We start from the raw sequence: 72089 nt of genomic DNA, 5'->3' as shown, positions 1-72089 counted from the left end.
GATGTCATCCCTTACTATTGCCCGGATGTCATCCTTAAATAACAGAGCAACACCACCTCCCTTACCATCCACTCTGTCCTTCCGAATAGTTTGATACCCTCGGATATTTAACTCCCAGTCGTGACCAAACCTTTAACCATATTTCAGTAATGGCCACTAAATCATAGTCATTTACGATGATTGTGCCATCAACTCATTTACTTTATTAAACTAGGAATAATTCAGTACCTCACTCATATACATCCATACAATAAATTCATGGCTGATCTCCATATTAAACATATTTATTCAGCATAAAAGAATACGTCTGTATATCAATGATTTATTCAGCTCGATTAAGAATTTTCAACTTGTCCCAGCCTCAAGATCCATCTGTGTATGGTGTTATAGACTGCACCCGCAATTTATGTGAAACCTGTTCCGAAATATCAACTTGAGTAGATGCGTTCGACCTTTAATATTTTGACTGATATGGACTCCTACTCCAAATCACTGCATCTAATCGATCATCAGATTTGATTGTCTTATACTACTACACTCAATTTGTATCATCTCTATCTTCTATCTTCCAATGACGTTCCCTATCTTATACATAATAGCATTTGATTTTTGTCTGTACCCTTCGAAGGCTATTACATCCGTTCTTCATTGCGCCTTCCAGAACCGTCTGCCCTGGAATAGATGTGATTTAAATAGAGCTGTAATAGTTGCAACGCTGTTCCAACTGAGAAGAATCATGGGAAATACGCAAGCGGTATTTTCGTTGCAAATAAATGAGAAAGAACTGGAAGTAATGAGGTCCCGAATTTAGCTTCAGCTGCTCAGACCTGGGACTGGGTATCACAAGCGGTTTCCCAATGAGCAAGTTGTTTCCATACCGCGCTGGGGTCTACCTTCAGATTGATTACGAAACGTGGCATGTTTACACAAGTTATGGTATCGTTCTTGTAAACCTGTTTTGCCCTCCTGATAATAAGCGCTTGGTAGCTCGCCGACAGGAAATCGATGGGACATTAATTTTCTTTACCCATAATCTTTTTAAACTGCAGTGGAAATGAAGGAGTGTGTGACAACTGCTGTCCCATATTAAGAGAACTTATACTGAGGCGCTGGCGTCAGAAACTCTGATTAAGTTAGTTAGATACCAATGTCATTTTTACTGTTTAAGTCAAGATTGGCATTGCATCTTGGCAAATTGATAAGAGCCGACGTGGAAGGACACAGAAATGGAGACTCTGACTTGCCTTGCAGGATCACTTTGTGAATTATTCTGCAAAGGTGTCATTCAAACTATAGTTGACGTTAACCGTGTAAAATCTCCCGCTTGGCTACACTCTATCAAAAAGGTTTGAAGAATGTGATCATTAATAAACAACTTTTTTACAGGGCCGCATGTTCCATTGCCTGATGCCGCCATGGCTGCCTTACAAACTTATGATGGTTCGGTGCATGCTTCATCGTGGCGTGTGATGTCATTTACGATACCATTGCTTGAAATGTCACAATGTGTAATTCTTCGCTAATACTAAAACAACATTTTCACCAATAAGAAAGGCACATTGAATCATTTCAGAACCCGAATATCAATGTTAAGAAATGAGTTGCATCTGTGACACCAACATTCTAACATTCTCCCCGGCTCCTTTGAGGTAAAAGATGACATGACAGAAATAGGCGTTGAAAATTTAAAACAGAGATGAAGAAAAACTATTTCTCCCAAAGGGCCGCAAATTTGTTGAATGCGCAACCGCAGAGTTCGGTGCATGCTGGGACAGTGTGTACACTTAAGGAGGAATGAGGCAGCTTTTGAAGTAGTAGTGGGTTTAAGGTTTACCGAAAACGGACATGACGATAGAGCTGTGGCCATGATGTGATCAGCTATGATCGTGTTGAACGGTGGAGCAGGCTCGAGATACTAAATTGACTATTGCTGCCCCTGGTTCTTATGTTCGAAGAAATAACTGTTCTGCCTAATTCCTCCTTCCAGATCTTGTTATGTGGCCCCAAATGTAACAACACGCAAAGCTCAAATCTGGTGTTCTTGTTTCATAAGTGGATTTCATGATAAATAAGGGAATCTGGAGTTATGGAGAGAAGGCAGGAGAATGGGGATGAGGAACATATTAAGTATGATTGAATGGTGGAGCAGTCGATGGGCGAAATGCTCTAATTCTGCTCATTTTTCTTCTGGTCTTATGAGTTTACATGAACCTTTGGAATAATATTTCGAACGTGACAAATTGCTATGTGGTTTACATAGATACATAGATTTTACATAGAATTTACAGTGCAGAAGGAGGCCCTTCGGCCCATCGAGTCTGCACCGGCTCCTGGAAAGAGCACCCTACCCAAGGTTAACACCTCAACCCTATCCCCATAACCAAGTAACCCCACCCAACACTAAGGGCACCTTTGGACACTAAGAGCAATTTATCATGGCCAATCCACCTAACCTGCACATCTTTGGACTGTGGGAGGAAACCGGAGCACTCGGAGGAAACCCACGCATACATGGGGAGAATGTGCAGACTCCACACAGACAGTGACCAAGACGGAATCGTACCTGGACCCTGGAGCTTTGAAGCGATTATGCTATCCACAATGCTACCGTGCTTGAAACCCAAACTCGCTTTGCAAATTTACAGGTATTAGAAACGAGACATTTAGCAGCTGACCAGATCAAACATTTTTGGACCCAAGGTGATGGCATTTTTGTTTTTCAGACTGCACTCCATTTGCCATTGTTTTACTTGTTGACGTAATCTATCAGTGTATCTGCGCAAATGTTTGCGTCCATCTGTGCTACCGATTTCTAGTTGTGCGTCCAAGGATGGAGGTACGTTGAAAACCACCAAATGACAGCCGAAGGATTAATTAAAAGGTGGAAATATATATAATATGTGCTTGAATTAGCAACGACCATAACGGCATATATTAAGTGCTTTTGCGGATGTTGTAAAGTAGCTTAACTAACCGTTACAAAATTGCTACCGAAGGTAACATGAATTACCATGGAAAAGAGCATAAGTGGAGTATGGCATATATTGAGTAAGGCTTCCCTGTGAGGGCACAATTTGGAAAACAGAAGTGAACGATTTTTAAAGTGAGGAATTAACTTAATTGTTATAAGTAGAGAAGCAAAGCACTGGGGGAAACTCGAGGGACTAAAATCCGGCCAATCCCCAAGGCCTGATACTCGACAGCCTGGAGCTGTCAAAGTGATTGATGAATAAATAGTGAATGCGCTTGCTTCGATTTACCCAAATACATTAGATTCTGCAACACCCCAAGAGATTGTAAGTTAGCACATGCAACACGGGTATTCAAGAAAAGAGAGAGGGGAAACCGGAAATAATAGAACCATACGCTTTTCCCTAGTCATTGCGCCGAAATTAAATCTGTTATTATTAAAGTCTTGCCAATGTGCTTCGAAAAACATTGAATGATTAGAAAAAGTAAACACTAGTCTCCGAAATGGAAATCATGGGCGCGATTCTCCGCCCCCCACGCCGGGTGGGAGAATAGCGGGAGTGCCTTCCCGACATTTTTCCAGACCTACCTCTATTCCGGCCACCCTCCCCACGGCCGCTCCACGACATGAATCGCTGCCCGCCGTTTTTTACTCCCAGCAGCGATTCTTCTCTAGCCGATGGGCCGAATTCCCAGGCCTTTACGGCCGTTTCCACGAATTTCAACACACCTGCTCTCACCATTCGTGGAAACGGCAGCAAAGTGCCGTTCTGCCCAACCATGCCACCGATTGGCACGGTCGCACCACGGCCATGCCAAGGGTGGCATGGGCCCGTGATCGTTGGGCACCGATCGCGGGCAGCGGTCCGATTCCCGGGCACTCTTTGTCCCTCCACCATCCTGCAGGATAAGTCCGCGGAGTGGCTGTGATGCGCGGTTTGATGCATATGCGTGATGACGTCACCCGCGCATGCGCGGCTGATGTCATAGATCATAGAATATGCAGTGCAGTTGGAGGCCATTCAGCCCATCGAGTCTGCACCGGTTCTTGGAAAGAGCACCCTAACCAAGGTCATCACCTCCACCCTATCCCCATATCCCAGTAACCCCACCCAACACTAAGGGCAATTTTGGACACTAAGGGCAATTTATCATGGCCAATCCATCTATCCTGCACATCTTTGGACTGTGGGAGGATACCGGAGCACCCGGAAGAAACCCACGCACACACGGGGAGGATGTGCAGACTCCGCACAGACAGTGACCCGAACCGGAATCAAAACGAACCTGGGACCCTGGAGCTGTGAAGCGATTGTGCTATCCACAATGCTACCATGCTGCTCATCGTGCGCGTCAGCCGCCGTGAGTCTTGGCGGCCGTGTTTAGCGAACGATCGCTAAGCCCGCACTGCCATTCTTCCTGGGGCAGCGATGCTAGCCCCGACCGGGGGGTTGAATCGGGTCCCGGGAAGGGGCGCGGAGGCTGCCGTGAAATACGGCCGGTTTCACGGCAGCCTTTACGACTCTCCGCATTTGCGGAGAATTGCGCCCCATGTTTTTGACGAATTCATTGGAATTTTGGTGAAAACAAATCGTGAAAACAGTGCCTGGTGAACGTGTAACAAGAGGTCACAGTTTTAACAGTTGTCGAATCAATTAGGAATAAGCTGGAGAGAGCCATGCTCATCAAAGAGCTATGAATCTATGAAATTCTGCGGAGAACTTTAGGGGTGCACACTACTGAAAGTGTTTAAGCCCAAGATAGACAGAGTTGTGGCTTCTGGCGGAGAATAAGAGACGAGGAACCTTCAGTGACGGTGAATTGTAGCCCGAAATAACCGAAAGTCGCCGCCGGCGGGAAAGACTGTAAAAGTGCGCGCAACGTCGCAGCGGACTGCATATCCAAGTGTTCTACTTGTTAAATCCTATTCACTTGTTCCATTAAGGTAAGGCCGTCAGCAAAGTTGAACATACCGCTACGTATTTATTCATTCATTGGTACAATAGAAAAGGAAAACTGAGACCCTGGGGACAGTCTCTGTCTCCAGTTCTGCAACCAATTACGTACAACTGTTTCCTGTTAGAAGTGTTCACAATTAACAATTCAGTTAACTATCTCCTCCGAATGGCGTTACCTTATGCGTTCTGGAACGCCTTATTTGTTGTGAAAAAGGGTACATCATTGTGGACAGGATATGATACCTACTAAATAGATTGCTTATCCGCAGTCTGACTTTTGCAAATCTATGTACTTTTCTACTAATTTCTAAGGGATGTGGGCTTCGCTGCCTTGGGCCAATATTTGTCTCCCATTCCTATTGATCTGCAGAAGGTGATGGTGACCTGTAGTTTTGAACCGCTGCAGTCCATGTCTTCTAGGTACACCCCCAGTGCTTATAGGAATGCAGAAGTTATGGAAAGACAATATAGTTCCAAGCCAGGACGGTGAGTGACTTGGAGGGAAAATTTCAGGTGGTGGTGTTCCCGTGCATATGCTGCGTTTGTCTTTCCAGCTGCTATCGGTCTTGGGTTTTGAAGTTGCTGACAAAGGAGCATTGGTGAGTTCCAGCGCTGCATCTTTTAAAAGGTGATTATTGTTGCTATCATGAGGTCTGGCAGATGGTGTCAATGTTTCTGCAAGGGGTATGGGAGCGGGGGGGGGGGCATCTGGCGTGCTGCTTTGTCCGGGATGCTGTCTAGCTTCTTGAGTGTTGCTGAAGCAGCACTCAGCCAGGAAAATGTAGAGTATGCCATCACAGTCCTGAATAGTGTATTGTAGATGTTGGCCAACTATGGGGAATGAGGGAGTGAGTCATTCGCCTCAAGGTTCGAGCCTGTGATTTACTAATTTGCCGACAGTTATAGCCCAGTTCAGTTTCTGGTCAATTGCACTCTCCAGGATATTGGTGGGGGCTGCAGCTCCGGTATTGATTTTCATGCGGTGACAGCTTTATTCTTTGTTATTGGCGATGGGCATCGCTTGGCACCTGTGTTGTTTGCCACATCTCAGCCCAAAACTACATATTTTCCACGACTTGTTGCATTGGCACGAGGAGAGCTTTAATGCAATCAGCACGGGATATACCCAAAGCTAACATTATGATGGAAGGGATATCATAGATGAAATAGCTGACGATGGTTTGACCTGCATGAGTCGTTGCAACAGCAATCATCCTTTTGAGTTGGTGAAGAGTTTTGAAGTAGTGGATATTTACGGTGCTGCAGCATACGAGAAATTGCAGGCACGGAGAGAACTTGCATATGTTGTGCTACATTCTAATGTGTTTAAAGGAGTTCGCACCAGGACCTGATTATGTAACATGCAACGATGCTGTTAAAGAAAGTAGGGCGAGATTGAGAAAGCAATTACAGTATCTGGCAGACTAACAGCAGCAGAATGGAAAATGCCACTCTCTCTGTTGAAGAATCTATCTCACCACCTGCTTCTCAAGGGCAATTATGCATGCACAATCTATGCTGGTGTAGCCATCCCCATGTTTATTTTTTTGCATGTCACAGTCGATCACTGCCACGACTGATGATGTGTTGGACAGTACTGACCACCGAGAAGTGCGACAGCCACTCAAGTGCATGAAGACTGCAAGGAAGTCGAGTAGGCCGAATATAATATATTCAAGTGGGTAATGATCATAAACTAGATGCGAAAACCTGTTGCAGAAGGCCACAAAATATCTGCAAAAGGATATGGACACATACTGATTGGAAAATAAGAGAAACGGATAAAATGTTGAAGAGTGAAATTATCGAATTTGCTGGAAGGATGAGAGAAAACAAGATATGTTCAAAAACCTGGCAATCTAGTGATATTTTAGTTCAGAGAACATTGAACATTGTTGCAAACAAATTGCAGAAACGTTGCATTCGTGTACAACAATGAGGAAAGAGAAATGATACTTACCTATCATAATGTGATAAGGTGTATCTGTAAAATGAGACAACATCCTCCGTATTATGTACACGTTATGGGATCCTTACATGAAAATAGATACACTGGTAATTTTGTAAAACGTTATATCTTGTAAAATATTGAAATCATAAGGCAAAAAGGAGACCAATCAAATGTACATGAATCGGTGATTTGAAAGCTACCCAATATTTTGCACATTTCATTTCTCCATCCTCTTTGAAATCGTTTTCCAATTTCTACGTAAAAGTCCATAGCCATTGTGAAGATGTTTAATTGGACAATTGTATCCTCCTTTCTGCCATTACATTCGATTTCATAAGAACAACGTTAAAATCTCTAATTTTACATCGTTTGTCTTGATGATACGTTTCTGGTTCTGTGTCCACCAATTGAACTGCCAGTGTAAAAAGTGTCCCCCTATTCATCCTGTCCACTGTTTCTGTGTTTTGACATACAGTAAATAGGCACTGTAAGTTCTGTATTGAAGGAGACATTGCTCCTTCTGACGCAATCGCTCAGCATCCGGACTGTCTCCCATACGTTGTACCAAATACCTCGTCCAATTTTTATATATCGCTCGGAACATAACGAAATACTTCACATGCTTGCAGGCCTATGTTACCCCGAATTTAAAGCGACACTCAGATGGCGACTACCGAGACATGTCTTTAAAGTTTTTCATCATCTATATGACATTGTCACCTATCCGGACATTCATAAAGCTCAAAATATTTAAACAAACAAACTGATCAGGCCTTCCTGTTGCCTTTGAACGGTTTGCAGATATTCAATCCGAGGCTTCGTTTTGTTTACTGCTTGCCATCTAAAATGCCGCCATTATATCTTGCCTGGTCAGTTCCAGTTCTTCCTTTCATTAATATATATTTTAAAAATAGATTAAGAACAGACATTTTGCTTTTCAAGGAAGTTTTTTTTGCTTCGAAGTTAAATTCGAAATGATAAGGTCTTCTTCATTTCAGCAGTATTTCCACGTCTTCGTCAAGGCTGTCACTACCTATGTCAATGCACATTGCATTTTGGAATTTCATGTCTTCTAGAAAAATTCTGTATAATCCCAATATATCTGAGGCTAGTCCATCACACACTTGATTACGGTGAATGTCACATAATTAGTAAATAGCTTGAATTCTTTGCTCTCCTAACAAAATTTATTTCTCCAGCTGCTATTTCTAACTTTCCCACATTCTGTATTGTAGTCAATTCCCGACGCAACTTAAGATGCTAAAATCCTGACAGTATCCCTATCATTCAATTGCACCTGACTTCGCTGTTTGCCATGTTATTTTTTGAATCTTTCGAGGACAAGCAATAATTAGGCTAAGGTGTAAGTTCAGATATATACTTACCGTATCGATGACTGCTGCAAAACGTCGGTGTGCCCTGAACCTTCAATGGTGGACTTCGTTATTCGTCTTTCAATGTTTCACTATGAAGGTAATATTATTACGCTTTCAACATCCCATGTTTCCTGAAGAACGGCTCTTTCCGCTCTCAGTTGTTTTCGTGACATTGCAATATATAATCAGTTATACAAATAGACACATATCCTCTTGACTGAGTGTGCAGTTAGGATGTCAAAATAAGCATTAAAAATCCCTGGGACATTCTTGCTGCGAGCAGAAATGGCTCGATCTGCCCTTGGTGATTGTGGGAAGTGGCCTGTGCAGGGACTGTTCCATAAAACGGCCACTTACAACCTTGATTCAACATCTGGAAAAACACCGACTCGTGAAAATAGAAAATTGTTTGATATATATATATGATATCTAGTTATTTATATATATACCGGGAAATATTGCATCAGTTGATAAACGTAATCAGGGCCAAGCCAGAGAATATTTTCAAATTCCAGGCATTACACGTTAGGAAAAAACAATTTATTAGATAAGCTGCATACGAGGTTTCCGAGAACGGTGCCAGTGGGACGTGAAAGTTATGAGGACACAGTGGGGAAACCAACGGTAACAAATGGTAAAAGTAGAGGTGTTCAGATTCAGCATTCGGTGGGGAAACAGACATATTGAGGGAATCTACATTCCTGACTCAAAGGGCTAGATTCTCTGATTTTGAAACTATGACCGTAGTATGCGTAGCACTTTGCGTGGGATGAATCCGTGTCGCCCCAGTACTGATCCTTTGACCGGTGAGGGACGAGCAGCCGCTCCATGTAAAACTCTAGGTGTCCACAAAATTGCCAGGTCCATGGCCACCCATGCACATGTCAACGACCAATGACCTGCGACTCGACCTGCCAGATAGCGCCCCCCTGGTACCACCTCGCCACGCCCTGAGCACTTCGCACCATTCCTCACAGCCCCCACCGAAGACCCTCTCCCCCACCCGGCCAGCAGCACAGCTTGCATCTCAATGTGGCGGTGTTGGACGTAGTCCGCAGCTGCCACGCCGGGTTCCGACCACATATCAACTGCTCAGTCGGGAACTCGGGCCATCGATTACCGAGCACCAAGGGAGCACGTTCACGTGACGTCCTGAGGGGTGCCAAAGGCGTGCGATGTGCGCTGTGATGGCACAATTTTGGAGGTGTTGGAGCATGGATAACCCGCGTACCATAGGCACCACCCACGATTCGTATGTAAAGATGGATTCTCAGCACGATTGGCGATAACAAAATCAGCGTCGGGAAATGGAGAATGCCGGCGAAAGTGTTGATGCCGGTGTAGGAATTTGGGACTTTCACAACAGAACAACTGGCACTATCTCTATACCGATTCAGTGATTGGCAAAAGGATAGCCCCGTGCCACGTGGAACATAATCTATTCCAATGCGAAATGGTGCCAGATACGGCGGATCGACGAATGACACTCAAGAGGTTGACATGTTGCAGTCGCATACAACAACGTCCCTGGCCACACAACATCAACACCTAAAGGGTGGCTGCGACGACAGAGGAACCCCGTTCCGCGTATTTGGAGACCCCCCTGTAACTGGTGGAGGAGAGGCAGGCCACGCTACATACAGGCCCTGGAAGGAGACAGGCAGTCACCACCATTCGCACTGTCTGGGCACCGGTAATGGAGGGCGTCAGCACTGTGAGTAATAGCATTCGGACCAGTTAGCAGCAGCGGACAAAATACGCAGGACCTCCTCAGGACAACCAGGATAAGTAGGCAGCACTCTTCCTCGAGCAGAAACCTGTCCAATCGGCGTAACCCTAAACCAAGCCCCACCCAGCCCCCCTCCGCCGACCCACCCAGAGGGCAGACAAACTCCTATCCTGAACCACATGCCGGCACACAGACCGGCTGCGATGGCCGGGTGCCCTGGTAAGCATGACCATCAGCCACCCCATGCATCGGACTGTCTAACAAGGCGCTTTATTCCCAGAGAAGGCTACAGAAAACCACAGTGAGTGGGTGGAGCCTGGAGGTTCACCGCCGGAACTGCAGTCCCTTACCTTGGCTGAAGAGAGTTCCCTGGACGTGGTCAGCGGCCCATAGGAAAGCGAAGTCGACGGAACCGAGATCGGCCACGGGTGAGGAATTGAAACCCACTTATTTCCAGTCCCCATGACATAGTCCCAACCTCCTCCAACATTGCCCATGTAACAACCTCTCCCCCACACCCCCCTCACCCCAAACCACCCCCACACCACCCACACCGACACACCAATTCCATCCAAAAATGCTCAAAGGCCACCTCCTACATCTACGCCAACCTCACAACCACCCTTCCAATCATACCACTCTCATCTCCACACCACCATCACAACAGGGATCCGATGTGACAGCGGGATATAACGACCAGCTCCCATGTAGTGGTCAATAAACTGCTTGGTGGAAAGTGCCACCGTGGGAAGCAGTTATACATTCCTGTGCAAAATGGAGCACCAAACCTCATCGCAGAGTAGCTTGTTATCATACTCTGTCCCACGGACCAGAATCGGTGTTACTACCAACCCATGGCCCCCAACCACGGTGTAGCAGGTACGTGTTACGGAAGGGGTTGGAAGTGGTTAGGTGTTGGCCGGTGGAGGAGCGGGTGCGGGGAAATGCGGGTCGGATGCGGTGCCCGTGACCCTGGCTAATCCCTACCTTTTGACAAACCTGGAGGCGATGGGAGCGCCCTGTACGCGTTGGCCCCGGCGCACTCGTCGTCCGGTCTCCCATCCTACCTGGATCCATGACCTTCCCATCCTTGACCTCTCCCACATCCTCCTTGTCAGACAAGAACTGGGGTGGCACTGCCACCTCCTCAATAATATCTGCCCTCTGCTTGCGAGATGTTGTGGAGGACGCAGCAAGCCAAAACGACGTGGGTGAAACTTTCAGCGACAGAGTGGTCAAGGTACCTGAACCACTTCTTCATTATGCCGTAACACCACTCGATCACACTTCTGCTCGCTGAATGGGCGCCGTTGTCGAGGGACTCGATTCGGTTTCTCGTCTCTGGAAATGCGCCACCAGACACAACTAGACTAGATATCCCCGATCACCCAGAGCTACCCCTTAAGCCTGGGGTGGGGTGGGGCGTCTCAATCATGGCAGGAATCTTCGAGTATCGTGGAATGAAGTTGTCGTGCACACTTTCCGGGTACCTGGCACAGATGTCCACGATGTGCAGCTCATATCTGATGCACGTTCATTCCCGTTTGGTTTGTGCAGGGCGACCTATCATTTACAGGTGCTCGTAGGGGGACATAAATTCTTTCGATCACCCACTATACGCGGGGCATCCCAGCGATGGCCGTGACGGACACTTCCCGCGCAGCTTCAGAGGGTCGTTGCTCGTTGAGTTCGATGTATTATGCTAAACGGATATACAGGGCCTCCGTGTCAGCGCAGATGCACCTGTGGACCGAGGTCTATGAGATCCTGGACAGGTCACAACTCGACGCCTGGAAGGACCCCGTGACGTAAAGATTGAGAGCGTCTGTCACCTTGATGGCCAGCAGGAGCATGTGTCCATCCCATTCCTCCGCAATGACATGTGCTACATGATTTGTCAGCAATGTTGCACTGTCACGCCACTCGGCGTCGTCTTCGACAGGTCCTTCAATGACAGAGGGTATCATGCAGCACCTCGTTTGCACCTCCTCCTCCTCGACCTGTTCAGCGACCTGCTCTCCAACCAGAATGGCTGCTTCTTGTTCCAATGCTGCACGCGCTGATGCTTCAGCTTAATCCTCATACAGCCACAGGCATCAGCTGGTTAAATCTCAATATCCATTGTCTGCAGGTGGTGAAACGCCAGCATGTTAGCATGGTGCATAACCCCGTGCCCAACCAGTTGCAATGGATTATACGATGTCCCTGGATGGCAACGTTGACATTGGCCCAGCATTTTTGTCCCCTCGTCGCAGCACCCCCTGACCAGTCCGGGCCTGGCACCAAGGGGGTATCTGGCACTTGCGACCGATCGTCATGCCAGGGGTACCGTCGGCTGGCGCTTCCCATGCCAACATTCGGCTCAGACACACGCCGGGGAGCACGATAGGGGCAATTGTGCTCGTTTCCCTTGAGTGGCCCGCATTCTGCAACTCCCGAGGATCGAGACAGGGGTTGGGTATGGCGGAGGGTGCGTGGTGGATGGGGGCTCTGATGTGGGGCCGGAGTACCCACACGGCCGGTAAATCGTGGAGGTACCAGGGAATACAAGGTCAGGAGCGTTTATTAAAAGTGAACGGCGTAAAATGTATGTGCATCCTGGAACACATTGAAGCCCCTCTCGATGCAAGGGAGATTTGCATTTAGTGTGACATTGACGCCCGCCGTAGTTTCAGAGTCGATACTGAGTCTCCACACAATCCTATATCCCGATTCCTGTGTGCCGAAAGAGAATCCCGCCCATGATCTCTCTGAATGCGATACGTTCTTGGAGCTGATTTTAAAAACATCTGTCCCAATATTGGCATACCCTATTGGGCGCCAGTGGCAGATACTCCCCCAGTGCCAGGCCTGGATAGGTAAACGGAGATTGACGATGATTAGCAACAGAACTCCGAAAAAACAGGAGCATTGTTTTATTTTTTACACAGCATGGGTTGGGAACCACAACGTACTGCCGGACGGAGGGAACAGCAGATTCAGCAGCACACCCTGAAAGTAATTTGATTAATATAATACGCAAACATGTCTGAAGGCGGTAAAGGACGTTATGAAGTGCAGACTAATTAGAACTCAGCTGGAATATTGCGCACAGTGATTGGCACGACACGACATGATGGATGTGCAAGTACTCGGAAGAATGCAGAAGAGGTTTACAAGAATAGTTTTTAGGATGAGAACTATCAATGATGAATATAGACTGGGAATGTAGGGAGCTTTCCACTTGGAGAGAAGAAAGCTCAGAAAATATTTAGAGGAGCGCTCAAAAGCAGGAGAAGGATTGTTCACCACATAGGGGAAAATCGATCCCGTTCGTAAAAGGATCAAAAAGGGGAACACAGGGAATTAAAGTGATTTGGAGATTAAGCAAATATAATCCGAGAAGCACAAAATCAAATAAATAATGGTCGAGGTCTGGAAATCACCGCCAGGAAGTGTGGCGGAGGAATTTTTAATCGAGGCATTCCATGGAGCATTAGATTATTACTTGAATAGAAACAATTTGAAATGGTTGAGGGAAACGCATGGGATTTGCACAAAGTCACAATGCTCATTCGGAGAGCATCTACTGCAGGTGCGATGGAACGAATGGTCTCGTTCCTCGCATTGGCAATCCTTTGATACGATAATTATATTTATCCAGGTAGATTAATCCACGAGATGGTATATGCCCAACGGACTGAAGTCACTCCATCTGGTCGACGGCATTCTTCGACTGAATAAGAGTTTCAGAAATAATATTTTTAATTCAAAGCACGTTAACTGCTTCATTGGACAGAGAACATGAATTGTTAACTGCTTGACTGGATAGGTATCCTGATGTGAGTCCAACATTGCCTTTTCATCTCTGAGATCGGAGTTCAACTCCAGTCTCAACGGAAGATGAAGTGTTCATTCTTCTATTGGTAGCTGTCAGGGCAACTATTTTTAATTAGCTATCATTTCAATAGGAATTACTTTGAAACTCATCCCAGTTAGACTATATTCTTTGTGATAGGCTGAGGAAGAAGTGATAAAGCATCCTGAAACAAGCCGTTCAAAATTTCATCGGATCGCGGGAATATAGGCAAATCACGCATCACCTGCGGGAAAAAAATGAGCTGACATTTCAGGTCCATTTCAGCTGTCAGCTGACAGAGCTTGTCGGTTGGAGGTATTGTCGACTCGGAGAGTTGCTGCAGTTCTCTGTGTATGTAGAAAACAATGAACACATTGCTCGCTGGTGCTCGATTGGGGGCTGGTTTAGCACAGGGCTAAAGAGCTGACTTTTAAAGCCGACCAAGGCAGGCCAGCAGCACGGTTCAATTCCCGTAACAACCTCCCCTAACAGGCGCTGGAATGTGGCGACGCGGGGATTTTCACAGTAACTTCATTTTAAGCCTACTAGTGACAATAAGCGATTTTCTTTTTATGTTTCATTTTCGTTTCGTTTTTCATCTGCATACCTTTAGAGTGATCTATTGGTTCTCTATCGTGTTCCCTAAGTTGGATTGTTTGGTTTGCATGCTTTCGGAGTTGTTTCACGTGGGCCTTATCCCAGTAGTTGGCATGTGTTTCATCACAGTCTGGACGAGTGCGTTGTCAGTGTTGACACCATTCAGAGGTCGGCAACGGAATGATAGCTCTTCTGTTCAATGTATTTCTGTCAGAGTTGTTCAGTTCACATTGCTGGTTTACGATGACTTCAGATCATAATGATGGATTCAACGGTCGTGGGAAACATTGGTTAAATCGACATAGGTAAAACTGTATGATGTGCTAAATGCAAAATACAGAGAGCTAAGAAGCAAGTTGAAAACTAGAATTTCAAGATTTTGAACAGTGCCACTTGCCAGTCAGAGATGAAGCAGCAGGACCTATTGTATGAATTATTTGCTGCAAAGTTGGTGTGAGGGAGCGAGTTTCAGATTCATGGGGCATTGGAGCAGTTCCTGGTGGAGGTCGGACCAGTACAAACTGGACGGGGTCAGCGATAGCACGACTGTGACTGATGTCCTTGGCGGGAGAGATGGGGGCGGGGGCATTGTTGGCGCGCTTGGAGTGGATTTAATCTACTATGACAAGGGGATGAGAACCAATGGAATGGGTCAGAACAAGAGGAATCAAGGGCAAGAAGGTAGCAAAGGGAATCAGACATGTGACAGGAAGACACATGAACAGACTGAAACAGATGACGGCACAGGAAAGAAAACAGAACGTTAACAGGGCCAGCATTAATGCTTTATCCCTGAATGCTCGGAGTAATCGAAGTACAATAGATTAATTAGTTGTACAGATAGATAGGTGAGGAGGAGTCCTGAGCTAGGGGTCATAGTGTCATGTGAGTGTACCTTTAAGAAATGGATGTTTAAGCAATGTAACTATAAGAAATGCAACAGCTCATATTACTGAAGTGATGTCAGAGGGTTGAGCTCACTTCTGTTTTTGTTTCAGCTTGAGAGTGAGCAGCTCAAAAGTCTCTGGCTGGTTTGCTGTGAGCTGTTTAAAAGGAGAAAGCCAGTTTTCAGGAAAAGAGCTTCGGTGTGTCCGTGTTTTCAGTGAGCTGGATCTGCGGTGATCTCTGTCAGGAAAGACTATATTTGAATAATTTAGTTGATTTAAACTCATAATAGTAATTTCTTTACCCTGATGTGTTTCTGTTTAAAGCTGACAAGTCTTTTGAACGTTTGAAGGAATATTTTGAGGGATTATTTAATGTTGTATTATTTTCGGGGTTATCTTTGAAGTAAAGGGGGTTAAGAGATCCAATATTTATTTAGAAAGGTTAATTTGAGTTCATGGAATAAACAGTGTTTTTTGTTTAAAAACCCACGTGTCCATAATTGTAATACCACACACGGAGACCAAGCCGTGTGCTTGAAAAGCAGCAATCCATTAAAGGGAGAGGGTGGTTGAACTCCATGATATATTTTGGGGTTCTGAAATCGCTGCTCCCATATAAGGGGCTGGTTTTGTTCACTTGGCTAAATCGCTGGCTTTTAAAGCAGACCAAGCAGGCCTGCAGCACGGTTCGATTCGCGTACCAGCCTTCCCGGACAGGTACAGGAATGTGGCGACTAGGGGCTTTTCACAGAAACTTCATTAAAGCCTACTCATGACAATAAGCGATTTTCATTTTCATTTTTTTCAATACTTGGATGATAATGGGTATGGTAAATTGGGATTATGGACACTTGAATCCATAGTGAAAAAAGATGGCCACTAACCATTGACGTTTGTTCCGTTCTTTCGAAGGACATACAGAAAGGAAAAGGTGCTGGATTTCACTTTTGATTAAGGAAGATATCGGTACAATATTGAGAAAATATAGAAATATAGTGCACGGACGTTGTTGAATCAGCACGGGTCGAGTTAAGAAACGTCAAGGAGCGCCGGTTACTCATCTCACAGTCTAATTCTGGCCACCAAATATAACTGCGAGCAAGAATTTTCATTTTGGCCATTACTGGATGCCCGTCGTGCGTTTTGACCAATAGATTCGCGTCCTCCTGCTCAAGCACGACCGCCTGGGTCTCCCAAAAGAGGACAACGTCCTCGACGCTCATCCCTTGCAGCTTTGAACTGTAGGCCTTCATTTCCTCGGGCAGCCCATAGCGCTCAGACGGGAGAATGTACCGCACGCGCAACAATTTGCCGTCCTTCCGGCAGGGCGTCGAAGATGTGGCGGGCTCCTGCCACTTCCATGGACAGGTCGTGTGCCAGCGGTTTTGCAGAGAGAGGCAGAAGACTTTACACGTATGCATGCGTGATCCTTGTGCCCGGGCGATATTCCAGGGCAGAATCAAAACCTCGACCCGAGCAGAATCGATCGGCGGGATCACTCGATCTTCTTTAAATAACGCCTGCAGGGGCTTGAGGTCTCTGTATATCCTGAACGTGCGTCTAGGAGTTTATTGGTGGAATATTTGCACCAGGAATACGACATCCAAACCTTCCTTCTCTACCTACTACTTCGCCTTTTATCTCAGGTAGCAGCCTTCGGGCCTTTGTATTTATTCAATTTCTGCCATACGTAGGCACATACATAGAAAATATAAGCATGGGGAGTCCATCCGTCACTTCAAACCTGCTGCGCAATTGATTGTGATCATGACTGATCATCAGATCAATACTCTGACCCCGCCCGCCCCATATCCCTTCATCACATTCGCTTCAAGAGCTATAATAATTCCTTTTCACATTACATAACGCATTGGTCTCAACTGCTTTCTGTGGTAGTAAATTCCACAGATTCACCTCGCTCTGGGTGCAGATAATTCGCCTCGCCTTGGTTCTAACATATTTACCCATTATACTCAAACTATGACCCCTAGTTCAGTGCAGCCCTCCCCTCCCCCACCAACGAGAACGTTCTTTATGAATCTATCCTGCCTAATCCTGTCAGAATGTGTTCTGAAATTTGCAAGTTTCGATGAGATGCTCACCATTACTTTATGTATCTCTCTGCAGTTTTTCAGCTCACATTTCTGATCCACGACGTCTGCTTCGTAACAAGCGTTTGAGGAAACAGATTCGCAGCATTGATTCAGAATTAAACCCACAACTAGCAGAGAAACGCCCTAAGTGGCTTGAAGGCTCGATCAGGCCCAGCTCCTTACCCAAATATTCTTTTGGTGAATAGCTCTTCATGCAAATATCAAACTCTGTGGATTTTGCTGATCCATTTGTCAATAGAGTTTGTTATTCCCATCATCACTTGCCTTTTTTATTTTCAATTTCAAGCCTACCTGTTCGATGTACCTGGGTTCATAAATGTTCCTAAATACTCTGTCTGTTTCGAAGTAACGATGCCATGGCTATCTATTTTGAAGTAAGTGTTTTCTAGAATTGCATACTGGCAAATTAACGTTTTTCCGTTGGATTTCCTTTTATGTTTTCTTTTCTTTCTGAAACTTCACGATGTTTCCAATGCCTCCACAAACCTCTGCTCCATCATTGAACAATCCCGCGGCAACCATCACTCACAAGCCTCTTTGCACTTTGCAGCAACAAACAGTTCTCCACTTTTACTATCCCAGAAGTTTCAATGCCAGTTTCAATGCCTCTGGAATAACTAGACATCCATCCTTTATCATCGCTGCAACCACCCATTCAGCTGTTCTGCCGTTTATTTTCAGTCATCAATATCACACAGAACTGTGAGTCTTCCCAAAATTACGAGCATTTAATACTTTTAATTATATATACCCTTGGACCTTGACTTCGAAGTAAAATACATCATTCATCTTATAACAGGTGATGATAGTAGAAAAATAAACACCAATATCTGAGTGGTCACATTCCTCTCTCAAAATATTCTGCAGACGCCCAGTGACATCCGTGATCCTTTTTCAAAATATATTGAGAGTACCCAATCATTTTCTTTTCCAACTAAGGGGCAATTTTGCGTGGCCAACTCACCTTAACGGCATATCTTGGGGTTATGTGCGTGGGACCCACGCAGATAGGAGGAGAATGTGAAAATCCCACACAGAGTGACCCAGGGCCGGAATCGAACTCGAGTCCTTGGCGCTGGAGGCAGCAGTGCTACCCACTGAACCACCATGCCACCCTGAACATCCGTGGTCCATGTCCCCAAGAAAGCAACATGACAGCAAGTTTCCAGAATCGCTTGTATCCGCACGCATGTCTGTCTGTTTCGTAACTACGTACACTACCATCAATTATATTCTCTGCTATTCGAACTCCCGGCATGTTAAGGTGAACCCCAGATGGCGCATTAGCCTTCGTCCCCACGAACCATTCTGCAAACTAACTGCTTGCTAGTTGGAGAGTCAACTATATTCCATGGATGCCCGCACGAACTGAATTATCCTGCGTATCTTCTGACAGTCAGATTTTCACTGTGTGCCTTCGCAACAATAAAGTGTCAGGTGATCTCCTCCAGAAAGGTCCTGTTCTTGAAACACTGATACTTTCTTGCAACACATTTTGCAACACAACACATCAATCGCTGAAATCTGGGTTCCATCGCCTTCAGCGGATTGCATTCCGAAAGATATGGATTTCCAGGAAATATTAAACGTCCTGGTGTTCCAAATTGAATATTTATGTGTTTCCCAAGGAAAGTGGTGTACTGTTTGAACCCTGTAGGTTAGCCGAACTGAACTGAAAAGAAGTAAGTCACAGAAATCAAAAGACTTGATCAACAATAAGCACCATAATTTATTTCTGCAATTTTTTAGTACATTTTGTTAACTCGTTCCGGCGGCACGCCTTCTCTACGGGCACTGATGGGCCCATTCCTTACCTGAAGCAACTTGCATCCTTCACACACGGGTCGCTTTTTCATAGACTGCATAAATTGAAGGAAATGTCAGCAAGTATTGTTGGCCGCTTATTTAAACCAGCGGGGATAAATGCACATCGGATGAGAGAGAAGAGCAGGACTTCTTCAAAGTTTACGATACAGGAGGAAAAGAAGTGACGGTGATGAATTGCACACTAAATAGGTGGGAATTGGGGGGGAGATAATGATCAACGTACCATAAAGCCTAACGTCAGGTCAGTGGGAAAAATCTAGAAAGTATTCTAAAAGTTGTTAGAGCTGACCACTTTGTGAAAGTGGAATGATCTGGACAGTGTCAGCATGGATTTCTGGAAAAGAAGTCATGCTTGACAAATCTACTGCAATTCTTCGAGGGTGTAACTATTAGAGTTGATGAGGGATACAAGTATGTGGGTATATTTCGACTTTAAAATGGCATTTAAGCAAGTCCCGCACAGAGATCAATATTGTAAAATTAAGCGCAGCATATTAGGAGAGAAGTGTGTTGTGACGGAAATAAAAACTCTCTGGAGACAGGAAACAAAGAGAGGAATTACGGGTCTATTTAAAATTGTCAGGCGTTGACAAGTGAGGTACCCGCAGGATTGGTACTCGTACTTCGCTATTCACCACATAATTACATAATTTAGATGAGAGAATACATTGTAGGTTTTCCAACGTTTCGATGACACCAAGTTAGATTGGAGGGTGAGCTGTGATGAGATACAGAGATGCTTCAGTGTGATTATACAATTGAGTGAGTGGACAAATGAATGTTCAGATTGAAGTATAATTTGGAAAAAGGCGAGGTTATCCACTTTGCAGGCAAAAACAATGGGGCAGACTATTATGAACTGGATGGCCATAAATGGGATAGTGGTATGTGCACCGAGACCTGGGTGTCCCTGTACACCAGTGAATGAAAGTAAGCATGAAAGGGACACAGGCGGTAAAGGAGGCAAATTGTAAGCTGACCTTAATCGCGAGAGAATTCGAGTAAAGAAGCACGGAGTGGTTGCTTGCTATTATTCCGGACCTTGGTGAGGCCACACCTAGAATATTGCGTGCGGTTTGGTCTCCTGATCTGATAAAGTATTTTCATGCTCTATAGGAAGGCAGCAAATGTTTTCCGACAAATTCCGAGGATGGCGGGACCTGACAGTATGAGGGGAGATACAAAATGATGATGATGGTGGGTTCGTCCAGAATTCCTATCAGAATAGGAAGTAGACCATTTAGGACAGAGATGTGGTTAAATTACTTCATGCAGAGAATGGTAACCCTGTGAAATTTGAAATGACGAGAAGTTGAGACCTAAACTGTGTACGTTTTCAAGCAGTTAGCAGTTAGGGCAAAGGGGATAAAAGGGTAAAGGGACTAAGCGGAATAAGGCTATTGAGTTGGATAATCAGAAATTATCATAATAAATGGCGAAAGGGGTTCAAAGGGGCGAATGACTTCCTCCTGCTCCTATTTTCTATATTTCTATCAACTCTTATTGTAAGGTTTTCAGGTCATGGATCCTTCATCAGAGTCTGATGAAGATCTAATAATGGAACATCGATTGAAAATTCTATATAAGTCCCTATATTCGCTGGATGGCCAGGTGAGAGTTTGGACCATTTCCTGTTGTGTTTCAGACTTCGAGCCTCTGCCTATTTTTTGTTCTTTGTGTGAAAATAGGAATGGATGATCTAGTTTTATTTTTCTGAAGGACATGCCGAACAGGGTACTGCGCCCATGATATCCAGAAATGACGTTGCGATGCAATCGAGACTGAATTAATGATGTTCACTCGATAACCTGGACCATGACATATTTTACACTATGCATGACTTTGGGAATTAATCTCAACTGTAGAGCACATTTCTATCACATACGTACTCTCTCTGCCTACCTCAGTATGCAATGAAAATACGCTCCCTCGGAATACTCCACTCTACTCTATATCCGTAACTAAATATTTATTTCAAATGTGTTGTGTGAAGATTATAACAGTATATTCCATCTGCATTTAAAACATTTTTCGGTAAATGGTTTGAAATCCCTCCCTACTTTCGTAATCAATATCACTGATTCTGGAGCTAAATATCCAATAACCAACATTCTGTTCACTCAGTCCTCTATTTTGACAATACTGTCTGCCTTTCCTGTGATTACGTGTGAAACATGTGTGTGTGGGTGTGCGTGTACTTCTGTTAGTGTGTGTATGGATGATTATGTGTGAGAAAAAGTGGGAGTAAGTGTGTTTCCGAATGTGTATCTGTGCGTAGTATACATCGGTGTGTGTGTGTGTGTGCGTGGGACTGAATATCTGGGTGTGCGTGTGAGACTGTGTTTGTGTGAGAGAGTGTGCGTGTGAGTGAGTGTGAGTGTGCGTTTGTGCAAGGGTGTGTCTGCCAGAGAAAGTATGTGCATGCGTTTGTGAGAGTTTGTGCATGCTTGACTGTGTGTGTGTGTGTGTGGATGTCCGTCTCTATGCGAATGAGTGTATGTGAGTTTAAAGACTTTATTTGTGTGCATCAGTGCACATCCTGTGCGTTTGTGTTTGTATGTGACTGCATATCTGCGTGTGTATGTGAGCGAGTGTCTGAGAGAAGAATGTGTATGTGGGTGGTTTATGTGCATCTGGGTTAGTATTGTTTGTGTGTGAGTGCCTAACTTTGATTGTTCGCGCGCGTCTGTGGTACATTTGTGACAGTGAGTGAGAGAATGCTGTGTGCGTATGTGTGAGGATGTGTGTGTGAATATGTGTGTATCGAAACATGAGCACGGGTTTGTGTGTGAGCTGCTGTGTGCATGTACTAGCGCAGAAAACGTGTGCGATTGTGTGCAGTGGTGTGAGGTAGAATGTACGTATGTGTGATTTGTGTGTATGTGTGCACCTTAACTCTGTTTCTCAAAATTGATCCAGCCATTTTAGACATAGCCCGTTTTATCTGTAGTTGTGTCCTTCAGGAAGATTCATGTCCTAAATGATCTATCTCTCGTTGCGAATAATTGCTCTTTCATAATTCACAGTCCATTGCCGAACACACGCAAATGGCTGAATTCGGCGTAATGAGACAATGGGCGCTGCTGCTTTGAACTATGGTCCATCAGAGGAAGTAAAATGTTCTGAAAGGATGCACAGCATCATTGCGAGAACCGGATGTTATCCTTTGTCTGCGAATTTGATAAACATCTCTAAAAATGTCAATAATTGTAAATCATAACCATTGAGTGTCATCCAGCTTCAGGGTATTGCTGTGTTGTGCACGTGTATAATATAGCTTTGGTTTCGAATTTCACGCTAACTATTTGGCGGAGAAGGGCAGATGCAAAGAACGCAACCCAGTTTACGAAGGGAATTTATGCTGGAACGTCAGCAGTAAAGGACAATGTGATGACTGCTCAACTGCAAATTATTTGATGCGATGAGACCAATGAGACGTGTTGAGCTAAATTCAGTTTCTGACAGCATCGCCATCACAGGTTGGAATTCAGTCATGAAGAGGTAAATTTGCATGATTATGTGGTATAGTTAAAGTGTGAAAACAACTAGACAACCTCTTTGGGAGATTCAGACAAGTGTGGGTGTTCTTTTCTCATCTGTGCACTAGATTTCTTTCAACTATAAATAATAAGAATCGTTTTTAACTTCACAAGCATGAAGTTACTGTGAAAAGCCCCTCGTCGCAAATTTCAGCGCCAGTTCGGGTACTATCGCACGGGAATTGAACACGCTCTGCTGGCCTTGTTCTAAATTACAATCCAGTTGTCTCGCCCACTGAGCAATACCAGCCGCTAAAACTATCAATATAATAACTACCACAGCCAATGAACTCTGCTATGTCCTGGCTTGTTATCTCCGGCATCCTACACATAATCCAACCTCAGATTTTCTGCCATTCAGCAGAAGTCAATGCATTTACCTTTCCCAGCTTTCCATGTTGATGTCACTTTCCGGATTGTTCAATTTATTCAAGTGCACTTTTATCTTTCTCTCTTTAATTTTGTCTTTTTACTCATTCTTGTATCCCTCTCTCTCGCATTCTCTATTTCCCTTTATCTCTCATCTTGTTTCTTCCCTTCATCGTCTTCTCCATCTGTTTTATGTCCTCACTGGGTCAGTGCATGTGCGGTGTCTGCACGTTCTCTCTACATCTGCGTGGGTTTCCTCTAGGTGCTCGGTTTACTCCCACAGTCCAAAGACCATGCAGGTTACGTGGATTACCATGATAAATTGCCCTTCGAGACCAAAAAAAGGTGACCGCAGTGGTTATTGGGTTCCGGGGCTATGGTGGAACTGAGGGAATAAGTGGGTCGGTGCAGACTCGATGGGCCGAATGACCTCCTTCTGCATTGTATGTTCTATGTATGATCTATAATCACATTCTTCTCCAACAAGCAACTTTCCGTAACAGAGAATTATCCACTCACAAAAGTTTTCTATTCTGTTCTGCCTGACTCTCGATCTCTGTCTCTGTCTCTGTATCTCTCTCTATCTCTCCCCCCTTACACTCTCTCTATCTCCCTATATCTCTCCCTCTCCCTCTTTCACTCGACAAGTTACCTATATGTCCGGATATCAATTGTCTGCATAACTCTCGCTGTCTTTCTGTGTGTGTGTTTTGTGTGGATGTTTCTATCTTATATCAGACAGTACAGGCTGAGATTCTGATCATTCTCCCACATTCTGCAGTCAGTTTTGACCTCTGGATGGGGACACGTTTCTTTCTCATCTTCAGAAACACATTATTCAGATATTTAGTTATTGTTTGCAGTCTATCAATGGACGGATTCGTCTTCATTCTCCTCAATATCTTCATATTTATATGTCGGTTAGTTAGCAACAAAGGGACAAAATATGCAGTGAGATGATTTGCTAGATGCGGTGGCAAAGAACTGCACAGATTGGCTGCTTAGTTTTCCTACCATAAAATGACTTCACCAATGAGTGAAAATTAGTTGTTTAGTATTATCCTCCTTCTGTCACCCCGACATGTTTTGTGATCTCTCCTTTTCGCTGCGCTCTGATATTTTTGGTACTTCTCCGATCTCCATTTAAAATACCAAAACAACACGAAACACAGTATCTAGGAGCGTCACAGTAATGCACTCTTTAGAAATGCTGTCTCAAGTCGCCGAGGACCCGGACCTGGGGCACTCTACGTATGGAGTTTTGAACGTTCACCCCTGTCTTCCTGGGTGTCACTCTGCAACCCAAATTAGCGTAAGGGAGGTGGATTGACCTCATTACATTGCCCCATTTTTTGGCTTGTAAAAAAATCTCAGTCAGAAAAGAACATCTGTAGCTTGAGGGACGTCGGCCTCCTTTCTATGTGGCGTTACTCTGCCGTCTAGAGGACGATCTCACGTGCCGTTCTTCTGTGCATGCTGGTGGCCATATTTCATTGAAGTACTGGTTTCCATGTTTGAGGAACTGTCCATTGGCCATCGAAATGTCACATCATGGCCTTGCAACTCATGCTGCCCATGTGCTGCAAAATGCTGAGCCATGATTAATTTGCTTAGCTGAAATAGCAAGTGGAGAGTCGCTAATCCGAGTGGCGTCAAGTGGCATTAGTAACTGAGTGAATAGGATAATTCCTAGCACGCCATTTCTGCAAGTTGCATGTAATCAGTGAAAACATGTCTTGTTTTTAAAGAATGCTTTGATAAAATGCTCTCCTATTTCTCACTGCAATGTCTGCTATTCTATTTCAAAAGATATAATGACACTGTATTCAAGAAAATTGATGCATATTAGCTTTTAATGGATTTCTACAAAAGGTGCCACATCTGGTTATTTAATTCAATAGCCACAGTATCAAACCAGCTCACAACACTTCGAAGCACATTGCCTGCATATTATAGAACAGGAGCATGATTCAGTGCCTATACACCCCGACAGAAGCACAAAGGGGACTTCTGAATCAAAATAACAGTCGAGGCGAGAAAGGTGGATATGAAGTATAGCTTTATATGAAACATGTAAATCAAAAAAGTGCTCAGCAACGTGGAGTCCGAAGGATCAATACAGATATGACATTTTTTCAATAGAATTGACTGGTCCACGGATTTAAAATCCACCCGGTATCTTCCAAACAAAGTAATTGCAATCAAGAGGTGGAGAATAATTCAGTTTTGAAAGAAAGCTTCGTTTTCTCATCATTGTTTCGGACGTCTACCTCCATTTCGGTTGAAACAGTCTGGTAATCTCTGTCTGCCTCTTTCTTTTCCTCCCTCAATATCGTTCTTTTTCTCTCGCTCTCATCCCCACGGATCTGGTTACTGCAATAACCCCCCTCCCCCCACCCAAGGTTTTGATTTTTTTTTCCCAATCGACTATTCTGTCTGGGTACACGGGCATGATCGAAGGTATTGTCCGATAATGAGAGAGAAGAATATTCTCAGAAAATACTACAGAAGCAATGATATGAAGGGACAGGTCAAAATATACACAACAAAAGGAAGTGACAGGAACTGACATTGAAGTAATAGTTGGAGACAAGTTCTGCATAGATAGTGATGGAAGGAATAGGTAATGATATTATGAATAACAGGTGTACCCATGTTCTGATGCACGCAGCACATAATGACAGGCAAGTGTGTACATTGTCACAGTTAGGGACACATATGTATGCATAACAGAGAGGCCCGCAAAATGTGCTGACATGATAAACAAAATGAAAGAATATATCTGTAGAGAAAGTATATGATCTGATATGCCAGAATGCAATTCTAGAAAGATATGGATTGCTCAATTACAATTCACAATCTCAACCACTATGGATCAGTCAGATATTATCACTGGGAGGTTTCATATTCTCCCCTTATCTGTGTGGATTTCACCCCACATCCCAAAGATGTGCAGGGTAGTTCAAATGGCCACACTAAATTGTTCCATAATTGTGTAATTAAAAACTAGGAACACTATTTTGTTTAAAGATAGTATCACGGAATATAATGCACCGTCCATAATTATGCATGGGGCAATTTTTAATTCCTCACATCGGTATGCTAATTTATCAATCGTGGACTGTCATGTAATTATGATAAATCACATATAACTTATCAAATATACACTCAAATGAATTAGTGAAAATGTTTGTGATTGTTGCAGGTTAACCATCGATGCCCAAATACATTATTTCAGGACTCCGTGAAGATAATGATCGAGAACTACCATATAATATTTTTTTGTAATTTTTGTATTGTCACAAGTAGGCTCACATTAACACTGCCATTAAGTTGCTGTGGAAATCACTCGTCACCACACTACGACGCCGGTTCGTGTACACAGGGGGAGAATTCAGAATATTCAAATAATCTAACGTCTTTCGGGACTTGTGGCAGGTAACCAGAGCTCCTGGAGGAAACCCACACAGAAACAGGTAGAATATGCAGACTCCGCAGAGACAGTGACCCAAGCCGGGAATCGACCCTGGGACCCTGGTACTGTGAAACAACACTGTTAACTACCCTTTACTAATCAACATTTCCAACATGATAGCGTCAAATGGGGGAATATTGTTTTAACATTTCGAGTACCCAATTCATTATTTCCAATTCAGGGGCAATTTAGCGTGACCAATCCACCTAGCCGGAATGTGTCTCTCCATGCAGACAGTGTCCCAGTGCCGGGATCGAACCAGGGACCTCGGCGCCCTGAGGCAGCAGTGTTACCCAATGCGCAACCGTGTTGTCGCCAAATGGGGTAATATTACTTGATTATCACACACCGTTCACCACCAGTTGCGATCTGTAAATTGCTGACTTACATATGCAGCAAGAGGAGGACGATATTCAGGTTAGATGGGCCGATCGGTAGACAATAGGAATTGTGCAGTCAAGCAATAACCACCTCCAGCACAGGAGAAAATCTTCCTTTGAGAATAATTACATTAACTTTGCTGAATCTTGAAATATTAACATCTTGAAGCACTTGTTTAACCAGACTCTGAACTGATCCTCAATTACGTAAAGGATTTCATGGGTGGATCAGGTTCTGAGCTGGGTATTCTGACGATAGTAACAGTTCATGGTTTCACAACGTCTGCATACCATTCACAGTGTACAAATGTGTGTGTGGTGAATTATTCTCGTCTTCCCTAAACGAGTAATGTCCAGTAACACAATTAAACTTCGGCATCACCCTATTAAAATCAGACCACTTGATCGGAATGCATTTCAGCAATGTTTAATTCAATCCAACAGCAGTTTCAGCAGTCTTAATCATGCACAATGTGCAGCGCTGCATCTCGTCAAGCCACCACCGCCATCTTCCAAACTGGGAGCTCCAAACATCAAGCGATCAAGGACAAGAGCAGCGGATGCATAATAACACCATCCCTGCTCGTTCCCTTCTTAGCCATATACCATTCTGACTTCACCACATTTTCGTTCCCTGGATCTAAATTCTGTATCCTTGTTAATATTTTGAACATTGGATATGTTACCAAGACTGCAGTAGTTCAAGATAGCGGTTCTCCATCGCCTTCTCAAGGGATTTGAAAATTGAAACAGAATACCGATCTTGCCAGCGTCGCTTGTATAACCAAAAAAATGAAAAGATGCGCAAAACCTATCAATTATCAAGCGATGACTCTCAACAATCAAGCATGTGTAAGAAAATATAAATCATGTGGTATAAAGTATGAGTTTTCCCTCACCAATTACCGTGTGCAGAATATCCTATATTGCTGACGTATATTAATTAGAAACCGTGTTATCACTTTCTCGGCATGCATTATGAATTATAAAGAGGGAATTAGCAATTTGCAAGCGATACGAAATATCACAAATGTATGATCAAAGAACAAGATTATATTATCAAGAATGAATGCTAATTATCTGATAGCTTTAATTATCACTGCTGCATTATGAATTATCAACTTTATCTTCATTTGGCAAGGGAAATTTTTCAGCGAGCAAGCAATTATTATTCGTTAATCAGAAAATATTATGTAGAATCAAGCATTAATGATCAGTTTTCAACCACAGCTGATAAACTTGTAGCGGATATTGCAGAGAGCGAACTGATGCCTGTGAATTTAATCGACAGACGTTCTCAACGATGAAAGCACTGACAATAGTTCGGGCACTTCCCATTTGCTCTATTTACTTCAAATGTACCGTTACAGGTTTTTACAAGTACAGTGATCCCCACGCGCCCACTCGATACCAGGTTAATCTGTAGCCAGCGTTTACTACCATTCTTTTTCCATTTGGGCACTTTTTTGACATTAAAAACTTCAATGGGTGGGATCAGGACTTCTTCCTCATCAGGAAAATAGGAGAAATTACGAATACGGACACCAAGCTTGGTCTTTATTTTGAACAATGTGTTATTCCGATTTGGTTTCATGAATTGTTTTGCCTTTTTCGATTTCATAGTGGTTGAAGGGAATTGTCCCAGGCGAACATTCTGCCCTTTGCTGGCGTTGAATAATATATCAACACCTCTATAGGTGGAGTGACTTTTTTCTTTTAGGTGATCCAGTGCGACAGAAAGGAGGTAATGGAAAGCTTTGAAGTAAAAATTGTCACGATAGATTGTATAATTTGTGCCAAACTGCCTGGTTGCTGTGTTAAAGTCCAGGTACAGTGCGGAATCTTGAGTGTAAGCACGAATAGCCACGAGGTGTTCCCTCCGCAATCCGTCTGGAACGCCACAGTTCCCCAATGATTGGTTTGCTTCCAGCCAGACATTGAGGTATTGTCCCCTATTCGCCCATTCCTTTCTTATGTAATCAATTGCCGCCTGGTCGGCATCCAACGACTGAGTGAAAATGTAGGCGGCAGAGTCCTTCGCCATGTTTAGATTGATGACATTCCTTCCATATTCAACAGCTAAGGTGCTCCGAGCTGTGAAACAAAACGAGATTTTCGGGCAATTTACGCACAATGGATTGAACGCATCAATTCGTCCCCCATCTGCACAGCTTTACAATCGATATGGACAACCGCCGGGCTTGAAACGCAACATTACCTTGAAATTACATTGACGCTTCTTAATCATTCATTCCCACTCGAGCACTCTACCTATCCTGGCGATTTTCTTTTCGTTATTTGTCCATGATCCTATTGCCAAGAAATTGTTCGTCGGCATTTGTTGAAATTCCCACTGACATACTTACTGGCCATTTTAGCGGCAGTTAACTCTCAGCGACATTGCATGGTAACCGGTTCTAGTGGGTCAGGTACAGGCTTGGTTGCGTCCCTAAAGGACATTAATGAACCGAATGGGCTTTAGTGCCAATCACCGTTACTGATACCGGAATATAAAGTTCAAGATTATCATTGAAACTTAAATTCATTCAGTTAATATTGTGGAATATGACCGGGTGTATCCGGACCTTTTGCAGTGCTTTGGATTACTGGTCCAATGAAAACATTGTTTCCACAGCCAACAGGACCTGAATAGCACGAGTGGGGTGGAAATGAATGACGAAAAAGCGTAGAATTATTTCCCGTCAATCCTCTGCATTTCTGCCAGTGTTAATTTCGTGTTAGGAATAGAATGTGTTGCCGCAGAGAATGTCTGATATTCAATTAAAACAATAATGATAACTGGTCAGTGTATACCTATCAAACAAAGCTGCTATTTGCTTGTGATTTGGAGCATAGCACGCACCAACGTTTCACCACAATGGGGCATTGGTTAGAGGGCACATCGAAAATGCTGCACCGTTTCTGTTACCTTTTTAAAGCGCGACATTCTTCCATTACAAAGACTTCAGAGACGGTTTATTGAACTAATCTCTTGGACGAGGGCGTCGCCATATTAAAAACCTGAATAGGTTGGATTTTTTGGAGCTCACAAGAATGCAAGGTCACCTTCTGAAACGTGCAAGATTCTGAGGCGGATTGACAGGGTAGAGTATGAGAAAGATGCCCTCCTGGGGGGAATCTAGATGCTGGCCAGAGTTTAGCAAGTGGAGGTCCCAGTAAACACGCAGGAGACAAGTTATTTATTCTTGCACATAACCCTTAGTATTTTGAATTCCCGTCCCAAAAAACAGTGGAGGCAGGATCATGAAATATAGATTCAAGACCAACTAAGACAACTTTGGGTGAATGGTTTGGAGGAGGTTATGGGGCAGGTAGGAGATTTAAATCCTGGCCATCATTAAAACAGTTTTGGTGTTACTCAATGGTAGAGCGGAATGGTTGCGATAAATGCTCCACTGCTGCTGTAATTTATTATTTCATAAAACAGTCTGTCTGAATATTATCACGCTGGCCTGTGAGGCTGTAGTCTCTACAAAACATAGCCTCACTGTGTTCCCTTCATGAAAAGTCGGAAGCAATGTGTTCGCTTTACAGCATTTTGAATGCCAAAGCTGCTCAACGGCATAGTACAAGCTATGCATTTTTCAACATGGAATCATTCCCAGTTCCACTTGGTGAGATTTAGATACCTTGCACCGCTTCCTGACTCCGGGTCATATTACTGGCAGTGGTCACATTCCTAATGCAGATAATTCAAAGAAGATACGGGAGTAAGATCTGGCGTACTGTGTCCGGAGCGTTGAGCTTCACCCACGCTCTCAATGGGACAGAACAACATTTTACACGTGTTGTCATTATTTATAAATTTTCAGCTTTTCTTCCTCGATAACCAAACTGCCAGTTCGCCATTTACCGGAAAGGTAAAGATTGAGCGATGAAGAATATAGCAACTTTAGACTGCGCGTCACAATTCTGTGAAGAGGAATCTGCATCGAAGTATCGGGTTCGCACGGAGCTCGCGCACAATTAAACATACTAGAATGTAGTACTGTTTGAATATCGGCCTGATTTCCGGAAAATGTCGAACTTTCTGGATGAACACACAGAACGGAACGGCATATCCCGCTTCTTAATGCAACAGGATCAGTGGAACAAAAGGCCTTCAATTCGTGCTATAGCAACTTTCTCGAGGTCCTGAATAGGCTACTGCTGGGTCGAGGTGTTAGTCTTAATGGAATCAACAACGGAACCTATCACTTCAATGGATATAGAGATTATCCCATTCCCCAAATTATCAGGTTCAAGGGCTGAAGGGGCGCCGCTTTGTCCAAAACTAACAGGCCCAGAGTGCCGTCTACCATTCTTTAATGTAAATAGCTCGATGGGCTGAAGAGCGTCGCCCAGCTTCAATGTTGATACCAGACTGAACCTTGCAAATATGCGACTGCATTAACTGCAGGAGGTGAATTACCGTTGGCAAATTCGCGACATTAAGAATACACTTCACTTTTAAGCCAAATGCACGTTGAAAATACTTACTGTCCAATCTGAGAGCGAGGAGTAAGAAGTAAAGTAAACTCAGCATTTTTCCTTTCTTATGCTGTTGATCGGTGAGACAGTTCAGACGGATTGGTTTGCCTTCACGTTGCAGTTCCTTTTTTCTCAATGCTGGATCGATTCTTCGTTACAGCCAAGAATCCCTGCCGTGAAAGCGTCGCAGAAATCTTGAAACAATAAAAACAGTACAACGAGACGGACTCACTGAGTGAGGTTGAACGATGGAATGATATAGCACATAAACAAGGAACGTTTGTATCATCGTGCCTGTGCCAATTTTATGAAAGAGCCACCCAGTTCGGCGCACTGTCCCCATCATTCCCAAATTCAGCTAACACAATCCCCATCATTCCCAAATTCAGCTAACACAAGATATGTTTTATTTTCTTTCTGGTTTCCTTTTAAATGTACTATTTAATTAGCTTCCTGTACATTACGTGTCACAATGGCTTGTTGGTTTCCGCAATTCTGCTCCATTTATTCACCCTAAGCTCTTCACGATGTTTACAACCTGAATTTAATCTCTAATTTAACGGCTGCGTGCCAAGGACAATATGTCAAACTTTCCCTTCTCTGACCCAATTATTTAAGATTCTATTAAACATAATCTGCCTCCTTCTTCACCTTCATAAAGTACAAGAATAGATTTCAAAATATAAATCTAGTTTGGGCCCAGAATGACATAACAAGAAAACATAACTCATTTGATTTCTTTGCTGGTTACCTCCATTTCTGGTACTTTCAAATAGTCCCATATGACCAGAGACTTTCCCAGTTTGAGGGCCAAAAATGATTGTTGGTCATTTAACTTGAGCATCACAACAACTCAGATGAGGGGACAAGGCTGAGAAGGCGAGGCCTTCATGGATAACCTCCATTTATGCACAGGCAGGAACAGACAAATTCGCAGCAGGAGTAGGGCACTCGACCCCTTGAACCTACCCTGGCATGCAATAAGATCATAACAGATCCGATTGTAACATCAACCCCATAATTCTACCTTCCCAAATAAACGTGCACCCACTTGTTCAAGAAGGATATATCTTGCTCCGCCTTGAAATATTGAAAGACTCTGATCCACTGCATTTTGAGGAAGAATTCCAGACTCGCGAACCTTTGACAGAAACTAGATTCTCTTTATTTCTCTCTTTAATGGAGTACCCTCATTTTAAAATAGTGAAACTCCAGTTCTAGATTATCCCACAAAAGGAAACATCCACTCCACATCCTCCGGTCAATACACCACATTATCATTTTATTATCATGTCGCCTCTTGCACTTCTGAACCTAGTGAATACATGCCTAGTCTGTCTGTTCTCTCCTCAGAAGACAACGCGCTCAGTCCTGCTTTTAGTTTGGAAAATCTTCCCTGAACCAGATATTTCGACATATTTAGGTAAGTGAGGGGACAAATACCGTGTACAATACTGCAGATGTGGAATCAACATTGATCTGTGCAACTGAAGCATAAACCCCACTCTTGTACCTAGTTCCCATCACAATAAATTATAGCATTCTATTAACGTTCCTGATTTCCAGCTGTAACTGTTCAAATTACCTTTTGTGGTCCATGCATTACGACACCCAGGTGTCTCTGAACCTCAGAGCTCTGAAATCTCTCAGCAATGTGATAATATTTTAAAAAATCTTTCCTTTGGAAATGGACAATATCACGTTTGGCGTTATTATCCTCCAAATTCAATATTCGGTCATGCAAATTGTGAAACCTGACAACTTGTCTTGATGCCTGACAAAATTTACTTACTGTCACCAGGAGAGATCTCTGCTCCTGCACGCTTTTTCAAGTTATCTCAAAAAGTTTATATATTCTGTGTTATATACCGTCTAAAGAAATTCATCACTACAAACCAGAGTGGGGTTTGGGGCCTCACGGTAGCATGGTGGTTAGCATCAATGCTTCACAGCTCCAGGGTCCCAGGTTCGATTCCCGGCTGGGTCACTGTCTGTGTGGAGTCTGCACGTCCTCCCCGTGTGTGCGTGGGTTTCCTCCGGGTGCTCCGGTTTCCTCCCACAGTCCAAAGATGTGCGGGTTAGGTGGATTGGCCATGCTAAATTGCCCATAGTGTAAGGTTAATGGGGGGATTGTTGGGTTACGGGTATACGGGTTACGTGGGTTTAAGTAGGGTGATCATTGCTCGAGGGCCTGTTCTGTGCTGTACTGTTCTATTCTAAACGTCACTGCATTTGCCTGATGACGGGAGAGCTGAGCAGAGTCTGTGTGGCAATTAAGTATGCAGTATAGTTCATTGAAATCAGTAAGGTTTCTAAATAATCCGGGGGCACAAACGTGCAAATCATAAACGGACATCATTATGTTATCTCAAATAAAAGCATGGAAATGTATCAGGTAATTAGCTCATTCCTGTTGTTGGGAGCTCACTGGGGGCAGATTGTGGCCCTTTTACTCTGTTCTAATTGTGACTACACTTCAGCCGCATATCTCAGATCCAAAGATATTTGGGGCATCCTGACTCTGCGCGTAATATGCGTTATAACCACTCTACATTTCTTTCAATAAAACGCATGTTGTGGCCCGCACAGAATGGAGACTTTGAGTCAGATCTTAAGCTTCTAGGCAGCTCATTGGATTGACACATTTCTGCACAATGAAAAATTTAGGTGCAGCACGTTGCAGTGTTTTTTGTCAGTTAAATGCAGTTTGCTTAAATGTCACTTACTAATTCCTAACCCCATTTGCTCTGGTCTTGCACTGGGCTTTCTGGTGTCAAGTTTAACATCGTTTTTTTTCATCTTCGCATGACTAAGTTTCACAGTGATGGTCTCCAGATAAGAATTTTAGGCTGAACATACAAGTCGCACTTCTGCCTATGAATTTAACTGTCGTCGGGGTGTGACATTCCAGTTCTCGAGAAAGAGTCGATAATTTCTGAGAAGAATGCATTGGAAAAGAAAATATAAACTTACTGGATAACTGTTCACTTTGGTGAGCTTTTCAAAAATTGGCTTACTTTCTAATAGATCAGAGATGTACGAGAGACTTTATGCGTCGGTCCATTAATGTTGAACCACCCAATACTGGTCGTAATACTACTAGACCAGTCATGCAAAAGTCCAGCCCACTGCTCTGGTAAAAGACAACGAAAATGTTGGAACAACTCAGCATGTCTCGCAACACCTGCGTACGGAGAAAAATAGTTAATATCTCGATTCCATCTCCAGTGATAATTCCTGACCTGATGGGTTTTTCCAACATTTAATGTCATCATTCCCGATCTTCAGCATCCGAAGTACATTGATTTTTATTGTAATGTTCTGCGGACACGGGTTCAAAACCGACCACAGCATTTAGTGTCCTTTGAAGTCAATTAACAATAGTGGAATATGCAGCCAACTCAGTAATGGTGACAGCGACGACCAGTCTGGTTCACTAATTTGCTATATCTGATATGTTTTTCCGTTCTCAAGAGAGACAGCAATGGCTGACTCTTGATACCCTCTGACGTGGACATGCAAACCACTCACTTCAAGGGCCATTCAGGATGACAACAAATTCTGGGGTTGCCAGACGCTCAATGGACTCAGGAATACAGGCACGAAATCCAATAGTATTCCTTCTCATGGAACATATGCAGTTTAATCCCAGCCATTGGCGTAGACTGCCTTCGTTTCCTGGAGGTGGAGTCGGTATAATGTGAACGTATCGCCCCTCGGGGCCAAGAGGGCACTCAACACCATTCTGAGGTACCTGATATTAGGAAGGACAGGGAACTTGGATATGTTGGAGGATGGAGTTCGTAAAATAGGGAGAAATTGGCTCACTTTTGGATAGCAATACAGTGAGCTAGATCTGTGTTAGATGTGGAATAGCATAAGTACAAGGCCACAACGGAGTGATCGATCAGCACTACAGCAGAAACATACTACAGGATTGGACAGTAAATAGCAAATAATAATGTCTTGTAATAAAGGTACAGCGATCACTCTGTGGGATTGTTATCTACAAAGCGATTGGAAGAATCAGATTAGCCAAATTCGCCTTCCTGTCCATTAGGAATTTCTGGGACACTGTTTTCGAGCAGGAGGTTTTACCACCAGACAAAAACACGTTATGCTCGATATGTTAAAGTACCATCAGTTTAATTAAGGACCTTTTAGTAAAGGTACAGTGATATTAGTGCAATTGAATATCACATAAAGGTTGTGGCAGTGAGGAGTGTGTCGAAAACTAATATTTTACAAAGTTGTTTATTGGGCATGACGATACAGCCACTTAATGTGTCCTCGACATTCGAGAAAGTACATTGATAGGTAAGGATGCATTGGCAGAAATGTTAGGAGATACTGAGCTACATTTAGAAATGATACATTTCAGTGAATAATAAAGACTCTCATGGAAGGACAAACTATCCGTTGTCATTGAAGGTAGTTATATGTAATTGCAAATTGATGGATTAGCATATTAGTATATTATCAAGATTGGCATATTGGTGATTTGGCAGATTGGATCAGAAATTGGCTAGCTGGAAGAAGACAAAGGGTGGTGGTTAATGGGAAATGTTCAGACTGGTGTGCAGTTACTGGTGGTGTACCACAAGGATCTGTTTTGGGGCCGCTGCTGTTTGTCATTTGTGTAGATGACCTGGAGGAGGGCGCGGAGGGATGGGTGAGTGGATTTGCAGAAAACACTAAATTCGGTCGATTTGTGGACACTGGCGAGGGATGCTGCGGATTACAGAGGGACATTGATAGTCTGCAGAGCTGGGCTGACAGGTGGAAAATGGAGAAAAGTGTGAGGTGATTCATTTTAAAGGAATAACAGGAAGACAGAGTACTGGGCTAATGGTAAGATTCTTGTTAGTATGGATGAGCAGAGAGATCTCGCTGTCCATGTCCATAGATCCCTGAAAGTTGCCACCCAGGTTGAGAGGGTTGTTAAGAAGGCGTACCGTTGTCCGATTTTATTGGTAGAGGAATTGAGTTTCCGAGCCCTGAGGCCATGTTCCAGTTGTACAAAACTCTGGTGCGGCCGCATTTGGATTATTGCGTGCAGTTCTGATCGCTGCATTGTAGGAAATGTGGAAGCATTGGAAAGGGTACAGAGGAGATTTACCAGGATGTTGCCTGGTATGGATGGAAGGACTTACGAGGAAAGGCTGAGGGATCTGAGGCTGTTTTCGTTAGAGAGAAGAAGTTTAAGTGACTTAATTGAGTCATACAAGATGATCAGAGGATTAGATAAGGTGGACATTGAGTGACTTTTTCCACGGATGGTGATGTCCAGCACAAGGGGACATAGCTTTAAATTGAGGGGAGATAGATAGAGGACAGTAAAGCAGTACTGCAGAATCAACATGTTTTTTTTAAATATAAATCATGTGTGACTAAAGTATTGAAGTTTTATGCAGAACAGGAGACAGGGTGCATGATGGGGAACTGACACATCTGTTGTACATAGATTAAGAGAATCTTAAGAGCAGGTTCTGCATCAAGGATTATGACAGAATAAGAGGTCGTGGTGTGCAGAAGTACATACTACTGGATAGAGTGCGGTTATTTCAAAGGTAACATATAATAGATACAATTGGAATTTAAATGGAAACACCATAGTGATCAGTTTTCGGTCTGAACTATTATAATGGACATCAGTGATGTAGATGAATGGACCGAAGTCTTAATTGCTGAGATTTCGAATGACATAAATATACGCAGGAACGTAACTAGTGAAGAAAACTTAACATGTCTGCACATGCATATATATAGATTAAGTGACTGGCAAACATGGCAGGCGGACTATAATGCGCTGACAAATAAACGTTCCCACTTTGGCAGGAAGTCTAAAATACCCACATGCAATTTAAGTGGAGGGCGACATCAAACGAATGAGATCCAGAGCGACCTGAGTGTCCCCGTAGAGAAATGACAAAACGTTAGCATGCAGGGACAGCAAATGCTTTGGAAGAAAAACGGATAATTTTCTGTAATCCAGTGGAATACAGTATAGAAGTATGGATGTTTTACTGCAGTTCAATTCGGACTTGGTGAGACCAGATGTGGGGTGCAGAGTACAGTTCTGTTCTGCGCCTTTAAGAAAGGAAATAAATTAATTCGAATCAACTCCGTAAATATCCACACAACGCATGCTTGGATTATTACATTAGGAGGGAAGTTTAGAACATAGAACAGTACAGCACAGAATAGGCCCTTCGGCCCTCGATGTTGTGCCGAGCAATGATCACCCTACTCAAACCCACGGATCCACCATATACCCGTAACCCAACAACACAATCACAATTTTGAAGACTGGAAATCTAACACCACCATCAGGAATAAGACAAGAGGAAAATAAGGAACTAGAGTATTGGTTAGTCGAATATTGGCAGGTGTGGAATGTTAGAAAATGTTGCTAACAGCAATGACAACAGGACGCCCAGAAACTCCAAAAGTAATTCGGCATAGACAACTAGATATTAAGATCAGGGGACAAAAAGAACAAGAACAGGCACCAGCCCTCCAAGTCTGTACCGGTCATGATACAACCATTGCCAAAACCCTCGCACTTCCTTGTGCCATATCCATCAAAAAAAATGCCTCGCATATCTCATATAAACTTTCGCCAACAGACCTTAAACCTATGCCCTCTGAAGACTGATCCCTCTGATCATATAAATACTGCGTGCCTATCCACTCTATACATGTCCCGCATAACCTTGGGGATCTCTATCAGGTCACCCCCTCATCCTCCGTCGTTATAATGAAAACATTCCGAGTCGATTCAGCCTATCCGCATAGCTAACACCCTCCAGACCAGAGAACTGCTGCACTCTCGCCAAAGCCTCCACATCCTTCTGGTAGTGTGGCGACCAGAATTGTGCGCAATATTCCAAGTGCGATCTTACCAAGGTTCTGCACAACTGCAGCATGACTTGTCAGTTTTTATCCTCGATGCCCTGTCCAATGAATGCAAACATTCAGTGTGCATTCTTTTCTTTTTATAAATTGAGGGTGCCCTCATATTCTTTTACAATTATGGAGCAATTTAGCGTGGTCAGTCCACCTAACCTGCACATATTTGTTTGTGGGGGCGAAACCCACGCAATCATGTGGAGAATGTGCAAAATCCACAGGGACAGAAAAACAGAGCCGGGACCGAACATGGGACCTCGCCGGTATGAAGCGGCAGTGCTTCTCACTGCCTCACCATGCTGGCCTCAGTATGCTTTCTTGACTACCTTGTCCACTTTTGTGTCCACTTTGAAAAATCTGTGGTCCCAAACGCACAGATTATCTCAGAGTTTCTATATTCCTAAGGGTTTTGCCATTTTTATATTTCCCCCTCTTTGTTAGACATCCCTAAATACATTACCTCACATTTCTCTCGATTAAACTCGTTCGCCATTTAACTGCCCAAATATCCAACCTATCTATATCCTGCTGAATCCTCTGTCAATCCTCAAAACTATCTACCACTCCACCAACATCTCTGTCATCCGCAAACCTCCTTATCAGACCAGCTACATTTTCCTCCAAATTGTTTACAAATAGCAGAGCCTACAGCACTGGTCCCTACAGAGCAGAACTAGTCACAATCTTTCGTTCAGAGAAAAACACCCTTCCACTGCTACCCTTTGCCTTCTGTAACGGAACCAGTTCTGAATCCATTATAACACCTCACTTCTGATCGCGTGTGACTTCACATGTTGTACTAGTTTTCCATGATTAACCTTGTCAAAGACTTTACTGAAGTCCATGTAAATAACAACCACCGCCCTCCCCTCATCAATCACGTTTGTTACCCCCTTAAACAACTCAATAAAGTTAATGAGGCACGACCTCCCCTTAACAAAACCATGCTGTCAATCTCAAATGAGACCATTTGTATAAATCCTGTTCCTGAGAATTATGTTCAATAATTTATCCACTACCGACGTGAGGCGTACTAGCCTATAGTTTCCTGGTTTATCACTAATACATTTCTTAAACAGCGTTATGGCATTAGCTATTCTCTAGTCCTCTGGATCTCACGTTTGGCCAATGAGATTGCAAAATGTCATTCAAGGCACCAGCAACTTACGTCCCCCTATATTCTTGCGTAAGTCCCATCCGACCCAGGTGACTTATCTACTTTAATATATTTTAAAATACCCAGTAGCTCCTTCTTTTCGACTTCAACGTGACACAGACTGACCACACAACCAACGAAGAATCAGCTTCCACAAATAATGATGCAAAGTACTCATTTTGTATCTCGCCCATTTCCTCAGGTTGGACACCTTTGGTTCCCGTACTGTCCTTATGTGTCCCAATGCTTTCCCTGGACACCCTCTTGCTTTTTTATATATGTATAAACATATTTAGGATTCACATTAATCCTACTTGCCAAGGATTTTTTTATGAACTCTCCTAGCCCTCCTAATTTCCACCTTACGTTCCTTGTACGTTTTTTACACTCCTCAAGGGGTTTCGACTGTACCCTCCCTTCTGGAGCATGCAAATTTATCCTTTTTCTTTTTGACGAGATTCACAATATCCTCCGTTGTCCAAGGCTCCCTAAACTTCCCATACTTATCCTTAGTTCTCTCAGGGACGTGGTTTTCCTGAATCCTCTTCAACTCTAGCTTGAACGGCTCCTACATCAGTTCATCATTTTGCCTCCAACAACCGCACCCAATCTTAATTTTTCCATTCCTGTCTAATGTTATCGTAATTTGCTTTTCCCAGATTAGTGTTTTAACCAGAGGGTTATCCGCATCCCTATACAAAAGTACCCGAAAACATACGGAATTGTGGTCATTGCTCAAAAATATTCCCCGACTGCAACCTCAAGCTACTTTCCAGGCCCATTCCAAAATGTCAGTTCCAGTACTGTCCCGACCCTAGTTGGAAAATCCACATTTTGCATCAAAAGGCCTTCCTGGATACAGTTTACAAACGCTGTCCCATCCAGCCCCTCGCACTAAGTGAGTCCCAGCCAATATAGGGGGAATTAAAATCCAGCCAATAAAGGGGGAATATAGGGGCAGCACGGTGCCGCTGTGGGTTAGCACTGCGGCCTCACGGCGCCGATATCCCAGGTTCGATCCCGGCTCGAAGTCACTCTCCGTCTGGAGTTTGCACATTCTCCCTGTGTTTGCATGCGTTTCGCCTCCACAGCCAAAAGAATGTGAAACCGAGGTGGATTGGCCATGCTAAATCAATTGGGTACTCTAAAAAGTTAAACAAAAAAAATCCTCTCTCACAACAACCTGATTCCTGTGTACCGACCCAAACCCCTCTTCCTATCTGCTCCTCTGTAGCTCGCTGGCAGTTGGGGGGACCTGTCATAAACACCAAATACTGAGATTTCCCCCTTCCTCTTCCTGAGCTCTACCCAGATTACTTCATTGTATGAGCCCTCCGTGGTATCCTCCCGCACTATAGCTATAATATTACCCTTAACCAGAAATATACTCGCCCACCTCTTTTACATCTGCCATTTCTCTCCTGAAGCATTTATATCCTGCAGCGTTCAGTTGTAAATTCTGCCCTTCCTTTAACCACGTTTCCGTGATAGCCACAACAACAAATGTCCGAGTGCTAATAATTGCTCTAAGTTCAGCTGTCTTATCTGCTATACTTGTGACTTTGAACGAAATACACTTCAAACCAGTGCGTTTGAGCAGACAGGGTTATATTGTTCTCCTATTTTATTTTCTGTCTAAGCTTATGTTATTACACATTCTAAGCCCAACTCTCTTGTTCCCGCCCCTCTACCATGCTGGCATAAACCCTCCAGCTGACTTCCCAAACCACTCAGTCAGGGTATCGATATCCCTCCAGTTTAAATTCAACCCTGGCCTATCGTGTACAGGTTACACTGCCCCGGAAGAGAGCCTACTTGTCCAGAAATCTAACACCTTCCCTCCTACTCCACTAATTTAGCCACTTATTTAGCTGCACTATCATCCTCTTTCCAGCCACGTTGGCACATGGCACAGTGAGTATTGCGATATTAGGGGCTGGTTTAGCTCACCAGGCTAAACCGCTGGCTTTTAAAGCAGACCAAGCAGGCCGGTTCGATTCCTGTACCAGCCTCCCCGGACAGGCGCCGGAATGTGGTGACTAGGGGCTTTTCACAGTAACTTCATTGAAGCCTACTCGTGACAATAAGCGATTTTCATTTCATTTTCATTAGAACCCTCGAAATCCTGTCTAAGAATAAATATAGGGAAATTAATTTTGCCAAACCGATTTTAAAATTTCAATGTTGTCACCGACGAGGCTGGTAAGTTGGAAACCGGAATTTGCATTATATTTGCATTTCCAGAAGGGCCTTGAGGTTCAGGGAAAGACATTAAGAGGGACTAAATATTGGTTCTCAAAAACTGAATATAATGTAGTAATAGACAGAGGATTTTGGGGGACTGTAGCATGTAACTACTGGAGTGTCGCCACGCTCAGCGGTTGGGTCACAGCAAGTTTTTATCTCCGTTATTCACGTAAATGAACGAGATTAATCGAATCGTTTATTCAGGTTACATTGTACTCTCCAGGCCTCGTTATTGCAGAGGCACGAAGCGAGGACACAGGCAACGCATTAGTTGGCAATGGACAAAGAGGCACAGCAAGCCATGAGTCACAATGATCTAAATTAGCCGTCATGGCAAGGAGATTGGTGCATCTGTACAAAGGAGCAATGCTGCATTGTTGCGGGGCAGGTTGACACCACATCTGTGCTATTGTGTACAGTTCCAGTATGAATATCTGAGATATCAGAGTCGCTCCAGAAAACTTTTGTCAGATTAATTTCCGAGATAAGAGCTGCGTACGATAGCCGAATTTGAATCAAAGTATTTTTTATCGAACTTGATAGTTCATAGTGAATGTTGAAATGTTTTCGCCGGCATTAAAATCAAGCCTCGTACAAAGTGTCAGCTACTTACTTTTGTCAGAGGAAAGGGTTCTTCGATCAGAGGGTTATGTTGATTGATATTCCTGACCGAGGACTGTAGACTAAGTCTTCAATCTGATGATTGAAGAATAAGATCGATGGGTATTTTGAACAATGGAATAAGGCGGGAATGCAGATGCGAGATAGAAGTTCAGCAATGATGTTTGTTAATGGCAAAGCAGACGCAAACGGGTGAATAGATCGCTGCACCCCGTAGGTTCTGTGTTCTTAGTGTCCTGTCAGGGTTTTAAAAAATATTTTTATATACATTCTTTATACAGTTACATTTCGTGCCCATCATTGTGCAGTACATTTAACATTTCCTTGACTATTTACATTTTGCCACCACCTGTGTCGGTGCTCTGTCTGCGGGACCCCCCCCCCCACCTCCTGCCCTCCCCCCACCATGCCTCCCTATCGCACCGGTGTTCCATCCTCCCTTCGGCCCCCCTCTTTTTCCTTGTGCTTTCCGCCGCGTCTGCCTGGCCGGAGGGACGAAGGGTCTTCCGCTCCCACCCCCACCTTTGCGGCTTCCCCGTCATTCCCTTCCTTTTGCTCCCTTATCTTCTCCCCACTCCCTGGGTTATGCGTTCCTGTTAGTTTCCTTCTAGTTTCAAGTTTTCTTTTTGTCGAATCATTGTTGGCTTCGAACTGGTCTTTGGACAGGCCGTAAAATTCCCCCCATGCTTTAAGGATGCTTTCCTCCGACCTTCGGATGGTGGATTTGGCCTTCTCCAAATGGAGAACTGCCGATAATTCTGCCAGTCAGTCCACAGCTGTGGCTGGTGCTGCTGACCGCCGGCCGAGCAGGATTCCCCGGCGTGCGATTAGACTGTCCAGTTTATTTTACCAACAGGACGAACACAGTTTTGAGCTGCTCCTCATTATCGTATAAAGCAATCAATGTGCTATTGTATTTGCCGCTCCCCCACCCCCAATGTAAGTTCCGTCGACATTATGACAAGGATCATCCCATTGAATAAATGTAACCAGATCCTTTTTGGCTATACAGTATAAATCATTACCGTAGCGTTTCCACCACTCGCCAGGATCTTACAAATTAACTACCAGGGAAGCCTTGTGCATGCACGAATGTGTATTTCTCCGTGTCTCCTAAGCCTTAATGTTCGACACAAGCGTGACCTTTATCTCTTGTTTTTCTTCAGAGAAACCCAGAATGATATTCGGCCCATTGTGTCGATTCTAAATCTTTCTTCGATCTACAGTGTAAGTCCCATCCTGACGGTCTGCCCGGTGGCCTTGCCAACTGTTTAAATTTTAATAATTTATCGTATAGCATTGAGAAAAATACGATTGAATCTGTATCCAGCCTCGTTCAGACACAATATTCCAGTTGTTAACAGATTGCAGCTTCAAAAACATAAACCCTCCTCCCAACGACATGTTATCTTTAAAATAACTTTCAATTCTCTGGCGATACGACCGAAATCAGTCTCTTTCGAGATGGTGGTTCAAGCCTTCTCCTGAATTGCTAACTCTTTGTTAACCCTCTTCTTAACCATCTCGTTTCCGCTATATAGACATTAAGGATGAGTGTTCCAGGTTTTCACAAATGATTCGTAATCTGAATGGCGCTGCTTACAATAGTCTAACATGGAACATCAGGTCATGGAAATAAGGACAAAATAAAGTGAAATATGGGCGGCAAGGTAGTACAGATATTAGCACAGTGGCTTCACAGCTCCAAGGTCGCAAGATCGATTCCCAGCTTGGCTCACTGTCTGGAGTTTCCATATTCTCCCCGTGTCTGCTTGGGTTTCCTCCGGTTGCTGCGGTTTCCTCCCACAGTCCAGAGATGTGCAGGTTAGGTGGAATGGCCTTGCAAAATTGTCCCCTAGTTTCCAAAAAAGTTATGTGGGTTTACTGGTTTATTGCGATCAGTTGGAGGTGTGGCCTTAGGTACAATCCACTTTCGAGGTGCTGGCGCCGAGTCGATGGGACGAATGGCCTCCTTCTGCACTGTCAATTCTATGATAAAATCTTACAACAAAGCAGAATGTAACAAAGCAATGCCTAATTTTGAAAGTTAGTATATCAGAGGGCCGTGCATTATCAGTCGTTTATTTAATTCAATGTTATGTTCGATAGCAATTTTGGGCAAAAAGGACATCCAGCAACACTGGAATAACGCGGGAAAGTGCTTACGGTACTGAGTATCAGTAATGATCCTTTTGAATAACACACTTGAATGGCCGAATGGGCTACTGCTCCTCCTCATGATCTCTTTTGGTCCTGAATGTTTTAACAGCCGGACAGTCATTTTGCAAACCACCCCTTAGATCCTTATCAATCTTTGGACAGTTAACTGTTATTGTCCCTGCACCCCAGCATAACTCACTGGTCGACATCACGATACGTCAGTTTTTCTCGTGGCATGTCATTGAATAAAGGTAAACAAATTTCCATTTTTGACATAATAGAAAGCTTTGAGCCGTGTCTCCGCAACTCGTCATTGGCCGCACGGTGGCACAATGATTAACACTGCTGCGTCACAGCGCCAGAGACACGGGTTCAATTCTTGCCTTGGGTGACAATCTGTATAGAGTTGCACTTTCGCACTGTGTCTGCGTGGGTTTCCTCCAATTGCTCTGGTTTCCTGCGACAGTCCAAAATGAGTAGGTTAGGTTAAGAATTATTTTGATAGGACAGAGAAGGCTTTTTGGGTGAAGTGGCTTTTCAGTGGGGGGGGGGGGGGAGGTATGGTATACTGGATTGAATGTGTGGCCTCCTTCTGCACTTTTCGCAATATATGATTGTCAGTTAGGTCTTGTACAGCTCCAAAATTTAATTGCTCCTTTTTGCGAAGTGTCATTTTAGTTTCAGATATTTCATTTGTCCTATAGAAATACATGAGAATAGGGATGAAAAACGTATCAGTCATGATTGAATGGTGGAGCAAACTCGATGGACCCAATAGTCTAATTCTGCTACTGGGCCTTGTGGTCTTATGTCAGTGGACACCAGAATTGTATTCGGCCCATTACATTTAGAACATAGAACATAGAACAGTACAGCACAGAACAGGCCCTTCGGCCCTCAATGTTGTGCCGAGCCATGATCACCCTACTCAAACCCACGTATCCACCGTATACCCGTAACCCAACAACCCCCCCCTTAACCTTACTTTTTTATTAGGACACTACGGACAATTTAGCATGGCCAATCCACCTAGCCCGCACATCTTTGGACTGTGGGAGGAAACCAGAGCACCCAGAGGAAACCCACACACACAGGGGGTGGACGTGCAGACTCCACACAGACAGTGACCCAGCCGGGAATCGAACCTGGGACCCTGGAGCTGTGAAGCATTGATGCTAACCACCATGCTACCCTGCTGCCCCTGGTTGCAGTAGAGATTTATTCCAGCTCTTTTTCCTTTGGGAATTAGAACCTGACATGATGTGAACTGACAATTATTACTGAACCAGGGTGGATTTGTGGGGCGCGCTATATGTGGCAGGTTGCTTTTCGTTCATACGTTTATGAGGGACATCTCGAACTTCGTTGCGCGGCCTGTCATAATGCCCTGCTTCGGGGCGTTGCCAACGGTTTCAAATGTATCACTGTATGACAGTGTAGTTATGGCCACCGTGTTTGCACTAGTACTCCAAATAAGATCATGACTTTGTCCCATTCCATGCCTTTTCCACGGACCCCTGAACATTGTTTCTATTAAAATACTTATTTAATTTTCTCCTGAATCCCTCGATTGAACCTGTCTCCACCACAATTCGTGACTGTTCATGCCTGAGTTGAACTGTTGGAAGAGTGAAAAGTTTATTTCTTCTCATGCCACATTTGTTTATTTTGTAAATAACTCTAGTTTTGGGCCCTCTCGTTCTTGGTAATTTTACGAGCGGGAACAGTTTCAAGTTTCTCTACTGCAACCAGAGCCCTCATTTATTATATCGTCTCCTTCTTTCTTTTCTCCGAAGAGAACAGTCCGAACCTCTCCGAGCTATCCTCAGAACGGAAGTTTCTTATCCCTGAAACCATTCTTGCAAACCCCTTCTCATTCTCTTCAGTACGTTCGCAACATACATATAGTGTGGAGAGGGAACGGTAACAATGCTTCAGCTGAGGTCTCGCAGTTTTTGTATGTGTTTAGCAAAGCCTCCATGTTCACTACCGTCTGCTCCTATAAATAAAACCCAGTATACAATCAGGTTTTTAGTATCTTATCTTTTCACCTTTCCTGCCCGCTTCATTGATCTATGCACATTCCCGCCCTGTCCCACTGCTCCTACCCGCAGTTCAGAATTTGACCTCTTATCTTGCAATACTCTCTCCCTGTTGTTTTCTATCAACATGCATAACCTCAAACGTCTGCGCATTGAAGGAGATCTTCCACCGATGTGCCATTACACAAACGTTCATATATTCTCTTCAGGCTCTTACTGTCCACCCTCCAGTTTGAAGTACATCCAAGTTTGTGTCATGCGCAAACTTTGGAATTGTCCCCTCAACACCAAGATTTAGATCATTAATATATATCACAAAAGGCAAGGTAAAGCTTTTTCTAACCCCATTTCTAAATTAATGATTGCATTTGCTTCCACCAATTTTCATACACTGCATTCTATTTCAGGTTTTCTTCCTAATTCGATTAAATATGAATACGCTTGTTATAATACAATTGCCACTGGAAACGTGGCTGGAAACTGCCAGCTGCACTACCAACCTCGCTCTTGAATTGCAAACTTTCTGATAAATCTCCTCTTAGCCATCTGTCCTCTTCCTTATATACATTAATACTGAACGTTCACAATTTCAGAAAATGATTAGAAATCATCCACTTCCTCCATACACCATTTCGTCACAGAGAACCAGTTTACCGAAAGTTAAAACCAATAGGAACAAATAGTTTTACAACACATCAGGTACGTTGAACAATAATTCTTCTGCTTTGTGAAAGGAAGGTCGCTTTATGTCTATGTTCCTGCCAGATATACTTGAGTGACGAAATTCTGCTCTTCACACTTTCCATACTGCCTTCACCCTGATATCGAGGAATGGCAGAATTTGACTTTGGGCAATGTTGTTTTTGGAAGCACTTTGCTGCTGATTTTTCTGTAGCTTCTTCATTGTCATTCAGTTAACTAGCATAGATTTCATACATTTATTTCTAAGCCTATTTTTGGGGGAGAGAGGAGTATTTGTTTGAATGATTCCATTCTGCAAGTCTTCTTCGCTCCACTTTACAATGTTAATTCCTTTTGTTCAAGCGAGGTTTCGTCTCGAAAAAATATTCTACCCGACTGCTGACATTTCTGTTTTCAGATGATACTGAAACACAAATTCAGCATCTGCCCGATTTATTTGGAAAAGTATTTCCCATACAATCGACCTAACTTCAGTTCGTGTGTCAAGGCAGGCTGTGAACCTTTATCTGCGGACAGAACCCAATGGCATGCTGTCTTCCAAATACCGTGTGTAACTTTATGCAAGAGCATCGCCTAAATTATTCATTTAATCGCAACACGAGTGTCTACATAATTCTGTCAATCTCAATTCGAAACCGTCCATTTCCATTTGTGCATTTGTTTGCAGCGACATTTTGGAGCAATTGAATCATGCAACCAGTGGTGACTACTTGAAACCTATGTTCCTTACATCACACAGAGCTGCTCTACCCCGTTTCAAAACTATTGACTTCCCTTGGCAATTATAGATCAGATTCGCCATGTTAAGGTTCTTCTTGACCCTACATGCAGCACCATTTCTGACGGTGAATTCCGCGTCGCAATATCTGCATGGAAACACATGTCCCCCTCCTCTAGTTCTTATGCTAATTTTCGTAAATCAGTGTGTCATTTAGATAAGTGGAACTGATGTAGCTTATCCAGTCTCAGCACAAAACCTTAATCCTTTACCTGGCTACCATTTCTCTAAACCATGTCCGGAGACTTAGATCCTTCCTGACGTATAGTGAGAACATGAATAATTGAACATTATTTATCAATGCTCACTATAATTTCTTATATATGTGTTCTACACTGCTCATGGATCTGCACTGGCCCTTGGAAAGAGCACCCCATTTAAGCCTACACTTCCAATTTATCCCCGTAGCTCAGTAACGCCACCTAACCTTTTTGGACACCAAGGACAATTTAGTATGGCAAATGCACCTAACCTGCACATCTTTGGACTGTGGGAGGAAACCGGAGCACCCGGTGGAAACCCACGCAGACACATGGAGAACGAGCAGACTCCACACAGACAGTAACCCAAGCCGAGAATCGAACCTAGGACCTTGAAGCTGTGAAGCAACTGTTAACCGTGCCGTGAGAGTAATACAACGTTATTCTCATTTTCCACCGATTCCCAGAAAAAGGTTTATTCAGTTTATTTTCAGCTGTCTTTGTTTATTTATTCGTCAACCAAATTCTGTTGGTGATTTTTTCTTTCTTGATTGCCCTCTGAAGACGATCGATAAGATAAAGGTGCTAAGATTAATTTGGTATCTCTATTGCCCAATGCATCCCACACTAGACATCCAACCGTCCCTTCCCCAACTACACTCTCCGCACACCAACCAACTACCCTCCCCAATCCCATAGTTTTTAACACTATGCATCATATGAATGTTTATAAAATGTCAAATATAAAGCATGGATTCTCATTTCAGTGAAAACTTACCCGGTTGAGGTAAATCGCCGGAATACTCTTAAGTGCCAGAGGTCCTTATTGCATCAATGTTGCACTGTTGCAATGTTGCACTATGAGAGTATATTTTTTCATCAATATCCCACCACCTTGGTTTTCTAAGAATACGACTCTCGCTGTCCCCTTCTGATTCGTTAAAGTTTAATACGTATTCTGCAGAAGTAATGAAGATTTTCCTGTTTGACAACGCGAGCTGTTATGTGAAAACCGAACATCGCTGCTTGCTATGTTCAGCAAAATCCTTATCAGATGTCAATGGCTGTGGTTTGTGTGTTGGCAGAAAACTGACCCTTAAAGTAGCAACTACCACAATACTCGTATTAAATATTTTCCTCAGCATTAAAACTCGAGAATAGAAAAGCATGATATTCAATAACGACGTCTGTTTTAACTATGTTCCAAAAAAAGATGTGAAGACTGCTTCTCACTGCTAACAATAAGGAACGAAGCAAAATGAATCTTGATTAAATTGTGGTTAGGGCGCTGACCTGATATCGTGTTTCAGTTTGGGATACGTGCCAAGGCCTTGAAGGAAGTAAAAAAAATGATTCACCGTAATTAAACAGGGGCTAAAGGATTGCACTGATGTAGAGACACACGAATTGAGAAATTCAATTGTGGACAGGGTGGTTGTTAAAGGATCCTTCTCAGTGAAGGTACCTGTCTCAGTAACGTACAATGATGAAGCTGAAACGACTGTCTTCAAAGGCTGACTATACCAAGAAAGAAACACTAGGGGGTGCACATCATGTACAGATGCAGATATACTCAGTGACATCACCATGGACGGAAAGCTAAGGCAATTTGCTACATCAAAAGTGTACTCCCTCGTCACAGTGTTCACACGGGCTGCTGCATTTAAATCAAAATTCTGAACTCTCTCTTTCACGGCCCTATACAGAATCAAGCACGTCACATTAATTTATCTACGATGCATTAGGAGAATTGATATAATCAGCGACTAATGAACAGGATGAGGTTTCTCGCTTCGTCACGGAGTTCAAAAAGCATTTAATGGAATCCAAATATGTTCTCCGCAGTTTCGAGCAGAACACTTTTAATACAAATTTCCGCTTATAAAAGGAAAAAATAATACAAGTAAAAAACCGTTTCAGCTAGAAGCAGGGAGGACGTAAAAGTGCAATTATTACATAGCTAGCTGGCAGACGTAATATGTACTCCTATGAAAAACGATACAGATCTCTACGGCCTTCAGTCATTTTCCTCCAATTTTCTTGGAAACACGTGGCTTCTGTTTCCTAAGGATAGTCGCCATTTGCTAAAATTATTTTTGGAAGATATGTGTGCCACACCATCATAGTGAAGGTGGGTTCAGTACGAAGATGAGACTCGTTAACATCCCGGAAATGCATACTTCAAATAGTGACGGCTCTGGCGTTGCACCATTTGTCTCTAAACTCTTGAATTTATGCCATAAACAAATGGAATTAGATTTATTCATTTAAACGCTCATTTACACCCACCTCTCTGGACCAGCTATTTTTACGTCAGTCATAATATTACCTTTATAGTTTAGTCATGTATTCATCAAGTCATATCAGTCCACAGTCTTGAAATGAAACGTCACTTTGTACATTCGCGTTCAGTCAAAAATAACTATCTCTATATTTTAATCCCATGTTCCAGCCCTTGGCCCACGACATTGTTTGCCTTGGCATCGCAAGTGCACAATTAAATACTTCCCAAATTATGTTAGGGTCTCTTCCCCACCATCCTTCTCAGGCAGTGAGATCGAGACTTTCAACAGCCTCTGGCTGAATAAGTTTTCCCTCACATTCTTTATAAACCTCCTGATCCCGATTTTTAATCTCTGTCCCCTGGTCATTGACACCCATTAACAATAGGAAAAGCGGCTTCCTGTCTTTTCTATTTTTTTTTTTATCTGGTTCAAGAGTTATCAATCATACACCCCCCCCCCCCCTCAGTATCTTCTTATCCAAACAACACAACCCAAGCCTATCCAATCTCCGTTCATAGCTACAGCTCTCCGGCCTAGTCAACGTCATGGTTAACCTCTACTACATGTTTTCCATAGTGACTGCATCCTATCCAGATGTGGCTGCTAGAATTGCACACAATACTCTAGCTTGCGCCAAACCAACGTTTGACACAGTTCCAGCACAACCTTCCGGTCTTGTTATGCTCTTGGCGCAGCATAAGCGGCTTCCTTGCTGTGCACTCCGACAAAGGAAGGTTCAGACGTGGAGATAGCGTCAAAACATGTATTGAACTATTTACAATTCTCCTACTCGGATTCGCCACTACTGTTAATCCTTCTAAAGCTACTCTAACTGACAAACCAGTCTGCTACAATCCACTTGTTGGGTGTGATATTGAATCAAACCTGTGTCTGTACTCACTGAGTGTCTACACTGGAAAGAGGAAGATCATGTGTGCTGTGTCCTTTATACATGGGTTGGTGTAATGCCCCCCTGTGGTAGTGTCACCTCTGTGTGTATCATGAATGCCCATTTGTCGTGTCCTATTTGACTGACCTCTTGGTTGAGTGTCGGTGTGTCATGTCTCTCGTGCTCCCTCTCGTGTCTAGCTAGTCTACGTGTACTTACATTAACCCATTGTGTATCTACCGTGATGCATATCACCACATCCCCCCTTTTTTCGTGTTATATAATTTATGTACACTTAAAGAAAATTGAACAAAATAACAGGTAGATAAGCGATACTATGTACAAGTTATGAGAACAGTGATCACTAAACAATAAGTCGAAATCATATGTGTGAGTCCAAAACCCATCAATTATCATGGTGGAATGTCTTTCTTGTTGGGTTGGTGCGTTGGTGATTTTGATGGTGGCATGTCCTTGTGTACGCCATCAGTGTTCCTGTGTATAAGGAACCAAGAAGTGGTCAAATCACATCGTTGTCTGATTTGGAGTCTTCCTTTCTTCCGATGCTTGTGATAGCGACTTTGGATGGCATCTGTCCTGAAAGCCAGGTTGCCTGTTGGTAGTGCAGCACACTTGTATTGGGAAGATGCATCGTCCTGCCATGGTATGTCATTGTACAGAGCTGAGTAGTAACAGTGTCCCTTATGGGCAAAGTTGTAGCATGTCATACCAGTCGTAGTGCCATAGGTGTAGTCTTTGTCATGCTTGCTGTCGACGATGTTGCCTTTGGCACTCGTCGTGTCATTGTCTTTGATATGGGGTTCATAGGTTGTGATGTTGTGTTGGATGGTCCTGTTGTTGTGTTCGCTGAGCTCAAGGACCACACGCTCTGGATAATACTGGTCCTTCACACAGTTACTCGTGTCAGAGTGTTTTGTGGCATCTGCTGTTTTCTTGAGCGTGCCGTCACATAATTTGCGGCACGCCCCGTCTGGAGTCATGTCCGGCTTACAGGAATCAGGTTAGGCTTGTGGTTTCTCCCCATTTGGAGTCTGGTCTGTTTAACCTGACTCAGTGATGGTTTGTCAATGTTGCCCGACTGGAGTCATAGCGGGTTCACTGGAGTCGGCTGACGTTTCTTGATGCTCCATGTCTGGAGTCAAAACATTCAGGAATGCATTTGCTTGTGGAGAGGCTCGAGCGAATGAGGTTTGAAGTTACGTAGGGTCACCAGAGTCACCAGTGGTCACACTGTGGTCGTCGATTGCCTCTGTACACACCAGTTGATGTCTGTCACATTGAAAATCTTGTATGGGAAGTTGGATGCTGTCGTCACTTGTCTCACATACAGTGGATAGAGCCTCAGTAGGTTCTCGTTGTTCACTTGAGCTGGGTAGACTGTCAGAGTCTTCTTCTTGTGGCTAAAACACTGGAGCGTGATGGACTGTCATAGTCGTGTTTCTGTTCATTTGAGCATGGCAGACTCGTAGTCTTTCGATTGTTCACTTGAGCGTGGCAGACTTGCATCGCCTGCTGCTTGTTGCTCAGAGGAGGTTGCTGGACCCTCATGGTCTTGTTCATGCAAAGACTTCGCTTTGGAGTCTTGCGTTGCTTCTATCGTGGAGACTGTCCACGAGCTCACTTTGGAGTCTTGTGACACTGGAGTCACTTATTGTGTGGAGAAGTGCAGTTGTCTCGCTGTTGAGTCTTTCATCGCTTCCTGTGTGGAGGCTGGGACGTTTTGTGGTGCGTGGACCACTCTCTGTGTGGAGTCGGGAACCCTTAGTGGTGCGTGAACCACTCTCTGTGTGGCAGCAGGCCGCTATCTGTGTTCTTGTATCATTCTCTGTGTCAGGCCGCAGCATAATCCTGCACTCATGAGTCGGGATGTTTTATATGCTGGGCTGAAGGCCCTCCAATTCGAAGAACTCGTCATCGAGGTCTTGAATTTACAACACGTATAGTTTTTGTTCGGATTTGGTACAGGGGTCGCCTCCCAACGTGAAAGCTTCGTCTGAGTCGTTGTCTTCCAAGACCATATTATCACGTTTTGTTTCGGAGCTGGCATTGTGCTCGTGATGTCCAAAGAAGTATTCAAGGTCTGAGTCATAGTCTCCAAGGACTGCATCATCTCTTTGGGCGGTGCTAACTGCTTGTTGCAGGGTTCTGCGGAGGTTACTTTCAGCTACTGGTTGAATTTCAGGCATTGTGCTGTCATTCCAGGTGAAGGAATCTTGTTTTACGGCTTTAAGAATGTTTGTTCGTGTTTTTGGACATTTCCCATTTAATTGGGCGTGGTCTGGTGCCTCTGACGTCATGATGCGTGTGACGAAGATCGTAGGAAGCGACTGAGCATGTTCAGATCGATGTTCCTTTACTGGGGTCTTTTCTCCCACTGCGCATGTGCAGTACCTTTACCAAGATGGCTGCACTTCATAACTGCAGATTTCTGTTGCAAACCAACTCGTGGTCACTTTTGGTGCTTCTTTCACCGTTTTTAATTATATTCCCCTTGCATAATTCTTGGAATTTTTTTGCCCCTTTGAATGTTTGAAGGTATGGAAGATTTCAGCTGCGTCTGAACCAGCGATGGTGAGTAGAAGCTTTATTTTCTCTGCATCTGCCACACCATCTTCGTCGGACGCCACCAGGTAGATCTCGAATCTCTGCCTGAACCAACGCCAGTTCTCATTGAGATTGCCTTTGTACCTGAGCCGTTGTGGAACCGGATTCCAGAACATCGTCTTGCCTGGCTGATGTTGCTGGTTGCCACTGATTGCTGATTTGTAACTGTATGGGTTGAAACAGCCAATGCTGAGCACCATGTCTTGTTATGCTTTTGGCATCGCATAAGTGGCTTCCTTGATGTGCACTCTGACAAAGGAAGGTTCAGACGTGGAGATGACTTCTACACATTTATTGAACTATTTACCATTCTACTACTCGGATTCGCCACTACTGTTCAAACTTCTATAGCTATTCAGAGTGACAAACCAGTCTGCTACAATCCACGTTGTGGGTGTGATATTGAATCAACCCTGTGTCTGTACTCACTGAATGTCTCCACTGGAAAGAGGATCATGTGCACTGTGTTCTTTATATATGGGTTGGTGTAATGGTCGTGTCACCTCTGTGTGTATCGTGAATGCCCATTGATCGTGTCCTATCTTACTGACCTATTGGTTGAGTCTGTGTGACATGTCTCTGGTGCTCCCTCTCGTGTCTAGCTCGTCTACGTGTAATTACATTAACCCCTTGTGTATCTACAGTGATGCATATCACCACACTTCCTGCTCTTAAAATCTATGCCTCGGCTAATAAAGCCACGTATACCATATGCCTTATTCACCACTTTATCGCGGTTCCATTCTACCTTAAGGGATCTTTTTACATGCACAGCAATATCCTAAAGATCCTTGTGGTTCACAGGGTCCTGCCATGTATCATGTATCCCTTTGCCTTGTTTTTCATGCCCATGCTCATCAGCTCACATTTTTCTAGATTGAATTCAAGTTGCCACTGGACAGCCTATATACCTCCTGTAATCAAAGAGTGTCCTCCTCTCAATTTAGCTTCACAACAAATTCCGTGTCACTGCGAACTGACTGATCAACCCTCCTGCATTCATGCTTTAATTGTTCATAGAAACCACAAACAGCAAGGGCTCAAGGATTGTTTCCCAGGAATCCCACTGGACACAGACTTACATTCAGAAAAATGCCACTGAACCATCATCCGCTGCTTCCTTCCACTCTGCGAATTCTTGAACCAATTTGCGAACTTTATTGAATCCCATGGGTGCTTAGCTTCGTTATCAGTCACCCATGTACGACCTTTGATGCCGAAGTACACAAAGTCAAAAGCATTGGCCTGGTCGAGGCATCTGGTCATCTCTTTAAAAAACTAATTCAAGTTGGTAAAACATGATCTCCCCTTAACAAAACCAATTTAACTGTTTGTTATTAATGTTGCCTATCCAAATGCAGATTATTTCTGTCAATCAGAATTGCTTTCCAATTGTTCCACAGCATTGAGGTTAGGTTAACTGGTATGTATTTCCCTGCTTCTTCCGCCCTCACTTCTTGAATAATCGTGCCCGTTGGTTATCCCCTGTAGGCTAGCACATCTCCAATGGCGAGAGGGGTATTGAAAAATACTGCCAGCGCCTGTGCAATTTCCTGCGTTTCATCACTCAACTGCCTACGACCCATTTTATCTGGACTGAGACATTTGTTATTTTAAGTATGTCAATTAAATCAGTAACTTCTCTACGTTTATATTAATTTATTTAATTTTATCACGTTACTTCTTCCTGTTTTATATATCCATACCGTCCCTTGGACGATTTAATGGCGACACAAAGTATTCACTTAGAACCCTACGTACATCTTTCGGCTCCACACACAAAGTACCACTGGGGTCCTTTCTGGATCCTACTCTCCCGAGAAAAACATTTCACGCTTAACGTGCATGTAAAACAACTTTGTTTGTTCGTTTAGGTTACCTCCACAGTATCCTGTATGAACGCTTTTTGCTCCTCTAATTCCTCATTAGCTCTCATCTTGCACATTGTTATGCCTTTGAGAATTCTGTTACTTTGAGCCATCAATATGCGCTGTAGGATTTCCTTTTTCTAAATTTCAAACAATTTATCTCACTCGACATCCAGGGCCCACTGAATTTATTAGTCCTACCATTTCTTTTGATTCGAACATGTGGGTCCTGCAGTTTTCCTGATTGCTTTTATTTAATTATGACATCGCTGCTCCATCACAATTTACATAAAGTGTCTGGCCAAAGCATGTCTGATCTTATGAAAAGCGGCCTCTCCCAATTTTAGCACTTTGATTTCGAGCACATTGTTTTTCTTTTCCAGAACAATCTTCAATCTACAGGAGTTATTTTTTTTAGAACAGTACAGCACAGAACAGGCCCTTCGGCCCTCGACGTTGTGCCGAGCAATGATCACCCTACTCAAGCCCACGTATCCACCCTACACCAGTAACCCAACAACCCCCATTAACCTTTGTTTTTTAGGACACTAAGGGCAATTTAGCCTGGCCAATCCACCTAACCCGCACATCTTTGGACTTATTTATGATCGATTTATGCGATATATGATCGCAATCTGCAAAATGCTCTACCATTGATACTTTAACCTCTTTTCTGGCTTCTTACCTTAAATTAAGTCGAGGACCTCGTTTCGAGGACAATCTGTAAACTTAAAATCATTCATGGATGCAGTTTGATGTATGACGCTCGACGAAACATTTTATACTATAACAACCCAATTAATGTTGGGGAAGTTTAAATCCACCGCTATCACTGCACTGTTACATTATTATTCTCCCTACTATATTGCGAGGTTCTCACCTGCTTCAAGAAGACCACAACCATACTGGTGCCAAAGATGAACCAAGCAACATTCCTCAACGACTACCACCCTGTGACCTTGACATCTATGAATACGAAGTGCTTCTATAGTGTTATCATGAGACACACAACTCCATGTAACCAGAATGCCTTGCTCCGCTGTAGTTTGCAAAGCGCAACAACCGGACGACGGTGCACGCCATCTCGCTGGCCCTACAAACATCGCTGGAGCATCTCGATAGCAAGGAGTCCTACGTCTGACTCCTATTCATTGATTAAAACTCCACCTTCAACACCATAATCCCAGCAGACCTATATCAAAACTCGAAAAACTAGGGCCTGCCTGCTCCCTTTGCTACTGAATCCTTCACTGCCTGTCCCAGAGACCACAATCGGAAAGGATAAACAACAGCATCCCCTCCACGATTGTTCTCAATACCGGACCACGCAAGGCTGAGCACTTAGCCCGCTTCTGTACTCCCTATATGCACACATTTCTGTGCGGCAAAATCTAGCTCCAACTCCATCTTTGCTGATGACACGACCATAGTCGGTGCGAACACTGAATAAGTCAGAGAACAGCAGGGAGATAGAGACTATAGTGGAATGGTGAAACGACAACAATCCCTCCCTCAACATTAACAAAACTAAAGAGCTGGTCATTGACTTCAGGAAGCAATGTATCGTACTTCTGTCTGAATCAATGGTGCTGCGGTGGAGGTAGTTGACAGCTTCAGGTTCCTAGGTTTGCACATCACCAACAACCGGTCTTGGTACACCCATATCGACACTACGACCAAGAACGTACAGCACCGCCTATACTTCTTCAGGGAACAAAATAAACTCGGCATGTCCACTTTGACACTTCCCAATTTTTACTATCTGGCCGAATCACTGCTTCCTGTGGCAACTGCTCAGCCCAAGACCGTAAGAAATTTCAGAGTGTGATTAACACAGCGCAATCATCAGGCGAACCGCAACCCATCCACTGACTGTCCACACCTGCAGCTGCCTGGATAAACCGGGCAGCATAATCAAAAACCCTGTCTGCCTGGGTTATTTTCTCTTCCAACTCCTTCCTTCGGACTGAAGATTCACAAGTCTGAGATCTCGCACTGACATGTTTAAAAACAGCTGCTTCCCTGCAGTTACCAGACTACTCCATTACCCTCTTACCGACTGAACATCTCTTCACACAGCTTCTCCACTGAGCTGACCCACTGTCGGTGCTTTGTATTTACATTTTGTAGTTAAGTATGTCCAATGTTGTTTCCATACATGGAACGATCTGTCTGGACTACATGCGAGCAATATATTTCACTGTAACTGGTTACACGTGACAATAAATTAAATTCAATTGAATTAAATTAAATTCCACTTACTTGCTAAGTCCATACATGCCTTATTTTTTTCAGGGTTGGTTAGGGGGCCTATTGTAGCCATCTGAAATGGCCGACAGCAAAGAATAATGGAAATGTGGTCAGGTTTGGACACAGACAGTACACTGCCCGATGTATTGTGCAAAGGGAAACCAGAACTGACAGCAACTCACACCTGCTGATGGTCAATCACCGATTTCCCGCAGACAATGGGAAACAGATCGAAATGTAGCCAGCCACAGTAGCAGACTCGGGACGCCTATTTACCCTATTGGAAGTACATGCTCAAACCCATGCTCCAGGCTCAAGCCAGCGAGGAACCGGCCCCTAATTGGCCAGAATCGATTTGGATGATCGAAACCATATTGGTTCTCTGGGTCCAGAGTTAGGACAGCCCAAAAGGGTGAGAAGAACTGCGCAATCAGTATTCGGCCTCTTTTGGGACAGGCCTCTGTTCCGACCAACTGCAGCATATCAACCAGCCAATTCAAGGACCCGCGATCGGTACCTGAAGGACGAGCCACAGCCGAAACGACCATAACGACTTCCAGCTGACATACGTCAGGATCCAGATAATTAATTGTTTGCCCTGCACAGACCCGGTGACTTCGAAGTTATGTAAAAGTCATTTTAGTTGTAGATGTCGTTTAATAAGTAGTAGCGTGTCATTTATTACGCATAGCGCCATGCCTGTGTCTAATAATAAATCGTAATTGAACTAACATACTGTTGTGTGCTCATTTGTCAAAATATAAGAAACTACCTCGCGTCTGATGGTTCAGGTAAAAGATAGACTGTAAACACTCTCAGCTACGTGATTGCTCCTATTTGGTGTTCACGTTCAAACCATCTGGCTTATTGAAGACCCCTTCAAAAATGATGTCCCTCCTTAATTCTGTAATTGATTCTCAGATCCAAATTGCGACAACCCCTCCTTCTTTATCTACTTCTCTTATACCCGAAGATTCTAAATCCGGAAGAACTGAGCTTCCAATCCATTTTGTTTTCTAAATTTAAAGTACCCAAATCATTTCTCTAATTGAGGGTCAATTTTGCGTGGCCAATCGGCGTGCCCTGGAGATAATTAGGTTGAGCGGGTGAGACCCACGCAGAAAATGTGCAAAATCCACAGGAACAGAGACTCAGAGCTGGATCGAACCTGGGACCTCGGCGCCGTGAGGCAGCAGTGCTATCTACTGCGCCACCTTGCTGTCCGATGAGCTTCCTATTCTGACCCTCTCTTAACTATGTTGCAGTTACTGCAATGTCATCATACCCCGATTTTTAAATGTGTACGTCATCTCATCGGCCTTGTTAGTCAGACAGCTTGCAATAAAATAAATACCGTCAAACTTTGCCAAACGCTCTTGTGAATTAATTGGTCTAAAAATCATGTACCTGGCTGAGTTATTTCACATGTCTTCTAATTTCGGCTGTGCATCTCTTCCTCTTGAACATTCTCACGGGATCCCAGCCCTTGCCCAATTGGTTAAAGACTTCCCAACAACATTTGCAAACATCCCTGCAAAGATGGTGTCTCATTTAGATTCAGGATCGACCCAGCCAACATGTGAATGTCGCACCCAGCCCTCCCCCCGCAAGACGCTCTCAATGTCTCAAAAATCTGAAGTGACACTCCTGCGCCATCTCTCCAGACAATCCTTCTCCAGATAATTCTCGATTTCTATGCTTACTGCTTACTCGTACGTGAAACAGGAATTATCCAGGTATTACTACCTTCTGTGTCATGCTTATAATCTGCTTCATGTCTCCCTAAATTCGCTTGAAGGACCTCATTCCATGTTTGAAACTATATTGTTGGTTCCAAGGTATACCATGGTGTCTGCCCTGTACCTTCAGATACCCTGCAGCCGTGCTGGACTGTTGGCATCCGGGGTCTATTGTTTGGCCGCAGAAAGCCCTGTGTTTCACTAAAAATTTATTCACTACCACTGTAACCCTTACGTTTTACATCCTTCAACATTGTACAGCACATCAATCTATGTTGCCATGAGGCTGGTTGCCACTGTCATAGGAGTGTATCTTTGAGAAATGGGTGCGTATCAAATAGCTGCAGTGATGTCAGTGAGTGGGTGGAGCTGGGCTGTCTCCCTTTCACTTTCGTTTTGAGCTGGGAGCTGATGTTTGTTTTGGGTTCGCTTTCAGAGTTGGGGAGTTGCAGTCAAAGCAAGCAGGTGTGTAAAATGATCTCAGTCTCTCCACGCCAAAGAATGTCTCAATATCATTGTTGATTTAAAAGCAATACCTGTTTTCTGCAGTGAATTTAAACTGCTGCCTTTATTTCAAGATTTCATAGATTTAACAGCGCAGACGTAGGCCATTCGGCCCATCGAGTCTGCACCGGCTCTTGAAAAGAGCTCCCTACCCAAGGTCAACACCTTCACCCTATCCCCATAACCCCACCCAACACTGAGGGCAATTTTGGACACTCAGGGCAATTTATCATGGCCAATCCACCTAACCTGCACATCTTTGGACCGTGGGAGGAAACCGGATCACCCGGAGGAAACCCACGCACACACGGGGAGGATGTGCAGACTCCGCACAGACAGTGACCCAAGCCGGAATCGAACCTGGGACCCTGGAGCTGTGAAGCGATTGTGCTATCCACAATGCTACCGTGCTGCCTCAAAAGGGCTTTCAAAAGGGTTTAACCTGCGGATGCTGTTTGGGAAGTTATTAAGGATTATCTATATAGTATTGTATCCGTGGAGTAACGTGTGTTGGAAGTTGATCAACTGTTTACTGTGCGTTTATAAAATGTTAACTGTATTCAAAGAACAACCATTGTTTTCGTTTTTAAAATATGTTTAGTTCTCTGTTGCATCACACTTGTAACGTGGGCTCTTGTACTCCCCGTAATCAAAAACTTATAAAAGTTGTGGGTCAGGTGAACTCCATGATATACTTTGCGGTTCTCTAAAACCCTACCCCGTAATAAATTGGGGACTCATGGGATAAAAGGTTCCCATTCGTGATTGGGTTGGCTTAGTGAACGTCAAGACAGTAAGGCGTGAGCGTATTTGTGTTTGCTTTTTGGGTGTGGTTTTACAGTTCAAGTAGCGAGTGTGCTGTGGACAATGTCTCTTTCAGACGCTCGGAAGTTTTTGGGGGTTGAGAAGGCCACACGCAGTACCATACGAACCGAAACAATAAAAGGCTTTTAGATTTGGTAAAAGACATTGCAGTTAACTTTGCCTGACGGCACACGAAAATAAGACGTACTAACGGCGGTAGCTGCGTATTTAAAATTGCCTGAGATACAGTCTGACACATTCGAAATGGCAACAATTCAGTTGTGGATTAAACAACTGGAACAAGAAAAAGAATTGAATCAGCTTGAATGCTAAATTAAGGCAAAACAAAATACAGCACAAGCAAACCAACAAGAAAAAGAAAGGGAGGACAGGAAAGAGAGAGAGAGGGAAAAAAAGTGAGAGGAAAAATAAAAAGAGAGTTCGAAAGGGAAAAAGAGTGAGAATTGAACTTCAGAAAATGGCCATGAAACATGCCAGTCAGTTAAAATTGGCGGAGTTAAAGAGAAACGTACAGTTTGAGGATAGTGATGAGGATAGAGTCAGAGCGTCATCGTCGAAGGCTTGGTGGGAATCTATTTAAATATGTCCAAGCATTGCCATGCTTTGACGAGAAGGAGGGAGAAGCTATTTTCATTTCATTTGAAAAGGTGGCGAATCAAATGAAATGGCCACAAGACATGTGGATATTGCTGATTTAAACAGAGCTGGTAGGTAGGGCCAGTGAAGTGTTTGCATCACACAGAGGAGGTATCTGGGACGTATAAGGAGGAGAACGAATCCATCATGTAGACTAGTGTCTGAGGCTGACAGACAAAAATTTAGAAATTTAAGGAAACAACCATGTCAAACATACATGGTGCAAGGATCAAACAAAGTAACTTTAATTGGTGGATAAGGGCTTTGAAAATAGAACAAACGTATGAAGCTCTCAGAGAAATTATACTTTTGGAGTAGTTTAAAAATGCAACTCTTGACGTTGTGAGAACTCATGTGGTAGAGCAGAGCGTTAAAACTGAGCAGAAATGGCAAATGATTATGAATTAAATCAAAGCTTGGTTTCCAACATCAGTTACAGCCTGCGAGGGCTAACGAAATACTCAATACTTGGGGAAAGAGAAATACTCAAGTGGTAGAGGTAAAGGGTATCTGATGAGAAATAATCAGGAGAATGTATCTCAAATTAAAAAAGAAATCCAGGAGAGTGGAAGAGACATGAAAAGTTTCAAATATTTTCACTATAATAAACCAGGCCATGTAAATTGATAGTGCTGGCGATTGAACAGAGAACTGGGAAGGTTGGTGTGATAAAACAAGACAAGTCAGTGGTGTTTGTCAAATTGGTAAAGGAAAGCTCAAGTGAAGCGAAGACGGTGCAAAAGATTCTACAGCCTGATCAAGAGGTGATTGATAAGAATGTGCCCGATCTCTTCAAATAATGTGTTTGTGTGGGTAAAGTTTACTCATGTGTACCAGGAGGAGGTAAAGAAGTCACAATTTTAAGAGATACGGGATCTAGTCAATCTTTGATATTAAGAGTTGTAGAGCTCTGTAGTTTGGGAGGAATATGGCCAGAAAAGTGGTAAAATGTGCAATTCAGGGGGAGAAGAGAGGTGTTCTATTAAATACGGTAAGGTTAGAAAATCCAATGAAGAGTGGTGAAGTGGTACGTGGAGTAACAGACAAACTATCTTGGCCTGGAATACAGTTTATCTTCGGTAATGATGTAGCTGGATCGCAGGTGGGAGTGATGCCTACTATGGTTGATACGCCCGTGGAAAGTCAGACACCTGAAGTGTTGAAGGACGAATATCCTGGGATTTTTTCGGATTGTGTAGTGACGAGGTCACAAAGTTACAGGTTAAGACAAGAGGAGAAATGAAAGAGTGAAGATAAAGTTGAAGTTCAATTATGAGAAACGATTTTTGATCAGATGGTTGGAAAAGAACAGGTGGAGGAGGAGGTGGATGTTTTTAGTTCAGGAAAATTGGCGGAGTTAGAACAGAAAGATCAATAAATAAAACGGTTTTATCAGAAAGCATGCACGGACGAGGGATCTGAGTGTAAACCAGAATGTTACTACCGCAAAAGTGATGTATTCATAAGAAAATTGAGACATTTACATATGCAGGCGGAGAAGTAGTGGGAGAAGTTCATCAAGTGGGATTGATGGTAGGGTATAGAAAGGATGTGTTGCGAGTTGCACATGAGGTACCAGTGGGAGGTCATTTGAGAGTAAGGAAATCTCAAGCTAAAATACAAAAACATTTTGATTGGACTGGACAACAGAACGGTGTACTTAAATTTTGTCGATCATGTCTCAGGTCAAGTGATCGGAAAACCTCAAGCAATGATAAAACCAGCGTCCTTCATACCCATTCGAGCATTTGCAAGGGTCTTAATTGATTGCGTAGGAAAGCTTCCTAAAACAAAAAGTGGCAATCAATATCTTTGGGCTGCAATGGATGTTACGAACCTACGAGGTACCCAGAGAACATTCCAGTACGTAATATCACAGCAAAAAAGATTTTGAAGGAACTACTTAAATTATTTACTAGACATGGAGTACCAAGAAAAATACAATCGGATCAAGGATCAAATTTTAAAAGGCTATTCAAAGAAGTTATGGATAGCTGAGGAATAAAACAATTTAAACCAACTGCGTAATGTCCTGAATCGTAGGGAGCGTTCGAAAGCTAGCATCAGACATTAAAGACGATGCTGAGGGCGTATTGTCAAGATTATCCAGAGAATTGTGATAAAGGAATTCCATTCGTACTATTTGCAATTAGAGATGCACCTCAGGCGTCAACCATATTCAGTCCTTTTGAACACATTTTTGGTCATGAGGTAAGAGGACCACTTAAATTGATTTAGAAAAAATTGGTGAGTGAGCAGCCGGAACTTACTTTTTTGGATTACTAGTCAAAATTTACGAACCGATTAAATAGAGCAGGGGAATTGACTGGAGAACATTTAAAAGTTGCACAAAATGTGATGAAACGGGTAGGGGACGAGAAAGCAAAAGTTCGTAGTTTTGCCAGTGCATATAAAGTTTTAGTATTGTTGCCAGTGGTAGGTGAACCTTTCAAAGCAGGGTTTTGCGGACCCTATTAGGTTGAAAGGAAATTAAGTGAGGTAAAGTATGTGGTAACAATGATAGATTAAGGGGAAACTCACCGAGTGTGTCATGTGAATATGCTTAAAATGTACATTGTAAGGCAAAGAGAGCAAAAGGAGTTTATAATGATTCTATCTCAAAGTGAAGAACCGAATACAGATGACTTTGAACTTGATATCCCTCAAATTAAATTGAAAAACGAGGATACTCTTTAAAAATTGGATAAAATGTTGAGTTATCTTCCACGATGACCTGCATGAGTTACTGTTATCACATGGGAAGGTTTGTGGCGATAGGTAGGGGAGCACTATAATAGATACATGATGTAGATGTGGCAAAAGCTGTTTCAATTAAAGAACGTCCATATAGACTTAACCTTTTAAAACAGGTTAACAAAAACATTGAAAGTATGCTTAAAATAGCATAATTGAAGTGGGTTTCAGCCAATGGAGCTAACCCATAGTGATGGTACAGAAACTAGACGGTGCCCAACGGTTGTGTTGGACTACAGAAAGATTAATGCAGTTACAAGAACGGACTCTTATCCTATCCCTCGCTTGGATTTTGTGAAAGTGGGGCAATCAGCTTTTATTTCCAAACTGGATTTACTTAGTTACTGGCAGGTACCTTTATCCGAATGAGTGAAGGAGATTTCAGCTTTTGTGACTCGAGATGGTATATACCACTTAAAAGTTATGGCATTTGGCATGAAAAACGCCGCAGCCACATTTCAATGGATAATTAACAAAGTCGTTTCAGGATTACCCAATTGTGCGGTATACGTCGACGACCTGGTAATCAGTCAGACATGGAAAGAACATTTAAAGCATTTAATGGAAATATTCAATCGATTTCAGGAGACGGGTTCGGTGGTAAACCTAGCGAAAAGTGAATTTCGAATAGCTCAAGTCACTTTGATTGGCCATACAATCGGACAGGATCGAATTGTCCCACGGGATGTGAAAACAAAAGTTATTGGGGAGTTTCCAATCCACTGGACGAAGGCAAATAATGCGATTTATTGGCATGAGTGGATTCTACCTGAAATTTGGCCCGAATTTAGCAGTGTGGTTCTTCTATTAACGGACTTGCTAAAGCAGCGGAGGAAATTTAAGTGGAGAGCGGAGTATCAACAGCCCTTTGACGGCCTGAAGGCTTTTTTAACGCTCCTGGATTGGAGAATTAAGAGGGACTCTGTGATCGGTTAAACTGAAGTATCTGACCTTAAATCGAAATGTCAAGGCGTAGAGAAATGTATGGATCGTGCAGAGACCTTCTTGTCCAAAGAGACTGTCAATAAGGAGAGATTCCATTTGGAGGAAGAACTAAAAGGGACTATGTTACTATAAATGTTTGCGTGTTTTTTTGGTTAAAAAAGACGTAAATTCTAAGTCAATACTTCTCAAAGAAAAGGGAAAATTGACAAATTAAACCATCTTAAAGATTATCCTTTATAGTTTTACCTTGCGGGTGGGGTGCCATGGGATTTTTTCTTTCAGAAAAGGGTGTTTATCAAATAGCTGCAGTGATGTCAATGTGTGGGGGGAGCTGGACTGTCTGTCCCTCGCTTTCGTTTTGCGTTGGGAGTTGCAGTTTGTTTTTGGTTTCGTTTTCAGAGTTTGGGAGCTGCAGTCAAAACAAGCAGATGTGCAAAATGATCTTTCTCTCGACAAGCTAAAGAATGTCTCCAGACTAATACCGGTTTCAAAAGAGAATTTAAACCTACTGTCTCTATTTAGAAAGCGTTTAACTTATGAATGTTGTTTGGGACGTTCTTGAGACTTATCTCTAGAGTATTGTATCTGTGGAGTTACGTGTGTTGGTAGTTGATTAACTGTTTGCAGTGCCTTTATGAAATGTTAACTGGATTCATAGAATAAACATTGTTCTGGTTTTAAAAATACTTTTAGTTATCTGTTGCATCACACCTGCAAAGTAGCCCTTGTGCTCCACTTAACCAACATCGAGTAAACGTTGTGGGTCATGTGAACGCCATGATATACTTTGGAGTTCTCATTACTCTGGCCCGTACTAACTGCTTGCCTCTGCACAGTCATATTTCCTGGCAGTATCCAAAACAGTATATATGTTAGAAAGGCAGGTGGTCACAAGGAACCTCTGCACTACCTGCCTTCCTCAACTTTACCTGATGGTCATCCATGTAATTTCGGTCTATTCAAATTTCGCATACGGTGTGACTATTTCACTGAGTGTGCCATCTATGACTTGCTCAGTATCGCGGATGCTCGGCCGTGAATCCACCCTCAGCTCCAACTCCAGAACACAGTCAGACAGTAGCTGTAGTTGGAAGCAATTCCTCCACACGTGATTACCAAGGACTATGAAATCTTCCATGATTTGTCACATAGCACTGGAGGAGCATACAATTACGTTATTTTGCACACAGCAAACGCTCAAAAATAGTAACACAAGCATGGTCAGATCCTGCGCTTTAGTTACGTTGCTTAAGGATAGTGCAAGACGCCGTGTATGGTCTCCATTCTCTATCTGATAAAGATTTACAGAACTTTTGTCAATTAACATAACTATTAATTTACATATTGAAAGTCTGTCAGAAGAGGGATATTCTGCTTGTGAATGGATTCCAATGTTTACATGCACGTTATGGGAAAAAGTGATGAAATGACATTTCAAAACAGATGGCTAGTTTGCAGTTTTATACTGTATAAAAGAAAACGTTGGCAAGAAAATGTATTTGAATCAGTTTCAGAAGATTTAACACATATTAAATATGTGTAATATTTGGGGCTGCTTTAGCACAGAGTTAAAGAGCTGGCTTTTAAAGCAGCCCAAGGCAGGCCAGCAGCACAGTTCAATTCCCGTACCTGCCTCCCCGAACAGGCACCGGGATGTGGCGACTCGGGGCTTTTCACAGTAACTTCATTTGAAGCCTACTTGGGACAATAAGCGATTTTCGTTTCAAATAGATTTAAAAAGGCATCAGGAATGATCAGTTTAAATTACTTTTGTGAGCTGCTGTCAACAAGGACTTCAATCCCGGTTCCTCAGATTTCATAGTCTCATGCTCTGTTGACTGGGCAATCGGGACCCATATGAGAGGTTTTTACTCCGACGTTCACTGCTTGCCATCTACTATTGTATTTCTTCACATTTACCGTTTGCTTCTCCATTAATCCCATCCATCCATCGTATTTCTCTGAAATTTCAACTCTCATTGCTGCCCATAGGTTTAATTCGCAAAAGTGCCTCTGAATGTCTGCGACCCACGCCCGTCCCATTCTCGATCAAGGTACAGCCTCTTGCGTGCTTCCTGTTGTCTTGGGGTTGCGTGAGTGTAAGAACAAATAATTATTTTGAACCAAATAAGACATCACTCTAAATCAAAAATATCAGTTTCCATGGCAAAGTTTCAACCCGGTTGGTAAAAATGTTAGAAGATAAATTATACCTGCGTACATGGGGCCTTTGGAGCAATACTGACCAGTTTTATAGAAACAACAGGGATGATCAGTCAAATGAAATTAATGAGGGAAAATCGCCAAAGGTATATTTACTATGCCCTGAAGCACTGGCATGAAAGAAAAATCACATATATTTTTCAGAAATCTGAATGGGGTAAATTCTTGAAATAGAAATCACGAAAATATATGGGAGAGATTCACGTGAATTGTTTATATTTCGTGCAATTGAATAAATTTAATGTGAATGGGAACCAAGTAGTGTAAGTCCAACAGGGACTTAAATAATCATCCAACCTGGTCTCTATTTATTTAATGGATGTAGGCGACACTGCGAAGTCCAGGATTTATTGCCTATACCGAATTGCACTTCAGGAAGTGGCAGTGAGTTGCCTTCTTCAACACTGTAGCACCAGGTTTCGGTACAATAAGCGTTTTGAGTGATGGAACACAGGACTGACTCAGCCATCAAGGCGGTATATCCACAAGTGACGTGCTGGGGAACGTTCAGTCTATACTGCTTGGCAGTCAGATGCTCGTGAGTGTGGGCTGAGAAGTTGCTGGCGGCTGAACCATAGTGAGTTTAAGCAGCGCATCTTCTGCTTGGTACATACGATTGCATTGTTCGGTTATGGTGGAGCGATTTCATGTTTGCGGGGAGATATCAAGGAAGCGGGCTGCTTTTTCCTGTTGATGTCGAGCTTCTTGAGTGTTGGCAGAGCAGTTGAAATCCAGGTGAGTAGTGGATATTCCTGTACAGGCCTAACTTGTGCATTCTAGCTGGTGGAAAGGGCTTTGAGGCTCACGAGGCGGGTTCGTCGCCTTGGGATTCCAAAAGCGTCGATCTGCTCTGTGAGCCACAGTACCTATTTTGCAAGTCCAGTTCAGGTTCTAATCAATGATCATACTCGGAATGATGTTCGTCGGGGATTCAGTGATGGCCTTACTATTACATGTCAAGAAGCAATGGTTGCATCCTCTCTTGTTGAAGATGGGCATTGTCTGCCCCTTGCATGGCGCAAATGTTACTTGACAAATGTCAGCTAAAGCCTGCAGATCGTTCAGTTCTATATGCTTCCGTAAGTGAATCTCATCTGTAACTGAGGAGTCCAAAATGGTCCTGAACATTGTTCATACATCCGCAAACAGAACGACCTCCGTCCTTCTGATGGACGGAATGTGATTAATGAAACAGCTGAATATCGCGTAAGGCCCGAGGAACTCCTGTAGAGATGTCCTGGAGTGAGATGATCAACTTCCATTCACTAAAATCATTTATCTTTGTGCCAGGTATGACTCAAATCAGCAGATAATTTCCCCACATGATTCGGTTTGATTCCAGGTTCTGTTGCGCTACTTGACACCATAATCGGCAAAAATGCTGACTTGATGTCACAGGCAGCCATTACTACCTAATTTCTGGACCTCACCACATTCGTGAACGTTTGACCAAAGGCTGATATTACTACCTCATTTCTGGACCTCACCACATTCGTGAACGTTTGACCAAAGGCTGAAATGGTGAAGTTGGGAAATCAGTGAGCCTGGCAGAACAAAAAAATCAGTGTCAGTGAACAGGTTATTGCTGAGTAAATTCCACATGATGGCGCTGCTGATGACTCCTTTCGGTGATTTCCACTCAGGCATTCATTCTCAGTTAGTTTTTAGGAAATCTTGGCCTGAATCTCCATTCCACATGACTCTCAGTCAAATCTCACTGACGCCCACACTCTTGCTTCAAAAATGCAATTGAAATAAAAACTGAATCCTGGCACTGCACACCAGTTCCAGGGTCAGAACATTTAAACGCGTTTCGCCTTCTGTTTTTCTGGTAGGGCAGGGCAGGAAGGAGGGAGGAGAGCAGATGGGGGACTGTCGCCGGGAGCTGCCTAGTTTTCATACAAAATTGATAATTGTCCGTGAAACTGGAATTTAAGTTCGCTGCCAAAATGCGCACAACAGAGAGAGTTTGATAGCTCAGCAAATGTAATAAAATAAAATCGAAATCTCAATTTGCATAGTCATAGAAATCGGCATACCAGCTGGTTCCATGGTTTACTGGTTATTATGTCTCCTGTACAGGGAGAAGTTCCTGGGGTCAAGCACCAGTGGAATCAACATTGCTTTTTGGGCAAATAGTTGGCAATTAAAATTCACTTCAGGTAAAGATGAAATGCAAGTCGAGTTTCCACCCCACTCGGTATCTGCTCATAAATGCCAACCGGCTGAATTAAAATATATTTCCAAACAAAAAATGAATTATTATCATTAGCTGTGGTTTGTAAACTTAAAAGTGTTCATAGAATTTACAGTGCAGAAGGAGGACATTCAGCCCATCGAGTCTGCACTGGCACTTGGAAAGAGCAACCTACCCAAGGTCAACAACTCCAACCTATCCCCATAACCCAGTAACCCCACCCAACACTAAGGGTAATTTTGGACACTAAGGGAAATTTATCATGGCCGATCCACCTAACCTGCATATCTTTGGACTGTGGGAGGAAACAGGAGCACCTGGAGGAAACCCACGCACACACGGGGACGATGTGCACACTCCGCAGAGACAGTGACCCAGGCCGGAATCGAACCTGGGACCGTGGAGCTGTGAAGCGATTGTGCTATCCACAAACTTTAAACCTACCTTGACGACCCATCCATTCTAAATCATTCTTTCAACTTTTATAACTATATCTAATCGCTGCATGATCATTTCCCACCTTATATTCGCTGTTTACTTGTTTTTCCTTTCCCTCACATCCCACGATGTTTTTCACTCCCACCACCATCCACAATCCGACTCACTTTCTATTTTTGCTTCTGCAGGTATGGAACCTAATATAGCGCGTTTCTCTCATACACTGCCATTTTCAGAGCACAAATAATCTTCCTGCGTAGGGCTCATCCGTAACCACCTAGCCCGAGAGCTTCCCATATCGAATTCCGAGATCTAAAAACATTTAAATAAAATGTGAACTTAATTTAAAAAACGATCAGTTTAGCATCAGGAATGCGAGAAATAAAACAATGCTTACTGAAACAGAAGGTCATCTTTCAATTCCGATGAGTGACGTTACAGCCCTCAGGAATAGATGCTGAGTTCAACAACATTACACTGACATTTATCCTCCAGCTTAACATGTTTATAGCTCACGCAATTTGTTCCAATGAAGACCGCACATCCATCCCCCTCTACACTTAGTTATCCAGATTTTCTTCTTAACATTGTTAACATGTTAATGCAAACTCCTCCAACTGCAGGATAGTATCTAACAGCTACCACCTCTCTCTCAGTTCTGATCTCGAGCCAAACAGACTTGAAACGTTAAATACATGTTGTCACCCTATGGGTGCTGCCATAACTGCTGAGATCGACAGGAATTCTGTTTGTCTCAAATTCCAGCCTCGGAAGTGTTTTGCTTCCTTATACAACAACGTATCATCCCATTCCTGCGCCATCCTCATTGTTTTGATCGCAGGATATGTCACTGACCCGCAACTACTTTTCATCACCATGCTGCCCCTTAGCGCAATATTAATTTCCCCAAATAAACTGACAACATCGAGCTCGCTCTCTGTCCGCACCTTCCCCTTGCCTTCAATATTTGCCTTGCATCAACCTGCCGATCATATATTCAATAGTAAAAGACATGCAATGTTCTCCTTAACAATGGACTCTGCTACACACCTTCATTCCCAGTCAGTAATACAATTAATCTAAATGCGAGAACAGCGTCACCATTAATCCGATTATTCACTTCACAGCCATTATATCATCTGTGTCATTTAGGACAGAGACGATCACCAGTAACATGATGAAAAGGGTCCTCAACAGCGGTATCAGATGGTGTTTGTTTAACGATAACCTGCTCACCAGCACTCAGTTAGCATTCCACTAGAATCACGTAGCTCGTGATCTCATTACAGCTTTGGACAAAAGAGCTTCACTCAAGATAAGAGGGGAGAGTGACTGCTGTTTGCATCAAGCCAGCATCTGAAAGGTGTGGCATTAATGTGCAATTGGGATAAGAGGAATCGGAGGGACACCCCTGGACTGGTTGGAGTAATGCCTGACACAAGAGAAGATTATTCTGATGATGTACAATCTCTGTTCCATGGCATCACTACATCAACGTTTCAGGACGTTTTCCGAGGCTCAACAATCTTCAGCCGCTATTTCAAGGACCGACTTTCCATTATAAAGTGTGAGCTGGTGTTTGCTGATGATAT

At 43.4% G+C, this 72089-nt stretch overlaps 1 protein-coding gene across 3 annotated transcripts; it reads right to left on the bottom strand.

Annotated features, from left to right (window-relative positions):
- Positions 1-27421: 27421 nt before the first annotated feature.
- LOC119966866 (NAD(P)(+)--arginine ADP-ribosyltransferase 2-like) lies at positions 27422-49179 on the bottom strand. Of its 3 annotated transcripts, none has more exons than XM_038798829.1 (4): positions 49098-49179; positions 42430-42673; positions 31511-31695; positions 27422-29104 (listed from the first exon to the last, which is right to left on the bottom strand). In XM_038798829.1, exons 3-4 carry the CDS (start codon positions 31554-31556, stop codon positions 28308-28310), a joined length of 843 nt encoding a protein of 280 aa, XP_038654757.1. In that variant the 5' UTR covers positions 31557-31695; positions 42430-42673; positions 49098-49179; the 3' UTR covers positions 27422-28307. The 3 variants fall into 3 exon arrangements, with proteins under 3 accessions (XP_038654757.1, XP_038654759.1, XP_038654758.1); XM_038798831.1 differs by having other exon boundaries at positions 31511-31671; XM_038798830.1 differs by lacking the exon at positions 42430-42673 and having other exon boundaries at positions 49098-49175.
- Between the last annotated feature and the right edge of the window lie 22910 nt (positions 49180-72089).

Source organism: Scyliorhinus canicula, chromosome 6 (genome assembly GCF_902713615.1).
Source record: "Scyliorhinus canicula chromosome 6, sScyCan1.1, whole genome shotgun sequence".
Taxonomy (NCBI): domain Eukaryota; kingdom Metazoa; phylum Chordata; class Chondrichthyes; order Carcharhiniformes; family Scyliorhinidae; genus Scyliorhinus; species Scyliorhinus canicula.
This window is presented reverse-complemented; position numbering and strand designations above follow the sequence as displayed.

Bases quoted from the DNA above. Each gene is read 5' to 3' on its own strand.
- LOC119966866 (XM_038798829.1), bottom strand. From the start codon at position 31,556: ATGCTGAGTTTACTTTACTTCTTACTCCTCGCTCTCAGATTGGACA. The intron at 29,105-31,510 runs GTAAGTATTTTC...TTTGTTTCACAG, and splicing joins CCTCGCTCTCAGATTGGACA to CTCGGAGCACCTTAGCTGTT.